This window comes from Apteryx rowi, unplaced genomic scaffold (genome assembly GCF_003343035.1).
Source record: "Apteryx rowi isolate R43461 unplaced genomic scaffold, aptRow1 scaffold_185, whole genome shotgun sequence".
Taxonomy (NCBI): domain Eukaryota; kingdom Metazoa; phylum Chordata; class Aves; order Apterygiformes; family Apterygidae; genus Apteryx; species Apteryx rowi.
Window position 1 is genome coordinate 1,579,928 of NW_020448141.1, and position 58,253 is coordinate 1,638,180.

The window sequence follows — 58,253 nt, forward strand, 5'->3', positions numbered from 1 at the left end:
CGAGCCGAGCCGCGCCGCGCCGCGCCGCCTGTGAGGGGCGAGTCGGCGGCCCCGAGCCGCGCCGCTGGTTACGGCTGCGCCTCCCGATAGCGGCAGCAACAGGGCCTCGCTCTGGGCCGGACTCTGCCCGCGACAACTTCCGGGGCACGGCGCGGACTGCTTCCGGGGGGCACGCGGGGAGGGCGGGAGAGCTGGGGCTGGGTGCCTGGGCGCTAGCGCGCGCCCTGCCCGCGCCGCGGGGGAGCCGTTGGGGGCGCGGTTTCCCCACACACACACCCGAGAGGCCGTTGCGCGCCCTTGTGCCCTGTCAGCGGCCCCGCGCCCCTAACGGCCCTGCAGCGGAGGGGGGGCTGCTCCCCGCAGCTGCCGTGTGCCCCGGGCCGCTGCCGGGAAGCGAGTCCTACTGGTTTCTCAGGTTAAAAATAAATAAATAAGTAAATAAATAAAGCTGTAATTGAGTGCACGGCTTTGGAAAGGATGGGCTTAGTGGGGTTGGTTCTCTTTTAATTTCTTGCGAGGCAGCCTCGGTAAGTTGTGTTATGCACAGTATCACTGCGTTCGTTACCTTAGACACTGCCATGGTAACTCATTTGCAGCCATTAAATTTGTTCTGTTTTCAAAATGTCAGTTGCATACAACTGAAAGCAAAGGTAGAGAGCGTATCTATGGAAAAAGAGCAAAAAGAAATGCGAGAAACAAAAACAATGAGAGAAAGCATCACATCTGCATGTTGTGGTGCAGTTTTGTGAAGACACGTAAACACTTCTGTTAGCCAGTGCAAAAAAACACCGTTTTTACTGTCATTATCCATCTATCATCTCGGCTTTTGCCAGTTTACAGACCAGTACGTACATCAGGTCTTGGGCCAGAAGACCTTGCAATCCACTATTAATCTTGAATGTCTGTGCAATTAATGTCTAAACACACACACAGAAAGTCAAACACTTTGCTCACAGTTCAGTGCAGCCAGAAACCTGCACAAAAACACTCTCATCTCTGTCTCACGTCACTCTACAGATGTTTCTCTGCTGTTGTTTCTGGCTTCTTTGGTCACGCTGTAACTTCTAACGTGTCTCCACCAAACAATGCCTAGCATGTAGTTAGTTCACAACACTGATTTGTCCATATATCTTTGTTAATATTTATACAGCCCATGTTTTGACTGTGTTTCAGCTATCTAAAGTCTTTGCAGGCAGCATGGTGAGCCTTGCTATGACAGCTGGAAATATTCCCGTCCCCACCTGCCTGCCCTTCTCTTGACTGTTACCACTCTGTAGCAGATGTGGCAGAAGCAAAAGGATGGCAACACTACACGACCCCAATATTCATTTAACCCTTAGGCTGTCTGGGAACTGGAGCAGCTGAAGCCCCTGCCGAGGTTTTCTTCAGCTGTGTGTGCTAGGAGGTGATAACATCTGGCAGAAGGGAAGGGGGAGAGGGAAGACAACTGTGGTTTAATGTTTATACCATTGCAGCTGTTGGCTTCTGAGTCTGTGAGTCAGTGCTCTGGGAGCTGGAGAGACCAAGAAGAGGGAGTGAGATTTTCCTATAGCTGGATCACATAATACGTTAGGTCACATAGCAAACTCTGCCATCTAGCATACTGTATATACTTACATCCTATAAAGGTAGCATGCCTAGGGGGCTACAAAAAACTGAGCTGCTCTTAAGACAAACATCCGCAGGACTGCTTGTGTCCTTCACGTCCTCTGTTATGCAGGCTTGACTTAAAGTCTGCTTGACCTTGTTTGTTGATCTTGACCTGTGCGTCCACATCCAACTAAGTATCTGTTCATTGCAATTTTTCTGTAGCCTTTTCTCAACAGCATCTGGATAAGCAAAGAACAAAGTCTCCACAGGTCTCTTCTGTTGGGTCTTTTTTTAATCCACTCCCTCTAGCTCTCATCATGCTTTCATCAGCTCATGTGAATGGCTGCATTTAAACTATGTATCAGGATTTGTATTAGATCTGGATAGCATAGCTTCTCTTCCAGGGTTAAGTTCTCTGTCTTCATCAAAAGTGAAGCACTAAAATTGTTCCCCTGTCAAACTGATCATCTTCACAGTTTACCCAAGGTTTGCTTACCCAGCTCACCCAGATTTACTGACAGACCGATTCTGTATTTATGTACAGGAATTTCACTGTGGGCTGTGGCTGTTCTCTACCTTTCTCCAGTTTTTATTTCAGTTTCTTAAGACCTTGCAGTGTCTCATTCCTGTTGGGAAGTTCTAAGTCCCATCTCTTCTCACTTCATAGATCTTTTGATCCATGACATTTTGTTTACTGGTCACACCTACAGTCATTTTTGTCATCCTAAACTGAGATAGTTGGAGCCCCATCCAGATGCTTCACAGATTGCTATTGTTTCAAAGATTTAATAGCTGCTTGTAGACTTCTGCAAAGTATGAACTTACATTGCTTTAAATCCTTTGATGGCATCTTCAACCCTGTTTTAGATCTTCCTAAACTTTTTTTGACCAAATTTGAGATTATAGAACCCTTCTCTTCTTTCACTATCAACTCATAATCCCTCTTTTTAAAAATTAGATGCTGCTGATGATACCACCTTTACAGCTTTTCCTGAAAGGACTGGCCCAAAACTAGAATTTGGAAAATTATTATATTTTTGGTAACTAAACACTTAAATGTGTTTACATGGGCATTTCTTAAATGGTCTTATAATACACAGTGGCCACTGGGTGTGCTGAAGACATGGCTTTTCCAAGGCAAGAAGAGTAATCATACATTTCATCATTCTCTGGTTCATGACTGACTTACCCAACTACATGTTGCATTTGTGTTAGTTTTTAATAATATTGAGAATTAACTCTTTCATTAATAATGAAATTTTCATGCCAAATGAAAACTTTCAACTTAATATGTCTTTTTGATTCAAAAATCAGAAAGTCACAGAAATATTTTGAAAAGTTTCTTGGTCTTTGAAGTGGAAATAATATTAAGCTGATTCAGATACACTATAGCTTGGTATTTCCCAAATTCTCATTTCACTCTCCTAATGTAGTTCAGTCCTGCCTCTCAGGCCCTTCTTGTTCCACTTCCTGGACTCTTAGAAGGGACCACCGCTGTTTGGCGGGTTTTATCATGAAAATTGGACTCAGCAGACCAAGTGCTTTTGACTGTGGCCCATGTCAGTTTAGGCAGTATTCAGTTCTGCAGGCAAGAGAGCAGTCCAATCACGTGCAAGATTTTAACAGCAGATTTATCTGATTAAGAAAGTGCTCCCTTAATCATCTCGTATTCTTTCTTAACGCCTGGGCCTGACAAAGCAGAGACTCTTGCGGAATGGAAAGCTGGTCTCTGCATTGTGTTTCCACAGTTTCCTTTGGTATATTGTTTACAGATTCATGGCAGCAAACTTCTTAAGGGGATGAGGAGAAGGAGCTGTATTTCTTCTTCCTGAGAACTTTGGAACACATCCCATTTCATTTATAGTTTGTCTTCTCATTCGGGAAGTCTTTTCTGATCAGCATGCAATATGTATACCACAGCATGAATACTTATGTTTAAAGCCTGGATATATTTTTGGAGAAGGACACTGATTCAGATCTTTCTTTAAAGTTTCAACCATAAATTTTACTCTTGAAGTAAACATAGGACAGTAAACAGTTTCTCTTAAAAATAAAACCATAGCAACAGCCCTATGACAAATCATCGAACTTTGCAGTCACTTTGCTTTGTAATAAAGAAGGCTTTTGATATTGCTATAGGCACCACCTAACCCAGCTATAGGTGAGGGCTCTATTATAAACACTGTCTTTCAGCGTTTATGACTCAGCAGCCAAAGCATGTTCCTGGCTGAAATGTGGTACAGAAGCTCGCTCTCTTTCTCTACTGTAAGTATACCTAGAGTGTAATTTTACTCTGTCCCCCCCCCTTTCCAAAACCCATTTGACAGTGTAACAAAAACTTCTTTTTAAAAAAGGCACACATTCAGTTCATAGGAAACATTTCAGGAGCTGGAAAACAGATTTATAAAGAGAGTTAGACTTAGTGAGCTAGCTAAGCAGACAAACGCCAGTCACATTCTGCCTCCCTTCATGTGAGGTTTGCTTGGTGGAACGACCTTTTGTATGTCAAATCAAGAAGTTTTTGTTTTCGCAGTCAAACAAAGCCGTCGCATACAGTAAGGGAAATGTAGCAGCCACTTGAACAGTGGCCTGATCCTGAACTTTTTAATCAAGAAAAAACCCACCCCCTAATATAGCTAATAGTCATTTTCTTTCAGAAAGTAGTACAAGAATGGGCCCATTTAAACCATTAGTTCATTGAATATTGCCATCATTAATTAGGCTGCCAACATTTCTGTTAAAAATAAATTTTTAAAAAAGTTTAATGGTAAATGAAGGTGTCTTGCAGTTTAATTGCAGTTTAATTCATATAGTGAAATGTTTCATGAAGTGACTGCTGGAACATGACAAAGCTTCTGCTCTTATATCTGTGACATCCAGAGAAAAGTGGAGCAGAACTGGTCATTCAGGAATTCCTCAGGTGGCTGTTTGTGTTATAATTTGTTTTTCCTCAGATGCATAAATTGTCTTGTACGCATATACTACTGATGTGGTTAAAAGATCCATGAATTCTAAGTAATGTACTGTGAAAGAGAGGATACTTCTCACTTTGGCAGTTGGTCTATAGACATTTAAACATACTACAATGAGCTGTAAAAACATAATTTTAAGCTTAGAGTTTTCTCTGACCTCATTTTCTTTCTGATCTCATTTTAGGGCTGAGCTTGCTGGCTGAGATATTATGTATTTACTACTTGAGATAGATATTTGGTCCCTTATCCATGTGCATACTGAAAACCTGAAAACATTGTTACAAATGAAGCTGCCTTTTGGGCCTCCCGCATATATAAACAAATTCATTTTGCCTCACAGATGAACTTCGTGCTTAACCAAATTCAACTATTTTCATTCCCGTAACAAAGGCTGCCATATGCAGTTCCTGTAACTTCTTGCTGGCTGTTTTCCAGGAGCAGCAACAACGTGCTGACTGCAGATTGTACACACTTCTGTTACCAACTAGCCTGTGATAACTAAGGGGGGTGTAAATCTATTTAAATGCAAAAAAGCTACAATATGTTGCAATAAGATTCAAGATCTGACTTCAGCTGACAAAAGCAAGGAAATTCCAAGTGAAGATTGCTGCTATGTCCTTAATTCACCCCCTTGTATTTCAGAGTTTCAGAGTCTCAGAACTGTGCATGCTTAAAAACATAGTATGTGCAAAGCAGTGTTCAAAGGCATTGTCATGGTGTGAAACTTTTTAAAATTAGGCCGCTTGTGCAACAGTAATTTGATTCTCTTGTAAGCACAGAATATGATAGAATTAAGTGCAGCATCATACACCATTTTTCTATTTTCTGGCCCCATCATTATTCAGGACACAGAATAGATGGTTCTCACAGGAGAAGATAGGTGGTTATTTTAGGCCTCTGCATGCAATGAGTACCCTTTGCCTTATTTATTTATTCATTCAGTGAATAAATATTTAGGTATTCTTACGACATTTATCAGTGTATTAGTTGATGCTTCATTAGCATTAGTGGGATCATTTGTATGTCTCCTTTTCAAGAGAAGGATAATATCTTCATTTTACAGACAAGGGAGTAGGTTAGGTCTACAGAGGGTCTTGGTATTGCAGTGCTCAGTGTTGCAGCAGTCTACATTAAAGAATCCTGCTGCTTGGTGCAGTCAGCAGCACTTACTGCTCTGTCCAGGTTTCCTATACAGTACCTGGGGGACATAAGTGGAGGGTGGGACCATTCACTGTGAAATGCCAATGACACTTATGTGACTGAAGCCACAGTGTTTGGGGCTTAGTGTCGAAGAATCTTGTAAGATGCTGGGCTTGTGTCTGTTCTGTCCCACTAGCAGGTACTAGCTACTACTGCAAAATTTGCAGATGGATGGTGTGCCTTAACCACTACAGTGCGAATTCAAGAGTGCTAGGTTAGGACCACACTGCAACTTCCTAAGCAGGACTCTCACAAACACTCCATTTTGCCAACTCTGCTACACAGGAGGTGTTTCAATGCCAAGGCAGAGCAGGCAGGCAAGTATGACTGCAACATTTGCTAGCGCATCTTTCCACATCCTCAAAAATAAAACTGGGTTGCAGGGAGCTGCTTCCTCTGCTGGGAGTTAATATCAGTAGACTCGTGGTGTTAGAAGGCCTTCATACAAGACATGAACACTGAAGGGCCAGGAGAAACCCTCCTGTCCTTTTCCTGTAGTTCAGGGATTAGAAACACCAAAACTCCTGCTTGTGGGAGACCTGGTTTGGTTCCAATCCTCCATCTGTGAAAATATGAATTCATATTTTCATTCTTTTGGGGGATGCTACAACCACCACAAGGTTATTACAGTTTCCTTAATTCTAGCCCCTGAAATCATTCAGTTTTGATACTCAAGGCTGTCCAGACTGGACACTTAGGAGTAGAATTAGATTGCTGGGAATCATACACTAGAGCAGACATAGAGATGTTTTGGGAACCCCACTGAAATAAGAGTTTAGGAAATGTAAGCAGCTCTATAGCTGGAAAGTAACTGGGTGAGTATTTTGAAGACAGTTATTTTGAATCTAAGAATTATAAGTGTCCATTTTCAGCACCTGAGTCCTGTTATTGATGTAGTCACCAAGACTTGTCTCAGGCCATGCAGCAAATGTGTGATGGAAAGTGGGTTGAGGATTCAGCAGACAGACAGATATGATAGACTGTAGAAAAATCAACATGTCTTTTTGTTGATTGAAAAGCTTTGTCATAATTATGAAGTTCTTTAACAACATCAACAAACTGATAAACCAGGGTGATACAGTCAATGTGGTGATTTCAGAAGAGCTTTTGACACCATCCCTCACCAATGCTGCTAAAGAAGCTGAGCTGTCATAGGTTCAGAAGAAAGGCTGTCTTCTGAAGCAGTAACTAGTTGAAAGAGAAGAGTTAATGAAATAGCAATAAATAGTCGTTTTTTTATACTTCAGGGAAGTTACGATTGGACTCCCACCAGGATTCATGCTGGGACCTGCACTAGTCAGCGTACTCAGAAATGGTCTTGGAAAGAGAGTGAGTAAGGAAGTGGCACAGTTTGCTGCTGGTTCAAAATCATTTACAGTAGTGGAAGTGAAGCTGACAGTAAAGAGTTACAGAAGGATCTCATCCTGTGGAGTATAGGTTAAACTAGAAGATGAAGTTCAGTCCCAGTGAGTGTAAAGTAATGCATACAGGCAAAAAATGATCCTAACTATATGCATAATGGTAAGTTCTACATGAGCTATTATTGCTGAGGAAAGAGATCTTACAGTCTCTATGGGTAGTTCTTTTGAAACTTCATTTCCATTGCCAAGTCAAAAATATCAGAAATTATTAGAAAAGGAAGATAGAACAGAGCAGAAAACATTGTGACACCTTTGTATAAATCAGTAGCATGTGCACATCTTGAGAACAGCATGAAGCTTTGGTTATCTCATGTCAGAAAGAAAGTAAAGGTAAAAAAGAATAATCAAACATAGAAATGGTTTATGTTTAAAATGTCACTGCCAATACTAGGACTTTTCTGTTTGAAAAAGACAAAACTGACAATGCCTGGGAGGCTGATGGAAGATGACTGAAGAATATAAAATAATAGGTGGTGGAGAGAAGGCGGGGAACTATCATTCACTTTTTTTTTGTAAGTAAGTGGGCACACAGGGGAAATATTGGACAGGGAAAACAACTAAAAGGAATTTTTTTTTTTTCAGAAGCTGCACAGGTATGGAGCTCACTGCTTCCAGAAGTTGTGGAAGCTAAAACTATCATTTCTTTCAAAAAGAGATTAAACAAGTTTATGGGAAACAATGCCATTGGCAGCTAATAAATGCAATGAGAGGCATGTAGCCTTTGGTTCAGGATGTCCCTAACTAATGCTTTACTAAAAACTCTTGAGTACATACCAAGAAGGATTGTTGTACTGTACTTGACCTGTTCTTTATACTGTCCTCCTAACTGTTCAGTCCTGGTCATTAAGATCAGAAAAGAATTTGACAGACCCATAGTCTGATGCAGTACGGCCATTACAGAGAGTACAGCAAAGAGACATCACGATGGTCAGGAGACTGGAAAAAGTGGTGTATGATGAAAGACTGAGAGAACTGAGTTTGTTCAACCTTAAGAAGAAGGCTAAAGGAAGATCTTATTGCTGTTGCATGTAGGGGAGGCCAAGGCAGATTCTTCTTAGAGGTGCACAGTGGTAGGCTGAGAGGCAATGGACACAAGTTGAAACATGGGGAATTCTGATTAGAGGTTTGTTTATTTTTTAACCACCAAGGTGGTCAAATATTGGAGCAAGTTGCCCATTGAGGTTGTGGAATCTGCTTCCTGGGAGAGATTCAGAGCTTCGCTGGGCACAGTCCTGAGCAACCTGCTCTAACTGGCTCGGCTTTGAGTAGGAGGTTGCACTAGGGGCCTCCAGTGGCCCCTTCTAACCTTTTGTCGTAAGACCGAGTCTTACCTTGTGTTTATGCCCTAAGCCCATATTATTCTATGCAGCATGTTCACTGACAGAAGTGGAAAATTTTTGGTCTGGGTTAACTAATATATGTTAAAACTCAGTGTAAGAATGCAGTGGGGACAAGGCACCTTGGATTTACTATAAAGAAAGCAAGAGTCAGCTATGGTACTTTTGGGGCTAATGATTTGACAGTCCTCCTTAAAATACTTCGTAAAAATGAGATTGTGTCGTGGAGGAAGAGTTGTTTGCGAGGGAACAGCCATGACAGGAGTCAGTAAATCCATTTTTGCAGTTTTTGCTTTCAACTGTGCACTGTCTTCTTTAAATAAATGGTACATAGTTAGTTTGCCAGATATGCAGTGATGGGGGAGAGCTTGGCTAAGGGAGTTGCACCTTGCACCACGTGTCCTCCTATATTACAGGATGTGATAGTGTAAGTGCACTTTCTCCCCACCTTGATCAAGCTGGTCTCCAACAAGGAAGCAGGGAGAGAGATGTTCCTCTTCACCTTGATTTCTCTAACTAGGGTCAATGCTTTCTGGTATTTGGGTTAAGATTTCTGAAAGATAAGATAGCTATGCGCGTGCTCTTTGTGACTGACTGCTTATGTTCCACAACTGGCATGCATGGCATGAACAAAGTTTACACTCCAAAATGCCCCGAACTACCCATCACTGTTTTCTCACATAACAAGAACTTTATTTGCAAGATGCAGACCCTGTGACTGGTTAGTAGCCAAATGACAGTGTGTTCACAAACAGTACTTATAGAATAAGCTGAGTCCTATAGTTTTTAATAAGAACAAATGCTCTTCAACTTAATTGCAGTCAGGCCTGAAGAAAAATTAAAGTGTTTGCATGTCTGCTAGTCTATATGTGGGTAGAAAGCCAGTGAGGTTAAGATAATAGGCTTGAAATGTATTCTCAGAAAACATTTAAAACCACAGTAGGGTGTGATTGTATGCAAATAAGTATTTTTGCAATAGCAGATTAAACACCTTATGGAATTTGTATGGAAAACTGCATGCTTGTACATGATGCAAAGTGTGATTAAGCACCAGTGCGTGGAGTTTTTGCCTTTGGTAAGAAATTAAGGCAGATTTAAATCAATCAATGGTTTTCTCAGTCTTTTCACAGTATATGTTGAAAGTTATGAATGGTGACTACTAGAGAGAGAATGTTAGAAATAACATTACTTTTTCCTAGAGCCTGCATCCTTACAAGAATATGTTCTTCTAGGGTTTCCAGTCAGGAAAAATGTTGTGCTAGCAGAAAGTTTCTGGCCATAGGATCTGAGACAATGAAAAAAGATAAATGACAAATCAATGTAATCTTTTACTAGAATAGTTATTGGTATGTATATTGCCATCAGCTATGTACAGAATGTATTTTGTAAAACCTCCCAAGCATCTTGTTGATGCTTTTCATGAATGGATGCATTTGTCATTCCAGATTCTAGGACTCCCTTTAAATAAACTTTTTTTCATGCTCAGAGATTCTTAAAATGGCTCTGAGGGGACCAAATGCCTATAGGGGTGGCAAGTATCTTCACAAAAATGCATAGTTAGCAGTGGTGGAAAAAGGAGCATCGGCACGGGCAGATAACCACTGCCCTGCTTGGCCATTTGCATACCTAAGGCACATTGCAGTCGGCAGAATGACTGAATTGTCTTCGGGAAATGGTCTTTAATGTCACATCCTAATCTGCATTACATACCAGAGTTTTGTGTCTACTTTTCTCTAAAATACAAGCTACTGTGGCCTCTGCAATCAGAGAGAGATGGCCTGGATTTTTCAAAAATTGCCTTTTAGTGAGCTGAGCAAGAACATTTAAAGTTGCGGCCTGCATTTCCCCCCCTAGTTGTTATAGATCTGAGTCAGCAAAATCAGATATAATTCTGTGTTTGTTTTCATCCAGCGTTTTTCCTATCTAGGGAAGAAAAGATAAAACATATTAGATCAAGTTAGGCTTGATGCAACTATTGAAGTGAATTGGCCCCACACTCCCCTTCTGAAGTTTCCCTGGGGTGGATATATTACTTTGTGAAAGAAAGAAAAGCTTCTCTGAAGAAGTCAAATTGTCAGGTTGAAAAAAAGTGCAAACACATTCGCTTTCTCTCTTCCAAAACAGCTCTGCCTGCTCAGCAACAAATCTGCAGAGGGAACCCATGCTGACACTTGCAGGGTTATGCTTCTTTCCTGCCTCTTAATCATAATTTGTTAGTGAAAGCCATGGTCAGGGAAAGCGCAAGATCAACAGTTCTGAGCAGCAGCACAGCCGGCTTCCCCTGCCTTCCTCCTTGCGCCCTTGTCTGCAGGCCCCGAAGCACATCTCCAAGCGAGCGGATAACCGAGGACTGAGATTCACGCAGACAGATGAAAATCAGGGGCCTGCGAAGGAGATTGCCCACCCTGGTCTTGAGGAGTCCCACCCCTGCTTGGGGGTGAGCTACTGATCACAGCCTGGTGTTTCAAGAGAAGAAAAAGATTAATGACAGTTTTCCTTATTTCTCCACACTGTAAGCGCTGGTGGTTAAGGGACTCCTTCTTACCATGGGGGCAGAAAACGCTAAGTGAGGGTAACAGAGCGAGCTGTCCAAGGTGCAGAACCGCTCCCGCCCTCGAAAAATAACTTTTAAAGTTAGAGCTGAGACAGCCAACATAAAAGCCTGTGAGATAACTTTGGGCATGTTCCCTCAGAAGAGACACAGAACAAGAACAGATGAAGTATGGCAAAGCAGAGTTAGTGGTAGTGGAATATAAAGGTGCTTTTACAGTGCTTCATTTTTCAGTCAGTATATTATTCTTACCTTTAGCACTGCTTAAATTCACACATAAAACATGGTATAAGCAAACTACATAATTGCTTGAAGCAAGGGAAATAAAAGCAGACTTGCTAATTTAATGATATTTTAAGCAATAATTATTTTAAGCAGAAATGTTTATATTTCCCTCTGTTACTTATAACAGCATAGCTTTTAAGTTCAGTCAGGGACACAATCAAAATACATACCAACATTACTTTCTCACACAGAAACAAGTACAGGGAAGAGTCCGAAGGCTGGAGACCAAGGAGGTCCTGCTCATGGAATTTTTTCCAAAACAGTCTGACTCAGGGAGCTTAGATAACTGTCCTAAAGGCTGGTATTTGTCCCATCCCAGCTGTCATTCCTTACTGCCCCTTAACAGGAGGAAAGATGGAAAGATGGCATAAGCAGAAGAATTTTTGCTTTAATGAGTCAATAAGAAAAAGTCTTGCATTTATATTAAAGAAGAAAAACTGAACTGATAACTGGACCTAGACAATCTTTGGTGCTTTTTTTTCTTCTCTGCCTGTCATCCCCTTGGCCCTCCCTGAACTGGTTCACATAGCCGCCCTTCTTGTTAGAGGTCAAGGCAGGTTGCATATCCCAATCTTAATAAAGACACAGGTTCTAGTGCAAACCTCTCTAAAACAGCCTGAAGTATTTGTTTTTTAATTCTGCATTCACAATTGGCTGATAGAGGCTTATTTTGTCGAAGTAACAAAGCAAGGTATTTAGAGATCGTGCTTTCTCCTCAGGTTTTCTTCCCAGGGCTACTTATTTCTGCACCAAACTTCTGCGGGCCCATTCTGACCCCATGATTCAAAGCTTTTTTGATGCTAATAGGAGATTTTCAGAGAATTTTGGCTCAAGCTTTGTTTCTCTTTCTCCCTTTTTCAAAGCCCATAAAACAATTTTCATCTAAGTGACTTCCAAAGCACTTTCTACAGGAATATTAAATTTTTTAAAAGAAGCCAATTTTGTTAAATGTGGCAAAATCCATGAAAGAACAGTCATGTCACTAATCCACCATAGTCAGACTGAATTGTGTTGCCACAGCAGGATGAGAACTGTCCTGAATGCTTATTCAGTTCCAAGTGGTTGGAGGCTATAATTTAGAGCTGAAAGACATTCTTGAAGTCCAAGTAGAGATCTGCAATTTATTATTCCACCCATCCCATATAGTCCATTTCGACTGAAGGTCTTCAGGTCTGGAACCCTGTCTGCACACCTGCATGTGCAGCATATAGTATTCTCAGGATACTATATAAATAATAATATATCAGCAGTGGAGAGAATAGCTCAGTGGAGCAATCTACAACTAAGTGAACCTCTCAGATATTATGGAACAAGGCCAGCATTACTTCAAAAACATTTTTTTTTAAGACAAAGTCAGTCAAATGCCTAAATTAAAATCCCACTCAACTGCTTTGATCTTATCAGATGCAATATCTGTATGTTCATTTAATAAGGCTCTCATGTATTTTATCTTTATGCCTAGTTTAAATATGAGAAGCAAACACATTTTATACAGTTTTTATTCTCCAATTACTACAAAAGCTTCTTAGAATCTTTGATCATGAGAATGTTATTTCAAATCCAGGTCTGCTTCACAATTACAAAATGTGTTCACTGAAGTTTATTTGGATGCAATTTTAGTCCAAGTGGAGTAAAATACAAATCAGTCCTTGGCAAATAGGTTGGACTATGGAACAGTAAAGAGATCAGAATGAATCAAAATAACTAAGGTGTTTTTTTGTTGATCGTTGGTTTAGGCAGACATTCCAACCAAAACTGTAATGATAACAAACAAGTGTCTTTAATGCTTTGCCTCAACGTTTTAGCATTAAATGCAGTTTACAAAACGTTACTATTATTAAAACCACTGTAGATCACTTCAGTGCTAAATATCTAATTAAATTTTGTAACAGGGACACTACAATAGTTGAGGTTCAGCCTCAGAATTTTGTGGGGTTTTTTTCCCCCTAACAGGACCACTCAGAGCTGACACTCAGGTGTAACTACTGCTAACCAAGTTCAACATGCTTGTGTGTGGACAATGGTCAGATGATTACAAGAATGTAAAGTTGTCATACAAACTACCTCTGGATTCAGGGAAGCTTCTGAAGCTGGCAGTCTACGGCATCAGCCCAGGAGTGACAGGGTGTCAAATAAAGCTCTGGAATTCAACAGCAGCAGCTAAACCAAGTTCTACTTTGCTTTTGTCTTACAGATCGTGTCTCTCTACTGTAATTTGTCAGGAGTAGTGAAGAAGTGGTAGCATAGAACTGAGGGGGGAAATTGAATTTATACAGGGCAAACTTCTGGGCAAACGTACAAAATGCACTACAAGAATAGAATTATACTGCAAAGTCAGTGAAAAAGCATACAGTAGCAATGCTAGGTGACAAATCAAAAAAAATAGTTTGTTTATATTTATACTAAGATTTCTACCAGACTTCTGAAAGCCTTAGCTTAATGCTTGTAAAGGAATTATGTAAAGTCTAACTATCACGAAATACAAAGCATTACTAAAGTGGCCCTTTTCTCAAGTAGCCATTCCACAATGAAAGTGTGGCTTCTTCATTTATTGATTTATCACCTTTGACTTACTGACAGAGGTCTGATTGAAGCCCACTGACTTCACAAGGACTGAAGATCAGGTTTATTTAGTGAAGTGCTAAGCATTCCCAGCTCCAAATGCAAAGGCAAGAAATGTGAGAGCATTTCGTACCACGCAGGATCAGATTAGACTATAAACAAGCTTCAAATTTAATTAAATTTCACTTTTCAGACAGTGAAACATTGAAAGGTTTTACTGCTTTTCTATTTTAAAATACAGATATTGTGCCAACCTGTTCCACGAAAGCAACACTGAAAGTGGTACAAATTAAATTCATCATCCTTACAGTGACAACTCTGTTTCTGTCTTTTATCCTTAAAGAGAAAAAAAACACTAGAAAGAATTCACAGCCTTAGAAATGTATCTTCTTATTAACAGCAAATGCACAAGTACTTATTGCCAGTTTATTAATGAAAAGTAAGCAAAACTCAAAACAGTTTATTTTAAATACAGCTAGATCACATTAGCCATTTGAAATTGCAAACAGGTTCATGACCATTAAATACCATAGACTGAAACATTTCAGATCTTGCCCTACGGCTACAATACATAGATTTTGTGTTTTTTTTTCTTTATGTTTTCATTGACAAATCCTTAAAAAAAAAAAACAGATTTATACTTTATGAACATGAATTGCGTATTAGATGGCCTTAGATGGTACACAAATGATGGCTCACATTGGTTTAAGAATTAATAAATCCTGACTGTATGACAACTACTCGCTAAACTCTCTTAATTCTGAAAGTGATTATTAAATACTCCAAAAGGTAATGTGGATATTAGGTAAATCAGTCATTAGGTATAAAGAGAATGAACAGATCAGTGTTGCCCAGCTTATATTAGGCTGCATCTGAGTGGAGTAAGCAGATCTGTTGCACCAAGCCCAGGACTAGCAGACGGACCAGCAACAAGATGCTTAAAGAGTAAACTACTATCCCAGGAGCAGACACACACTGACTTGCAGGCCTAGCATTTACCATATACCAGATGGGTTTTGCACTCTACTGACATTCCCCATGTTCTCTCAGAGGTCCAGAGCAATGCCAATATTCATCTAACACTGCAGTTCAGCAGCTGCTGCTGCTAAGAAGGACAACAAAAGGAAGATGCAAAGCTTTGCAAAGCAGCAGACGGTCGTCTATTTTCACCCCATCTTGTACCTATGATCATTTCCAAACACTACATATGAAGGTGGCAGAGTCCAGTCTTCTAATTTAAGGGCCTAGCATACCTCCTGTGTCACCATGCAATAATGCCTAACCTGTGGCAGGTAGAAAATCATTTCCAGTTTGACTAATATACACATTTCTTCTACAGCCAATAAAAAGTTGTAGAATTTCTGAAGGTAAAGGGAAATTGATTCCATCTGATCTAGACATGTTCGTTCATCCAGGATCTAACCCTCTTCTGAGGAAACACACCCAATAGAGATAGTGGCTTTACTCAGCTTGAAGAAATCTGAAATCATAAAGTTCACAAGCCAACAGATGCTAGAGTAACCCAGGAATGAGAGATGTGTCACCCCTGCTGACTTTTTTTTTTTTAATTCTTCTTCATCTAGTAGTCTTCTAAGGTAGAATTCATATAGCAAAGTCCAAAAAACTGCTCAGCTTGTCTTGTCCAATGCCATAATCAGTAAATTAGACTATGAGTTTCCTTTGCCTGTTCACTGCCCAGTTCTAAAACTATTGCAGATCTGACTGTCTATGGCTCATCCTAAAGAGCAGTGAGGGAGAGTGCTCTCACAACTTCATGGTTAATAACTTCCAGGAAGTGGGAGATGCAGATTCAAACCTTGTCAGGAATAGTTACAGATTATGTTTTAACTACTGGATTTCCATGCAGAAACCAGGAAATACCAAAAAGTTAACCACAATCCCTTCAAAACTAACTTTTCAATGTTATCCCTGTTACCTATGCAGACTTGAGGTAGCTCTGAACAGAGCTCTAGGTGAGACAGTCATCACTCTAATCAGGACAAGCATTTCTGAGCACATGGACCGGACTAAAGCTGCAGGCCTAGAGAATTTTCAGTTTTAAGTAGAGAGCTGTGTATGCCTGGAAAGCAAGTGAAATGAGTTACTGTCTGAAACCTAGGCAGCCATTAGGCATCTAAATCACAGGCTCTGTGAGGGACTTAGAAGACTAAATCTCATCATGAAAATGAAGTTTATGTTTCACTGATGGTGCATATGTATCACACTGTTTTGTTTTCTTTGAAGTGGACTTGTTTTTAAGTGAATTTTGAATTCCAGCTGAATTTATGTACATTTACACAAAGAACTATAACTTTTCAAACAGTGAATATATGCATGAATGATTCATTTACAAAGCCTTGGACTGTGCACCCCCTCCTTTACTTGTGCAAAGACAGACCTTTCACAATGAGCATTCAAAAATACAACATGGAGGTTATCTAGAAGTTCAAAGTCTTTCAATAATAAAACACCACATTACAGATCTTGTTTGTTTTTAAAACAAAAATGACTTGGTGCAATTCTTGCCTTAATAAACACACACAAGAAAAGGGAGCTGCAGAATACTTCAGCACTATCCGTTCTCAAAATTTTAAATCCCAAAGCTGTCACTTTTGTTACCTGCCTAAAGACATAAACCTTGGTTCTTTTTCTCCAGCTCTTAATATTTATATTTACCCAGAGAAGTAATCAGTCACTATGCTACTGCTTAAAGATGCAAGCTTAGAAACTATAATTTAATTGTGAAATGCTTTTGAATCCTTTAGGGTTTGGAGTTGTTAAACTGATGTGCAGTTTTGTCTGATCAGGTCTCCATTTTACTGATCATCAGCTGAAAAACACTTTTCTTAGCATATTTCATTTAACCTCTAACCTTGAACATGTTATTAACATGTATGTGCAAGTTTCTCAGTGAACCATCCTGATATCTTTATTCATAGGGTCAAGAAATGAGGCATAAGGCTACTTGAAATAAAGTTGAATTATAGAGTATGAAAAAAAAGTGAGATCTGCCAAATACTGCATAATTAGAAATTGAGGGCAAAAAAACTAATGACCACTTCAGGTGAAAATATTCTCAAAGCAGCAGCCAGCACATCAGATGAAATTTGTGTCTGTCCCAAAGTACAGTATTCTTCACAACTGTGGGAATAAGAAGTGCCAACAGCTTATTTAACATGAGCACCTTAAAAAAATATATAGTTTTTAGGGGAGGAAGGATAGCAAATACTACATATTCTGATGCTATTGAGTTCCTTTCATAGCCTAGCCTCTGGGCATTCAAGAGGTTTTTCCTCTGAAAGTTGAAATGTAAATTTTAAGTTTGGACATGTATTAGCTACTTGCATGGGAAAAGAGATGTTTCACTAGAAGCCTACATGATTTCATGTTCTAGCTGAAACCATTTAAAAACTGAAATAGTACAAATGTATCATAAACAACTTAAAAATTAAATTTCAACTAATTTTATCCAGTAGTCTAAAGAGAAACAAGATGCATACATAACAGTAATTTCTCATTGTTGCTATTCTTTGTTTTTATCATCCTAGTTGACCTCTTGCTGCATTTAAATTAAGCTGTTGCTTCCTACTGTATTTTGGAATATTGAAAGTTTCACCAACGTACTTAGAAGCTAAAGACATTCAGAATATTCATTAAGCACTAGCTAGTGATAGAAGTTTAACAACTCAAAATTAAAATTAAGTAAAAAAATAGGTGTACTTATGAGAAAAATCATGCAATTTTGCACCTGCAATTGAGTGCAAGCAAAGTATGGAATTTAGTCAAGTACCCAAGTCACATTTTCTTCATTCATACTGCAACACAGTTTCACCCTGAAAAAGTAAAGAAACATCAGAGAATGAATTTTAAAAACTAGTTCACTTGCCAAATAAACAAAAGTTGCAAACTTTTTTTTTTTTTTTYTTCCTGTCACAGCACATTGTAGGTCCTTAGAGCCTTGAAGTCAGGGAGGTAACTAGTTAAGTTTCTCACAAAGCTGTCAGATGGTTTTGTAACGTGCAGAAGATTATTTGGTTATCTCTACAGAAACAAAATTCTCTAACCAGATGAACAAGTCTCAAGGCAAGTGATGCAGCTCCGTTATCAGCTCTCAAAACAAGGTAGAATCAGCAGTGATGTGTTCATGAACTTCAGGATATGGTTTTGCTTAAAAGAGGCATGTACTGCACATAAATATTGAGTGATCCAGAGGGAAGAAGCAAAATGATAGGCTAAATGCAAAAACAGTATTTTAGTTTGTAAAACACTGAGGTTAATGGGTTTTATTTTGAATAATAATAATAATAATAATAAAACAGTTGTGCTGCTTTTGTAGCCATTGGCCTCTCAACTCAGTCAGTACTATTTACCCTTCTTAAATTGGTTGAAGAACACTGAAATGGAAAAAAACCACTTTCCGGTAGCAAACCTAAGTTCACAAAACTGTCAAAAAAACATTAATTAAAATGCTGTTGAGACTGGAGAACATTTTGCACATATCTGCCACCTGGTGCTTAGAAAACAACCTGATATCTGGAAGAAAAAAAAATTGAAATACTATTAAAATTGTGTTCCCATTAACAATGGGAATTAACAGTGATGAATTTAATATGGATTGCCTTAATCAATACATAAGCAGCAAAAGTGTCTTTGGGTTGGTGTTATTACCAGCATCTATCTAGGAAGAAAAAAAAAAAAAGAAAAAAAAAGAACAGGGATACTTAATGGTCCTTCTAGCCCTCTCTCTAATAACCACAAAAATTCTCAAGTAAATCTTTGTCGTAAATGTATATACGAGTTTCCTGCCAGGTAATGGCATTTTGAAGAGAAATCTCCCAGGCACAGCCTTATACAGCTTCACATTCTAACTGTAAACTGTAGTGTGCCAGGTGCAAAGGTGAAGGGAAGAGGTGTAAGCTATACAAGAGAAGGAACTAGGCACAAAAAAAAGTGATAAATAATACTGAGTAGTAACTGGATAAGCAATGGGTGTCCAGAGAACTGTGATAACCATTAAAATGTGTTAGCTAAAACTATTAAAAAACCCCTCTGAGTACTAGTAATTACAAGCCTTGTATGTTTGATGCATGAAGGAAAAAAATTGTCACTGGTAAAATCAATAACATTCAGGATATAAAAGGAGATCAACCATGTTTCATCTTCGCTCACTGAGAGGGTAGTTTAAAATGGAGCACAAAACTTCAGTGTAGGCAATTAGACAAAATTGTTATACAAGTCAGTAACATCAAGCTGTACCTATAGCACAATGAGGGATTTCTTCCTCCTCTGCAGAAGGAATTTAAATACAGCTGTTACACAATTATAATTCAAGATGAAACCATGGTCTAAAGCCAGTCTCAGCAGTATAAATAGCTACCATTTAAGTTAGCACGCCTGGTAAGCACAAACCATAACTACTTGTCTGGAATAACATTTTCTTAAGGCAGCCAAAAATATAGCTCAATGCAGTGTTTCGTGGTTTCCCCCTTCCCTTCCCCTCCAAGGAAGCAGAAATCAAATGCAACTGTGTCCCCGAGTACCCTGCTCCGTTTCACCTCTAGTAACTTTGACAGTGGTACTCACTAGAGAGTCCGCACTATATTGTGCTTTTACTGTGTACACATGCCATCTCAGGTACTTGCATGAACTCCTTTAATGGCAGAATATATAGCCACAGGTCCAAACATATTCCATCTATTACTTGTGAACCATGCAGTTCCATGTGGAGAACATAGCTACAGGTATACTTATTTGTTAAATAGGAGGAGGTGCTGTTTTCATATTTATTATCAAGCAAACCCCTTTTCATTCTGATGAACTTTTTCCAGATAATTTTTGCATTTTTTCCCATAATTTAACTATTTCCTAATAAAGCTCAGTGTAAGCTTTTCCTCAATATCTGAAGAAAGTATTTCTAATGAAAATACAGAACATAAATATGGAATTTTGTAAAATGCAAAATATTCTTGCTGTTTTCTATCAGTAGTAACTGCTCAGCACAGTTAAGACTTTAGTTTCTTGCCTTAGTATTGACAGAGGAAACCAGCAAGTATTGTATGACCTTCTCCTTCAGGGAGAGCACAAATGAAAAAAGCTACAAAAAAGTTGAAAGTAAAATTCACGAAAAAAACTCACTCACCACTAAGCAAAACCAAAATTACATCACTGGTCTCGTATGTTGATGGCTACTACAGAAGTAGTGATCCTGGCTACACTGTTAAAGTTGAACACTAAACTGATTATTAGATGTTACTAAAAACATAAGCAAGAGAAACACTTTAGGCTCCTACACAAAAACCCTGAATTCAAAAAGGTTATCCCCCTCCCCGTTCCTTGTACCATCTATTCAAGACTGGTTGCAGGACTCCAGAGATTCAACTCTGTTTTTGTTAGTTAAAGCTCTAAGAGAAAATACTTTATATTCCATTTGAGTTACTCTGGATCAATATGGATTATTTTAATTGACAAATGAAGAGATAATAATGTTGCATACAACCAGAACAGTGCTTTCCAGTCCCATTTTTGTTTCAACATGCACAGATGGGTCTTAAAAAACACCTTGGGAAATGAAATAAGTCTGCCAGAAGCAAGGAGAATATAGTTGGAAGGAATCATTCATGCTGGTCCTATTATACTCTTTTCCCTACAAATCTACTACTTACCATTGTTAGAGACAAGAAAGCAGCCAAAGCGGCCTTTGGTCTGCTCTGCTGTGGTAATAATCAGGCTACATTCTTAAGAAATGTCCCTCAGTGCCCTTAATGCCTATAATTTATAAAAACCTTTAAATTCTAAGAATACCTCATGAAACCAAACCAATAAAAAAATCTCTGCAGATCTTTAACCATCAAAAGCAGCCACCTACCCTTTTGTCAGTTCAATGACCAGTTTCCAATCCATCTCTTTTTATGATCTCTGATGAGCATCTGACTACTTAAAATTGTCAAGACAGTCACTTGATCTTTGGAAGCTATCAAATTAAAATAAACATCTTGAATAACATAAAGTGTCCCAAAAGAAAATGTTAGTTTTTCAGTGAAAAGTGTTAACTTTGATCCTTAAAATGTGTAAATACACTGTGGCCTACATAAGTCTTATTTTCAGTTTACATAGCTCTGAAAATGGCACCTTCTACTACTGAAGTTGCCTAGCACATTCTTTCAGCTACTGCTCACAAAGAAATTGGTTATTGAATCAATAAACCAAACCTTAAAATAAAATTGACTTTGTTAACAAGTTTTGGTTCTGTGAAAGAGTACCCTTGGACAGTAATAACTCAGCTGCTAACTTCTCTATTTGTCAAAGTAAGTTCTATTTTCAGATTTTTAAGTTAGAAAACAAAGAGCAGATGGGAAGGAAAAAAATCCTCCCAACCCAAGCAAAACAAACTTGTCTTTCATTTATGTTTTAACTGAATATAATGACTCACAAGTGGTCTGGAATCTCTCTGTATTTACACTTACCTACAATGCTTGGAAAATGGTACAAGAAAAATCTCTAGAAGTTGATAAAAATAGTTGTTTAGTGTGTCAGTCAGCAACAGCGGTTAGATCACAAGAAAAATTTGGCTAGTCTATAGTGCTAGGAGGGATCTGTAAGGATAACACTTACACAAGAAGTCCCATCTTCCTCAATCTATATATACACACGTATAATACCAGAAACTGAGTAAGTTCTGGTATGTCAAAAGTTTTAACAGTTGCTTTTTCGTACTGAGGAAACTGTCTCCATATTGAGTTCAGACTGTTTAAACTGTTTCAGTTCTGAACCTTTAACAAACCATGATAAATATCATCACTAGTCTCAAGTATAAAGAAACCAGTACTTTGTTCTCAAAGCACCAATAACATCAATTTCTATGGCAGTGGTGGGGATTTGATTCTCTGCAGCAGTGTTTACTGCAAGACGGTGTCTTGAAGTGGTGGAATAGATGGCCAAGCCTTTTTAAAACTTGAGGTAGTACCATCGCCATCAGGCTCTTTTACCTCTGCTAAAGTTGAGATTTACCAGGCAAAAGATCATGTACTGATTTTTCAGGGGAACACCTGCTAGTTACTTAAGAATGAACACGGTACAATACAATGTTAAATGAAATGCATGTATAAAATATAGCAGGAATTATTTCCTGCTTCCAAGCTTGAGTCCTATAGTTGATACATTCATATGCATTAAGGCAGATGTCGGGCTAGAAACTCTTATCTGCCTCCAACCTAGATACAGAAGTTACTTAAAATACCATTTTCCTGATTTTAGAGTTTTTTTCAATTATAATAATAGCAGACAAAAGTACAGAAGTCACTGTCACCAACAGACTTAAACAACTTGCATACCATGTATTTCAACTTCTGCCTTATCTCAGGAGATGCTATTTATGATGATTCTTGAAGCCCAAAACTGGACAGAGGCATTTAAAAAACTGCTTATTTTATTTTCAGCTTTAGCGATTCATTTCTAAACAATCAGTAGAAAAAACAAGTAAAAAAGTAAACATTAGCTGCATTTTGTAAAACCACATTAAACTAATACAAGACTTAACACAAAGTTACCATATACCACTCAAATGCAATAAAAAGAAAAGTAACTACTCTGGTCTTCAAGCCTTCTTTTCCTTAAATTAAACCAGTAAGTATCCACAGATTTTAACTATAAAAGGGGAATCAAGTTTTCTTTTTTCCTCCATTTATAAAATTGATTGCCACATACTTCAATCATTTGCAAATGAAATTCATGGATACATATAGTCTCAGTTATGGAATTTGAGAGAACACATACAGTTCCATGATGGAAGTCCTTGCATGTTCAGTATAGCCTCTTTATCAAGTCAACACTTGTCACATATCTTTAGACTGATCATCTTCTTCAAGTTTTCTAATTTCATTCTTTAAACAATTGATGGTTTCACGACTTGCTTTTAATCTTTCTTTAAGCTCAGCAATTTCAAAACTGGTTTTCTTTTTGGCAGCTTCCAGCTTCTCCCTGGTTTTTACTTCAAGATCTGCAACTGTGGTGGAGATAAAGAAAAATAAATACTGTAATGAAACCTTCCAATTATTAAAAATAAATATTTTTTAAGAAAATCACGACAGTAATTTAGACAGTATATGTCCTGAAAAAAAACTATTACTATTAGTCCTAGAGATTCAAAGATTCTCAGATACCATTCAAGTTCCAAGAGCTGGAATTAAAAAATAAAAATAAATAATGAAGTCACCGAACAAGCTTTTTTTTATTTAGCCCATCAGCCTTGCTGATGGAACTGTATAACTCACTAAAACACTTTCCACAGTAAAAACATATTTAAAGATCAAGTAAAAAGAAATTGACACGGTTACAGCAAAAGAAATGGACAAATACAAAGTACTGACAAATCAGCTCCCATACTTTGTTCCTTTTTCCATGTGCTGTAATGCTCTTCCTATTCTGTTTGGAGTTTGAGTCTATGGATCCAAAAGATCTAGTGGTGCTGACTTTGCTTTTACAAACATCCTACTAAGATTGCTTTATTGAGAAGTCCTAGTTCATTTTTATTTGCTCATGCAGAAGTTTTTGGAAAAGACTTGGTGATACTGGCCAAGGCAACAAATCTGCATGCACCATGGATATCCCTCCTTATCCCGTGCATTACATAACTATGGATTGTGAGATAGTACTAGATTAACAGTGCCAAAGAGATCCTGATTTTTTGTTTTAATCTGCTTCAGTAGCACATTTTAAGGAAACACAGACAAAAAAAAAATATATATATATATCCACTAAAAAAAGTTAAGTCAGCAAGTAATTTCTATCTGTGCCCAGGAGAAACATGCAGAAATTTTACAAAAACATTTAAATTTGGACAAGACTTTCTTAAGTTTACATTTTTAAAAGTATTAAACATTTCCTATTTGCTACTCATAACCATAATGACATGCAATATAACAAAAAAATCCACCTTAAAACTGGCAGAACTGAGAGAGAAAGTTTACATAGTTCACATGTTCACACACCCTAATAGACACAAGGCAGACTAGAATCCTGAATTTATGGGGCCTCATTTTCATCTAGGTATTCAGTGCCTAAAAATATCCAAAGTTTGTTGTCAGGGGAACATGTAGACAAGCCAAAGGACAAATGGTTAAAACTATGGTATTAGAGTTTGTAACTAACAAGGTGAGATTTGGGCTCAATAAACATTATATTTGCTTTTGGACAGTAGAAAATAACAGACCAAATTCAGAAGATCAGGGATGAAATCATTACTACATGCATTATTTTATAAGTAAACGTATTTTCATCTGATTTCCTTAATTCCGTTGAAGATTCTGCTTTATGTTTAAAGACAGATTAGATAAGAAGGACACGAAGAACATTAAGCTATACCAAAAAAGTCTGTTATGAAATGACCTACAGTTAAAGAGTTAGATTGGAAGAGCTTACAGATACTACCCTTTATCCCCAAAGTGTTGCTGCTTTCACTGTAATACTGAATGTTACATATTTCAGTGCTAAAGTGTAATCCTTACCTGCAGGTAACAAACCTCCCACAGAGATAAACACACTTTTTATATCAAACATATTGGCCTGAATTTATTCCCTGTTTTAACTCATTTCAAAGATGTTAAACTAGGCATAGATCCTGCCATCACTCCTTATACTCTTAATCCATAATTACTTTACTTTCAGCAGGCCTACAGATCTAAAGTCTTTAAAAGTCTTCAAATAAGTATTACCACCTTTGCAAAAGTTGAAGCTTATTTCATGCAAAAAAAATCACTTTCTAGCAGCAGCCAAATCTGTTGTACTACTAGCACCACTTTTTTATTTCTAAATTTACTATATTATTAATTTGAACTTACACTCTGTTTCATGCTTATAAGCACCTAGTGTTAGTTGACGAGACGTTGTTAACAGCTGCTGCATCATTGCAGTAGGATCTTGAAATATCTAATAAAGGAGAAAAAGACACACGGAATCACTAACACACTTCAAAAGAAAGTGAGGATTACATTAGAAGTTTTCATACCATTTCATCGTAGAATTCAGAAACTACAGTTTTCTTCCCCAGGATGGCATTAGTATCAGACTGAAAAAGCTTCAGCAAATGATACAAGGTTACCTATACAAAGACAGATTTTTATTAGCTTGACAACTGGAGAGAAATACAAAGTATGTTCCAAATGGAAATAAATGCTACTTGTTCTTCCTACACAATTGTATAGGATTTAAAAATTTTTTAGGAATGAAAAAATAACTGTTCTATAATTTCAGTAGAATTACTTAAATTCAATATTCTTTGTTAAGCATGTCAGCTGTCCAAAGTCTGCTTGAAATCTGAAAAATGTCTGGGTGAGTGGAATCTAAAACAGAAAAAAAACAAAACAAACAAACAAAAAAACCAAAAAAACCAAAAAAACCCCACACCCACACACCACTGGTTTAGGATTGATGTATAAAAACGTCTAAAAATACCTCCTTTTAAACATTTCCAAATAGAAGAGATGATTTAGTCTACAGACTTTGCCAGTAAATCAGTTAAAAAGTGCTTTCTAGGACCATATCATCCCTTCTCGTGGAAAACCAACCAAACAAACACCATCATAGTCTCTAAATGTTTTTTTCACTGAAATTTCTCTCTACAGAGAGCAGTTACTCTCCATTACTGTATTGTAAGTGACAGGAGATGGAAAAGAACACAAGCCCACTATCCGACTTCGGTGAACCTCTGACAACTCAGACTACAACCTGGGAAGAGGGCCGGTATGTGCAGCCAATAGTTGTGTCCCTTCCACGAGCAGACCTATGAATCACCATGGAAGAGATTCAGTCCTTACTTCCCCTTGATCCTTTCTGCCCAGGAAGGAGAGGACAGACAACCTCGCCATTTAATCTGGTTATTCCTGATTACACCCCCCATCAAAAAATTCTCTTAGCACTGTTTATGGCTTATTAAACTCCTTCAGATAACAGTGACTCAGAAGTAAATGAGTATGCACTATAAAGCTAAGTTGGAATGGAAAGGCTTCTAATTCTCAGCCTGGCCTGGTTCTAAACAGCCTTCTAAAAAGAAAAGCAAAGACAAAAACACCTGACCAACTGCAGGTCAGCTTGATCAAACTGCGAATGGAATTAAATTAAGACAAGTCAGGATGCAACAGACTATGATAATGCAGAAAGTCCCTTCTGGTCTAAGATCAGTATCTATTTATTCAAGAAAAAATTAATTCTAATGCTTTATATAACTGTAAGTGTCTTAATCTGGTTTTCTTAGGAAAGAGGCAAATAAAAACTTTGCTGCTTTTTGACTGATTTCGACCAAATCTAAGAGACACAAAAATCTTTAAGATACTTGAAATATTCTAATATCCTATAAGTAGGAAGCCACATTGCAGAGAAATCCTCAATAAGTGTTCAACCCAGATAAGGTGCAACATGTGTTCATGTATTAGGAAACATCAGAGAAACCAAGCACTGGAAGAGCCCCTAAGAATACCCTACCCAGCAGGAAAGCAGAGAAATCAGAGAACATGGCCACCTATTAAATGCACTTCATACAAGAACAGGGCTTATTACTTCCACAGTCAATGGGATTTATTTTGACTAACAACACCCTACACCACAGCTTTAGACATACTGTCATAGTTAGTTAAGCATTATCAGAAATCTGAAAGAAACACTTACAGGTCTTTCATTTGGATCAATGAAAAAAATCTTAATGATTATTTCAAATTCACCCCAGCCTGTTTCAGTGATTTCATATGGTGGTTTGGTAACAACTGCAACAGGAAAACAGAAGTATTAATACAGATAACACAGCCTCAGTAGAACTAATCAAAATCCTAGTTCTAGAAATAAATGTCAAAATGCAAAACCTACCTCTTAAAGGATTCCCATAGCTTTCGTGTAACTTGAATTGAATTTTCTTCACATAGGCAGACATATCCTAAAACAGCAAATAAGTTATTTGTGATTATTTACACAACATACTGAACTACTGTTTATTTATCAGTCCTACACGCCTGTCATTTCTACTGGCATGGCCACCTTTAAAAACAGGGGAAAAAGTAAGCGTGTAAATCCAAGAGTTCATAATGCCACACGTCCTTCAATATTTTATCCCTGTGAATGTTCTACAGTTTCCCTTCCCACAAGAGAAATCACTCCAAAAACATAAAATGAAAAAGGTTTTTCCCCCTGAAAACTACCAGTCGATGCATTTCTTCACCTTCTGCCCAAATGTCCTTCTATCCTTTCATCAAGTTCTGGCTTCTTTTTTGAATCCTAATTCGTTTTTACAATATAGTGCTCTACTCCATAGTACTAGAGATTAAGGAAGTGCATTATTCCATAAGCATTTTCCTTCTCTATCACTGTAAATCCAAGATGACAACGATATTTCTTTATATAATCATAATAAGGCCAGTAACCAAGTATACTTTAAACACACACACACAAAAAGAGCAATTTTAGAAATAATTGCTTTTGCTTAACTTCGGGAAGTCTATTAAAGCTGCTTAAAAACAAGCACAAGTTTAAGCACCTACAAGACGGAGCAGATAAATCATGAAAAACAATATTTTTATTAATTTACTTATAATAGTTACCTAAAAACGAGAGCAATATTCAGGATCAATATACCCAAGCCACTCTGTGAAAGTGGTGTCGTCTACCTACCTCATTTCTGTAAGGCTTTACATAAACTGTCCATTGATGAGTGTGACCATCTTCTTCTCTTTTCTTTCCAAAATACCGCGCAACATTTCCATACACTATTGGCTTCACAATAGTAACGCCCTTCGGGGGGGGGGGGTAAAAAAAAAAAAAGTTGTTTAGCATTCCAGGAAAAAACAAAACAAAACAAACTCACTCGCTTTGAAAAGCGTGTATTTAATAGCTATTTTCAGCCTGAAGTACAGCGCTCTCTAGCCAAGTCTGCGGCTCAGCGGAGAAGCTAGAGCTTTCCCGGTCGCACCGGCCCGCGCTCCCGCCCGCGGCCGTTACCGGGCGGCTGCGGGCAGCTCGCACCTCCCCGCAGCCGTTACGGGGCTCCTCCCTTCCCCCCCGCGCCGGTGCCGTCGGGAGGGCACAGAGGCGCGGCGCCGCCCCCGCCCGCCGCACCTTCACTCTCCCCCCAGAGTCAGGCCCGAACTCAGCCATTCTCTTGAACATATTGCACCGGAGGAGGCGCCGCCCGAGCCGCGCCGCCCGCGCTCAGCCCCCCGCCCCGCAGCAGCGAGGCCAGGCCCAGGCGCAGCCCAGCAGCGGGGGCAGCCGCGGCGCCGGCCTCACGGCAGTTGCCCGCCCGTTACCGCCCATGCTCCCCCGCTTCCGGCAAGCGAGCTAACGTCACTGCCGCACGCGCGGGGAGGGGGAGGTGGCGGGGAAGGAGCCTCGGTCACGTGGGGAGGGCCGCCGCCCGCGCCGCGGCCCAATGGGAGGCGCCGCAGGAGGGAGCGCGCGGGAGGCACGTGGGGGGGGGGGCGGCTCGCGCGCTCGGCGCTGCCGGTTTGCGCCGGCCTCGCGTTCGGTGGCGGCCGTTGGGGCGGGGCGGGCCAGGGACAGGCGGACCTTTTTCCCCCGCCGAGATCCTCTCCTGAAACAAACGCTTTCCCCTGTCAAGGCTACTTCCGGCACTGGATAGGAGAGGCGGCTGCGGCGTTTGGCCAGAGCCTCTGTTTTCCGGCTCAGCGCGGCCTCCTGCGAAGCTGCTCTCCCTAGTACTGGGCCCAGCGAGGCGCTGGGGAGCCGGGAGCGCCAGCCCCACAGCGTGGCCGTCTCTGCCCCCTCGCAGGGCTTCTGCCTGAAAGCTCCTTACTAAGTTCAGAGGGTACGAATGGGTATGTGGGCACTGTGAGAAGTGCAGTAGCCTTACCTGCTCATTTGCTAGTATCTGACTCCCTCCACTTGAGAAATAATGTAGTTATAATAACATCTACGTATTACCTTGTTTAACCTGGCCTGTACAGAGGAAGGAAGTTGGAAAAAGTATAGTTGCCTGACATATTTGTACAAATTATCTGATGCTCAAAAGAGAAAGTATTTATGTGTCCATAATCAAGAACTACTTCTAAGGGTTGTGGATATGAAACTATACTAGCAAGTAAAAAATAAAGTATATTAACCAACAGAAAGCCATTTGCAGATATTTTTAATGATTAATATATTTAAACTGTCAAGCAAATAACATCATAGTAGTATGCAGCTACAAAACCTAGCAAGATTTCAGTTAAAAGAGATTTGTGCTCATGTCTAAACATAGCAAAAATAACAACTAAGCTGTACTGAACACAAGCCAGGCTGTTGGATGGAAATATCAGCCATTTCATCAGCAAGGTATAAAATACTGACTCTTCATGAATTAGCTGTGTTGCAGTAATTCTCCTGAATTTTATTTTGATCATAATCAACTGTATAAAGAAGCATGCTGGAGAAACAGTTTGCTTTGTGTGAAAGCTCTTCATTCAAATGGAGGATAATTTCTGCTAAACATCAGTGCCTTATAGTCTGCAGCCTCTGATCCACTGGGAGACATCCCTTCCTTTGCAATGATTGCGCCATGCGACCCTGAACAGAGGAAGATCATGGCAATTAATGATGGCAAGCTCAGAAGTCAGTACAAAAGGGCTTTTCTTAGTAACTCTGATTTACATACAGAGCTAACTTCTGCAGAAGGTTTATATGCCAAGCAATTTGCCACTTCCCAAAAGTTTTTTACAAATTGGATAAAAACACACTGTATCCACTGCCTGCCTGCCTCTATCAATCACTTGCTTCTTTGTATCATGATTCAAGAAGAGGCAGAATAAAAAATCCCTGCAGTTTTTAATCAAAAGATCTGTCTTACCAATAAAAAAAAATGGTAATTTCCTTTATCTCCAGATGGAGGGGGCAATTCCTACTGTAAAAAGAGGATTTCAGTTCACCTCACTTCCCCTCTGAATTGTTCAGAGTATGCAAGAATACTGGTGTATAATGTAAAGAAATCCTAGGAGATAAGGGATTTGTCACACAGGAATTTAGACTCCAGAAACCCCAGATGTTCAACAATTGAAACAGTCCAGTTAGAAAAGTCCATCCTTCTGAGATATGGTAAATGAGTATTATATTCCACCAGAGGTAGGTGAGGTTTAGTCTTCTGTGCTAGATACAACCATTAAAGTTGGCCCTATACCACTTGCCAGCAAGTGGCACGGAAATTAAAACAAAAGTGCCAGCTTCAGAGATGACTTAACAAAACTGAAGGCAGCAAAACCTGAAGAGAGGCACAGTTAAGTATGCCTGATTTAGAAACTTATGGTAGACCTAAGGCTACAGGTTGGACTGCTCTTTGCACTACTTTGTTCTGTGAGACTAGTAAATTTAAATAACTTGGCTTTGTTAAAGCAGATTAAGACTCTTACTCTTTGCTCTGCAGTCAATAAAATCAAAAGTAGTTACATTTATGATGTATTTATTTATGTCATATTTATTTAACAATGAATAGTTTCTCTTCCAGTCCAGTATTAAAAGCTTTTGGAATAGAAAGCTGAGACAATATTCATACTCTGCTAATATTGTTATGAAGAGTTTGATGCACATCATAGTTTTAAGAACATTGAGGATGCCACAGTTGTACTGTCTCATTGATCCTCAGCTTAGCTACTCAGCTTACCTGTTTTAAATTGAAATATATATGCAAGCAACTGCTACAATTTGCTTGTTCTTTCTAAACTTGGTTATCTTAAAATGAGTGATATTCCCTCTCTTAATTGTCTGTGCTCTACAAATGCAGTTTAGCTTTTTTAACCCATTGAAACCTACCACGCATTCATGCCATTTTTATCGCTGACAACCTTCTTTGCGCAGTTTACAGATGCTGTTATGTCTGAGCTCAGCAATGCTTAAAAAGAGAAGCAGGAAAAAAGGTCAACATTTTTTTCCTTTTCATATTTTTACTTTAATAGTCTTCAAATACATCCTTAGATGTAACTCCCTGCCTAATCAGCTCTCATGAAGCAAAAACTCCCTACCCCTTTCATTGCATGAACTAGATCTCAAGTGGACAGTACTTCTCAGGGTATGAAGTATTATAGTACTTCTTTTTAATACAAAGAGAGTTGGCAAGACTGGCATTTGAGCCAGTGTTTTGCAAGGGGTCAAGCTCTCACTTCCTTCAATGTAAAATTAAATCTTCTCAGGTCATAACTACTAATTAATAACTGGATTCTATGGAAATTTTTTTGCTAAAGAAACATAAAGGTGGACAAAAAGGGCAATGTACTTCTTGCTGTAAAGAAACCTTTCCCTACCACACTGGAAATCATCTTTTTGAGGAGGAAAGGATGGGCTTGAATTTTGTTTTGCTTTGTTTTTAAAGTTAGGGCTATAACCAACCTTCACTTATCTATTTGCAACTGGAATGTGAAAGGGCAGCCCATCACAGTATCACCCATAGAAACATTATACTGAGCTCACCTGAGCATGGGATATTGCACCCATTTTTGGCCCTTGGGGTCCTACCATCATTGCACCACCAACGGCTGTTGATCTGTAAAATCCCGTAGTCGCTACTTCCATCACGGTTACGGTTTATGGCTCCTGTGTTGAAGCCGCTCTCAAATTTTGCTGTACAAACCCCTGTCAAAGTTCCATTTAAAAAACACAAACAAACAAACAAACAGAAGGATTATTACTTTTTTTTAATCTGGCTATGCACCCCATCTCATCTCTTTGTTAAAAGATGATTGCATAAAGAATGCATGTGACAGATGGGGTTTCTTTTATTCTAATCCAACTAAATATATATATTTTATATATATAAAAAACACACATGTAGCATGTCTTAGCTTCAAAATGTCCTAAGAAACCCCAGCATGGGATCTCTGCTCTTGAAATAAATTCAAATAGGCTTCTGTAAACTGCTTTTTTCATATAGAAGCATAAATCAAGCCCAACAAATATTACCACAGAAACAACTGGAAAAAGTACTACCACATCCAAAGCATAGCATGGTTCTGATTGTTTTTAATCAATGCCGTCCTTTACCCAGGCAGCAATGAAGTTCAAGTAAGATTTCACAAAATCAACTTGGGAATCCAGTGCAGTGTTGGGGCATTTTCACCACCGTTAATGTCCTGATTTTTACTTCTAAGGGTGCAAATGCAGACAACGGGAATGGGAATAAACATCTGCCAAAGGTTATGCTGCTTTGTCTTACAAGAGCCATCTCTGGAGAGCAGAGGTACTCTCCGGTGTATCAGGGGTTTTTTTGGCTCCTGTCCATATGAATGTGGGTGGCCTTGGTACACATATCTGGTGGGATGCTGACCTGGCAGACAAACTTTGGCTGGTAGGGTATTCTCTGCAGGGGCAGCTCCTGTGACACTTTGAAGCTTGCAACAGCCACAGCAGGTAAAGCAGGTCTCAAAGGTAGCCCCCTGAGGGTGCCTTTGGCAAACAGTGCAGACATAGCCAAACAGAGCTGCTCATGTTGCTCTGCCGCGAGGCACACTCCTCTGAGATTCTCTGCACAATTATCTTTAGCAAGGTTTATTTCAACTACTTGTACATGTCACTGACCAAAGCAGAAGCAGTGGTTTTGGTGAGGGACCATGATCAGGGCTTTAGCATTCCCTTCATGTGACTTAACTGCCCTATTTTGTCCCATTTACATGTCACTGTATCTGTGTTAGGGCAGCAAAAAGGAGGAAGGACGGGGACAGTGATTCTTTGAAATGTGGACATCATGCAGTCAAAATGTGGATCACTCTCCAGATTCTGGATCAGAAAACTTGTACGCTTCCCTTAAAAGGAAATCGGTTTAACGATAGTCTATTATCACTTCCCATCAGAGAAAAGAAGTCTTCACCCTTCCCCTCACCTGAGGACACTACTTGTCTCTAGGAGCCTCTTTTTCTTCCTGACTGGCCTTTCCAGAACAGCCTGACCAGTGTCTCTTCTCTTCCATTACTATTTCTAATAATCCACACCAAACAACCCTGGAAGTATTCCTGTTGATGCTCCCTCTGCTAACAGTGCCTGCTACCTGGCCTCCTGTCTTGTTCTGCGCTCCCAGTCCTGTTTGCTCTACAGCTTTATCTTCCTGCTCTGGTCCAGCAGTCATCTCAGAATGGAGGACACAAAAGAGACAACTGTCAGAGAAAGGTACTGAAATAAATAAAAGCAGTGCAGTCAGGGGTTGGGGCGGTGTGATGAAAAAGGCTCATTGCAGGAAAAGCTTCTTGATGATGTTAGTTTTATTAAACTGTGGAAAAATGACAGGGAAAGAAATGGTAAAGAGAAAAGTTGCAGACAATACCTTCAGTCTGTGCCAGCCGAGATGGACTAACCCAGTGGGCTCTTAACTTCTAAATTCCAGCATTCACACAGGCCTGCTCCCTTCAACAAAGTTTGTTAAATGGTAATTCCTACCCCATACACCCCCTGGAAATCATAAGACAGCAGACTTACAGTGTGCCAGGCTGTATCCCCTGAAGTTATCCAGTCCAAGACGCTTCATAGCTGCTGCCAGCTCACACCTTCCATAGATTTTGCCCTGAGCAACCAGGGGTAGGAGGCAAAAGCCAAGGATTAGCAAAGATTTCATGTTGTCAATGTACTATGCACAGTCTCTAAACACTGAGATTGCAGGCTCTCCTGCATTTGTCTCTTTTTTTAACCTTTCCCCACCCCCTTTTGTTTCCTCTTCCTCTGCTCTGTAGTAATCCAAAACACATCATCTTAGTTATTTGGGAATTTCCCAATACTTACAGCATCCCCCCAAACATGTCAAATTTCTTATACTCTGTGGAAACCACCTTAGCATAGGAGGACAGAGTAACATTATGTCAGAAGAATCTTGTTTAAATTCTGTCCTAATATCTACTGAAAAGGGAGTTGGCTATCTAAACTCAGCTACTCAGATTTGTTATCAGATATTATCAATATCGAAGTCCTGTTCTTATTGCATAGTTACTGTTCTTTATAAATTTATCACCATTAACTCCCTAACAAAAATAGCCTTAGTAGATGAAGAAGTTTTAATTGGCACGATTACTAAACTATTCTCTGACTCTGCAAAGGTGGTTCTTCTAGTCAAGGACTGAAATATGTCAATATATCATTCGTATATCAATATGAGTAAACTTGTCATGCTGCTTGCTATGTGTTCCTACTAAGTGTCTGAAGCAAAGCTGGTTTAACAGGGATGTGGATGCAGTGGGGCTGTGGAGCCATTCACTAGTGAGACGGACTGCAGAGTGCATCGAGCAGGCGTATTTGGGGAGGAAAGATGCAGATGCAGCCTCCTTAACACCCCTGATGAATCAGTCCTTGTCTAAGATCTCCCCAAATGATGAAGCATGAAATACCCTCTGCACTAGCCACCAGTGCCTATAGTATTGTTCTTGCTTTGATGATAGAACTAATATGAGCATGTAGGTGGATTTTATAGCTAACCTGGAAAACCCTGAGGTTCAGCTTGTACAGTTCATTCAGTGGGCATAGGGAAACTGAACCACCAAAAGCAGATAAATGACATTCAAAGTGGGCTGTTTTTTACTAGACTTTGAAATGCAGTTCTTCAGATCTTATCTGACCTCTGTTGAAGGCAGTAAGTAACTAGGCAAAGGGACACCTAAATACCATAGCTTTGTAGTAAAGGTCTCTCTCAGCCTCTTCATGATAAATACAGCTAAAACATTTAGTCTTCAGATCTAGATTTGCCTCATTTTTTTCATCCTCTCATTTTAAGTTGACTTTAGTAACCAGAATTATTCAGTTACCAACAGGGAAGAAACAAAAATCTTAAGAAACTCCTGTCTTGCAATCCACAATTAGCGGAAATTAGTATTTCTAAATACCTATATAGAAATGTGTGGCTTTCTGTTGGTCAGACAGAAATATTCATAGTTACTTCCTCATTCTCCTACCAGCAGCCTAACAGTCACCTGTAGTTGTACTAACCCTGACTTATCTGTTTCTTCCACTGCTGAGTACCAGATTGGGGTACTTAAAACCATTCTTTGAACTTTACACAGCACAGCTGTTAGAATACTCTTCTGGAACAGGAGACAGTCTTATACCTATAATGTGATATTTTTTATATTAGGTGGAACCATGTCAACAGGAGAAAGCAAGAGACCAACTCTGGAATTAAATAGTCTTTAGAACATGGGCTCTTTTAGGTCCCCCCCCTCATGCTTGACTTTCAAGGGCGCTCTGACTGAACTAGTGTTCAGCTAGAACATTTCCAGTACGAAGGGCCCTACACAAAATAGCTCCTCCCTTTGTGGTATGAAGGCACTCTCCTGAAACAGCTGGGTTTAAATTTGTACTCCAGATCAAGAAAAAAGAGAGATCCTAATGTGGATCTGAATTACTTAATTACTTATTCCTTCTCTTCATGATTTGTTCAAAGCCTGGTCTAGTTCATACAGAGTCCAAGTGTTCTGGACAGGCTCAAAGGATTAAATCTTTGAAGCAAGACACAAGGAGAAATGCTTACATTGAAAGTCCCACTAGGATCTAGACACAAGCAGCAAGGCACCATTGAAACTTAGTTGAACCCACAATACACAGTGGCAGAAAGGATGTTTCAGGAGCTTCAGCAGTTTGGCATCCAGTACTTTAGACATCCCCTGTATGGTGCCACAGCTGAGTGGGTCTGTAGGGGATCTGCATTTGGGACCTGGAAAAGTAAAGTGTCAGCAGGATTCCCAAGTCCCTTTGCTAAGGATTTAGCTTTGAACCTTCTGCGCCTGTCACTGCAACCAAGGGCTGGAGCTTGCTCCCCTCAAAGCCCCCCTGCACCACTGGGGGCAGAAGGTACTTCTTCTCCCCAGCTCGCTTCTAAGCCCACGTCCAGAATACCAGTTGGTTCACTTTTGTTATTTTAGAGAGCTCATTACGCAAACTTTAATGAGCCAAGCCTGTGGCTACAAAGAGAAGCTACAAAGAGAAGCAGTACTCTCCAGGCAATGCCATTGTCAGTCAAGAGAGCCAGCAGCTACACTGTGCAAACATTTTAGATGGGATCATTTCACCAAACTTTGGACCTCTAGTAAGTAGGTGTTCACATCCAAACTAGACATCTATTTTAGGATGAGATAAATCACACCCTAAAAGACCTGACAGACAATTAAATTTGGTCACATGATCCCCCCCCTTTTAAACAGCGTAAAACTATACGAAAAATGTTATCCACACAGCAGTATAGTGAGGGAAACAACAGTCAAGAAATAATTTTAAATATGAAATTTAGGTGTTTAGTCTGACCATCTAATCTCTGAAAAGTACTGTGTGGAATTCTTCCTTGTACGTGAAGATCTATAAACCTGTGTAAGCAGAGATTGCTTCACTCATTACTGACTATGGCCACATACAGGAAGGTATGCCTTTAAACTGCAGCCCACAGCATAACAGAAGGAAATATCTTGCCTCTTGTGAAAGTGAATAACCATAGCCCAAGTGGTTATTTGATTCCTGTTTGAACTAACACAGTAATTCCTATAAAGTCTGCTGAAACTGCAAGGTATTGCAAACATTTTTATGTTTGCATTATGTAGCCATAATGCATTTCTTGTTAAATTGCTTAAGGGTGACCCCTCCATCACCCTGCCCATACCTGCTTAAATGCAAAGTAAATAAATCCCAAACTTCCCCCACACACCCCATCAGCACCTTTTCGATGGCCTGTCACCGGGTACCCTTTTACCTCTGCCTCAGAGGTGACCCCTTCAAGCTCTTTCACTGCCTCTCAGCCCTTCCTCACAGCAGCAACAGTGCAAAGGAGAAGACTCACTGTAGCAATTGCAGCAGGTGCGGTCCTGGGCCCTTTCGGCTGATCCCTTCTTTGTTGATATTTAGCAGGCAACTGCATTCCTCTTGTTTCTTCCCACGGCTGGATTTCCCCTAGCCCATACCTGCGGTCAGGAGAGGGAGGGGGTCTCCACCAGCAGGAAGCAGATACCTCCTCTGGCCCTTAGGAGGTGGGTTAGTGAGCAGCAGTGGTGGGAAGCAGGGCTCCATGCTCCCTCCTCAGGACCATTTATGCCAATTCTGAGCTGGGGTTGGGAAGACACTGCTGAGGGAAAGCTTTCGGGACACCAGGAACTGGCAAGGGAAGGGGCTGGGAAGGGCCAGTAGTGCCATGTCTTAAGTGATACACCCCCAAAGAGAAATTTCCTGGGGGCAGTTGTCACTGCAATGGCAAAACACACAAAGTATGGTAGCTCTCAGAGTGACCACGAGCCATTTCACCCCTGCTGTCAGGAAAGGCTGCATACTGACCAGAGGTTGCATCATTTCTAAGAAGGGGATTGACAATACAGGAGTACACTTGTAGAGCTGTTTTAAAAATCCCATGTGCGGATAGAGAAAGATCTTTAGAGCTTCTGTACTCTCTTACTGTAGAAATAAAACCAGGTATTTATTAATTTCAATTTTTATAACCAATTTATAAGCAAGTTATCTTTCCTACTCAAAAAAATGAAAAACGTCTTTTCTCTCTGTTTTTCTCTATTTAATGAAAAGTAAAATTTTCCTTCATGAAGGGTTACCTCTGTCTAAGAAAGATTCTGTTCTGCTCATCATAACTGCTGTAAAAAGTTGTTATGGGAGAAGCTGAAGATATGGCTAGCTGTAGACATATTTGATAGCATAAAAATTCTTAAATAGTTTGAGAATCCAGGGTAAGCACATTGGCTGTAAATTTCTTCTGGAATAATGATCGCTTAAAGTAATTAGCAATAATAACATTTTAAATGTCATGTTAAAACATCAACATTTAACATCCCATTTGTGCCCCTCAGAACTATTATTTCAGGCTGTGTAGAAATTCTGGAAAATAACCCTGCAATGATTCACATTTTTAATTCTTTTACAATATGATTTTTCCTGTGAAAGCTAGAAGAGGTTTTGGGGGGAGCTATAGAAAGAGTTTTTGTCTGTCCTTCAGTGAACACTCAGAAAGCTGAAGCACTGTTATTCAGCAAAGCACTGATTAAAATTTACAATATTTATGGACAAATCCACAGAAATTTATCTCCAGCTATAGTCACAGCTGGGAAATAACTGATTTTCTAGGTCTTCTATATTGTTGTTCCATTTTACGTTTTGACCTGGAAAAAAGCCCCAACCTACCCCAAAAGAAGTAAAACTTGAAAAAGTCACCTTTCTTCAAGTTTAGGTTGATTCTGTGGATATGAAACATTTTGTTCAGAATATGCTTTTGTCAAGCTTGAATGAGCGCATTCACTACCCCCAAATACTTAGAGACACTCCTGTGTCTGAAGCTAAATAGTATTTTCCAGCCTATATTAATATTAACAATGAATGGAAGAAGGCACTTTCTCCTTCATTTCTTTAGAGTGTGGGGAGGGAAGCAGAAGAGGAGAAATTGCATTTCACTTATTGCCAGCCAGTTACAGTATAACCCTCTTACCATGAGAACACTAAGTAATGGTATCTTAGCTAGGAACAGCTTTCTATTTCAAAAGCTGCACTTAAAGAAGCCTAATATTATATGCATAGTATCTGACCGTCTTTCAGACTCTGAGTCTATGGTTCTCTGGAATTATATACCTTCTTTTGTAGGTGTGTCAGCTTCCCCTGTGCCAAGAAGAACTCTCCTCTTCTTTGGTATTGAAAATGCTTCTGAGAGCATTAAAAAGACAAAGAACAGAAAGGCAATTCTACCTTTACACACACACACACAAAAAAAAAACCTCATAAAAAACTTGATCATTAAAGTACTTTAGTCAGTAGATACTTGCCTTGGATCTAGCAGATAAATCCTTGACTATGTTGGAGGGTTGGACTTAGATGATCTCCAGAGGTCCCTTCCAACCTCAACTTCTCTGATTCTGTGAAAAGCTTATCTATTGTAAACAATGGAGAAAACTGAGTATCCCATTTGATTACAGGATCTACGAGACCACAATGCGAGGCTGCAGCGGGCAAGATAATTCCAGTAAATAGGTTAAATGCTAATGCTGCCATACAAACTCTGATAAGACCTCATCTGAAATATGGTGAATATTTCTTTTATAGGAAGATATATTCTCTCCTGTTACAGGAAAAATGAACTGAAATACAAAATGCAAATGGGGCAAGTGGGCAGAACAGTCTGTCCTAAAGAATGGAAGAGCCTTACTAAGCTTACCAAAATAAAGACAGAGGAACTATAACTAGTTGCTATGAATGCCTTAAGAGGTTAAATACAATGGGGAGGGGACAATTTAAAGTAGAGAACGATATTGGCACAAGATCAAATGAATATAATCTGGCCAAGAGGAAATTCAGGGGGCAACTTAGGAAGTTTGTAACCATTGGAAGAGTGAAATAGTGGGATAGCCTTCCAGTAGGAACAGCAGAAGCAAAAACACCAGACAGACCCTACTGGGTTTTAAGATGAGTCTCAGAAGGGGTTATAAAATGTGGTTAGCTGCCACAGTACTGAGCTGAACTTCCTATCCCAGGCTATATTCCTTAGTCTTATGTTGCTACTCAGTTAGCTCAGTTTATCCTGGGGCCTTGCAATGAAGTATGCAAGGCTAAAGTCGTCCCCCCACACACACACACACGCACCCTTTTTACCTTTAATCTGCTGTGTTGGACATGACTTGTTATAGATAGGAGAACAGGAGAGAAACAGACTTCCAGTTTTTTAAGCCTCACACAAGGATTTGATCACCAAAAGAACACCATATTAATAGATTCATTGTTTGAATGTTCACAGGCGTGAATGTTACTACCAGCACGGAACCACATTTAAGGAAAAAAAAAAAAGTGGCAGAACTAGAGAAAATGGCACTGAACACATGTGGGAATAAAGGAAATCGTGTCAAAAGTGGCAGTCTTCAAAGCAGCTGCTTTCAGGGTCACAAGGAAGTAGTGGTACAGGGTCAGCTACAGGGCAGAAAACCTGATCTCTATAGGAACAACAGCAGAATGAAAAAATCTGCACAAGATGGCATGGAAAGGCCTGGAAGTAGATGGGGTTCTTTAAGCGAGACTGTTACCCAGGTTCCTACCTGTAGTGGAAGGAAGGGCTGAGCAGCACCACGCAGTGTGGTAGATGGTGTTAGTGCCCGGTGAGGCTGGGAGAACCCCAAAGAAAAGGGCTCCTGGAGCCTGCTTCTGCCAACCTATTTTGGGGGCTAATGAACACAGCCTGCCACCACTAGGCAACTGCTAAGCACAACCTCCACCCAAGCAGGCAGTTTAGGTGAAGTATGTGGTGGTCTTAAAAGAAATGACCCATGAAAGATCAGAAAGTTGGCTACTTCTGCCATAGTTTTAAAACTCCTGCTGAGTTTTCATACTCAAAAAAGTGTCCTGGTTGTGCAGCTCAAAGCATCTAGCTACCCTGGTACTCTGCATTCATTGTGAAGCACTGTGCCTGCTGGCTCCTGAGCCAGAACCACCGGGGCACAGAACAACATGCTCCAACCACACTAATGGGTATGTGGCTACCTATGGTCACAGCCATGGCTGGTTCCTGGTGTCAGCAATGCATCCAAAGTGATAAGGCTTACAAGCTGCGTGTACAAATCTGGGACTGGTTTTCTTCAGCTAACAAACTTTACTTTTTGTTTGCCGCAAACCAGGATAATCTGGAAATCTGCAGGTCGTATCCTGAGACAGGAATAATACAAGACATAATTACTGATATGAATGGGGAAATATGAGAAACTGGAAATTATTTGTTGCACATTGACTGTACTACATGACACCAAGAGCTGGGACACTCTTCATCTGACTGTCTTCCTTACATTTTAAAACTCCCTCAGATATAAATGCACACAGGCATGGCCTGTTTGATAAATAAAGAACAACTTCCAACTCAAGACTTTGCGCAAAACTGTATGACTAGGCTTTCTAACATAGATTAGGTAAACTGAAGACTTAATTCCAGAATTGTGGTTGTATATTTGCTAAATTTTTGAAGTTAAAAAGAGGTAGCCACATTTTCATCTTCATAAGGGGACTACATATAATCTCAGAGGTGTTAATCTTGCATGAGATTCATTTAAGTATTTCCTCAAACTTCTTACAGTATCCTAGAAAGAACTGAATAAGTGGGGGAAGAGGCCTCCTGCTCCAAGAAACAGGCACAGCAGGAGGTAGCACGAACCTAGCTCCAGGAATGAACACTATACTATCACCTCTCCTGCCAGCCCCTGCTGGTTTTAACAGACTATTAATTTAATTAGGTGGTAAAGCTTTTTGTTTTTGGTAACTTGCCAGTTTTCTATTCTAAATAAAGAGCTGAATTTATATAAACCCTACCCTGTTCCTCAAAAATGCACCCAAGCCCCTCATAGTTAATAATCCACACTGGTTATTGCTGTAATTATAAGCAAAAGAATGCTGAAGGAAGTGACAATGCAGAGGTAAGGGTTTTATTTCTAAATTCCTTTTGAGTAAAAGGCATAAAATTACTTTTTTTTTTTCAAAATAACTGAATGGAATATAGGGGATAATTGTTAAAATTGGGAGGTCACAGCAGGGATCCCACATGATAGAAAATTTTTATGTTTCTGAAGTATCATACTGTTACTGCTGCGGAAATAAAAAGTGAGAACATTTTACAGGACTCCAGCTGAGATGGAAGCCAGCCAGTAGATAGTTTTGACCATTAGGGAGAATTTATACTAAAACAGAGAAGCTCAAAACACAGGTTTTCTTGTAGAGAGAAATGGTAGAGTTAATCATTCCCATCATTTTTTATAGCTGCTAATAAAACATTGACCTTCTCTGGCCCTTTTCATTCAAAGTGCTTTATACAGTATATTAAAAAACATCCACAACACAATTCAGACGTTATTTCCAGCAGTTTCTTCTATAACACTCAGTTGGCTGTTCTAATTTGTTCAACATTTTTGTTACTATGGGTCTTTAAGAAAATGGGAGCTGCAAACCATGTTGTAAAGATTCCAGGCTAAATGATTTAGGAAAGTGAGAATGCAGTTTTAATTATGTATAGGCTCCAATTAACTTTTTGAGGTTGGAGCCCAAGTCCCTTACAGCCTAATCCATGAATAAGGATTCTGTTTGGGATGAATGGTCTCTGTTCGAGTCCCCTCTCAGCAGTGCACCATTGTAACATACCCAGGTAGGGCCACATATTTTGAAGTGAAGCACAGTCTGCAGATTGTGAAGGGTGAAGGCAGCTGTCTGTCCATCAAAAATGAGTAGATGGCTAAACGGGGGAAGGGGACGCCAGGGAGTTTTAAGCATCAGTTCTGAAATACAGCAAAGTCTGTAGAACCACGGCTGCACCTCCCGGCTCTTTCCAAGGCAAACACCGCCTGTTCCACATGGAAACCCACCCATCCTCTGCTACTTTTCAGAAAAGCGTTTGTCAGAGCAACTACAGCCAACATTTTCTCCTCCTACATGGATATTATCTTTCAGTGTTTTCTGTATCAATGGAATGCTTCTGAGTATTAAAATATTTTTCACTTCACATTTAAGTGTACTATATAGGAAAGCATATGCAGGAATTTAACAATAGTGCACTCAAGGGCATTCAAAATAATACAGAAAAAATAAGGTAAGAAACAAACTTTTTAATGAGGTGTCAGAACAAGGAAAAAAGTATTTAGTGGAAGAAGGGGAAGAAGTGACTGCCATCTTCTTAAATCTAGGGCAGCTGGGGATTACCAAATCTAATTTTGCTGCATAGCTCATATAACTCTTAAGGAGAGGGATATAAGGGATAAGTGACTAATGGACGGACATCACAATTTAGGCAAACAAGGATCTCAGACATACAATTGTACTCATTTATCCAAAGCCTCATTAGTCAAACAGGTGCTAGAAGAAATATTTTTAGATGGGCTGATTAAATCTAAATCTTTTCCTCTAAACTATTCAGCTTTCAGTCTCTTGCAATTCTGTTTTTAACAGATCAATTCTCCACATATTCTTTCCCAGAAAACACATATTTGAAATACAGGCTTTAAAACAAAAATGCCCAACCCCTAAGAACTACTTTTACAGGCTTCCTTTTTACCTAAATCTCAAAAGCTATATGCACTAAAGAGGGGACATGCGACAACCCACAGGCAAACAGAAGCTGAAGAATCTTTCAGTTCTTAAGATTATGAAGCAATAAAGAGAGGTTTTTTTCAGACCACTAGATGGCAGGAGGAGACTTTCAGAGCACTTCCGAGCCTTCCCAACACTTTGAACGTGTTCTTCTTTGTGTGACAGAACAACTCGGGGCCTAAAGTCACTACAAATACATAGGACAGAAAGATGAAACCTAGTCGATGAGTACTAGGGCCAAGTAGATTCAAGTGTTTCAGAAAACATGTTCAGCAACATATATATATATATATATTTTTTTTTTAAAAACCACTTGTTGTTTGCACCAGGTCATTTCTGCAATCTGCAAAATGGACAAACTCTGGGAAGACATTCACTCTTCCAATGGTTTTCTGTTTCCATTTCCTACTTACACAGCTGGCAGAAGGTTTATAAGACTTAGAGTTAATGCAGTCTGATAGGAAGCAGAGTACTAATATGGTTTTCCATAAATTGTTCAGAAGGGATGAATAAGCAGAACCAGATAATTAAAAATGGATAGCTGTCTTCTATCCACAAAGGAAAGACCTATATTTCAACAAACAAACAAAAAACCCACACTCTGTAACTGCTTATACACCCTCCCAGGAGATTTTTTTTTTTTTTGGGGGGGGGGGGGTGGTAAGCAGAAAAAAGGCAGAAAACTTTTTACCAGTTCCTTCAGCTCCACATACCTTAATTTGTTTTAGCCTTAAAAGCACGGACTGGCATCTCCACTGTTTTCCGTGATGTGAAACATATTATGTTATGTGGCCAGGAGAAGGGGAGAGTCTCCTCTCTGGCTCAATTCCAGCTCAAACTTTGACCAGCTAAAATTTCATCTGGTCCTTTTAGCCCCAGTCCTTCTTTCTCCCTTGTCTGGCTGACAGCAGCACACCATTGAAAATAAACTTCCTTCCACAGGCTGCCATGTATCACACCACTTTTGCCTCTTTCACAAAAGCCCTCCTTCCACCTCCCACCTACAAAAGGAAATATATTCTGACCTTGCTCTCACTTTGGCCTCTTTCTCTGTTGTTTTTCTAGTGTTGCTCTCTTGCACATTTCCCAACAAGTTATTTTTCTTGGATGTGAATCAAATTTCTTGTATCTCCACCTCCAACCATTTACTCAAATTTTTCAAAAGCCATTGCTTTTTAGTAATGGATCCTCTAAGAAAAAAAAAATGATAAAAATATAATGCAACTTTCTTTTTTTTGCAGTTCCATTTAAAGGTCCATCCATCTCTTACATGGCAAACTCCCTTAAGCAGCAGCACTCTGAACAACTGCAACTTGTAGAACATTAATGAGCATCAACTCTTTAATTCTTCATTATGTGTTGTAAGCCAAGATACATCCAACAGATCAAGTAAACTTACTATCCTTTAACTACTTCAACCCTGCTGTCAGATGTGTTAAAAGCGTGCAGACTACATCTCTACAAAAAATAAACTATGCTACCAGGTGGCTATCCTTGTAAAAATGCACAGAAGTTAACTTGGCAAACATCTTGTTGAATCTTATTTCTGAAAGCATGATGCTAACAAGCTTTCATAAGGACTCAGCTAATTGCCAATGCAAAACATAGGTTCTGGGTCCACAACGATTAAAGCAGTGCTTCCTTTCCTAGCATGTCATAATTTGTCATAGCCTAGTATTTCAGGATAAAGCGGGGGCAAAGACTCCACAAGTGTGCCCGCATTGCTGATGTTCCTGTAATAGTGTTTGTATAAAAGATGTCTTGGTGTAATTGTAAGCTACACATCTGCTACAAGCTGCATCTTCCTTTTACACAGTCTGCACTGAACAAACTTATCTTTCACAGCTATATACTGACTTTGCTTTGTTGATTTTAGAACTTGATTTGCATTCTGCTCTTCCTCTCTTTTGCAACTCATCTCCCCTGGACCAGCTGCAATATTACCTGAAATGAAAAGGAGAAAGTTTCAAGGATGAACCAGGGGTTAATGAGAAGGTACAGAACACTAATATTCTGAGTCTGAGGATCTCCTCCCTCCCCAAATACAACAGGGGACAAAAAGGACACTTACAACTACTTATGCAAGTTTTGCTTTCCAGTAGATGCTTACATCTCTTTCACTTGCACACAGTTCAAAAATAAAGCCTTTCCCAGATCACTAACGCTCCTCTATTGACAGGAAATGAGGCAAGATGGTGGCTCTGCAAGAGGAGAAAGTTCACTAGTGCATTCACTGAAGCTGGGTCAGAAGTGGTTCAGCAGCAGAAGGGAAGACTTTCTCTTTGCATAAAGATACCTTGGGGACTTTGCTGTTCTGCTATCTGTGCTGCAAAACCCGCAACAGAGCTGCTTCATCCTGCAGTCTTTAATTGCAGCTGGTTTTAAGAACCCACAGCTCACAGAAGTGGCTACTTCAGGCCCCCCCTTGCTAAACCTCAGGAATATCCCACCCCTCCTGCCCTCTCTTTCCCCCAAGCCTGCCAGTCGATATTAAGTCAGGGCCATGCAGTGGTGTTACCCAGACATTACGGCTGCACTCAGAGTTTTTGTCGCCTTTCTTTTTTTAAAGTTTTCCTCCTGGAGCATAGGATAGACAGGAGGAGTTAGCTCTCTCTTCTGAAGCTGACCTGCCTGCAGCAAGAGGTGGCAGACATGAGGCATCTGCACCACTTTCTGGATTGCTAGAGAGTAGAGGGAGGAAGAAGCCAGGAAAATAATCTTCTGCTGAAGCCTGGATTCTCTCCCTTCAGCTCAGCTGAGGCTCTGACCTTTCAATCTGCAGCAACTGCAGACAAGAGACTCTGAAAATGGCTGGAGGCAAGGTTCTTGGAAGTATGGACGAGCAGGAAAGTTTTCCTAAAATATACCAAGTTAGCATTTGTTGTTCCAGAGTAAAATGTTTTTTCTCCTTAAGTTTCTGTAAGATGGAAAACATCCCCTGCCCCCAAACAATACCCAGTTCTGCAACCTGTGTTGTCCACAGCACAGCCGACAGCTGGAATTCAGACCAAGTTTTGGAATAAGAGATTGCAAGTTTCCACTCCCTGCCGCAGGACCTTGTTCAGAAACGCGAGCTTCAGTCTGGCAGACTAGCTGAACAGCAGGCACGTGGGAGGAAGGAAGTCTCTGTGGTTTTAAACAAAAATTCTCTTCCGATTTTAGAATTCTTTCTTGTAAGAGGTTTTAATGAAACTATTCTTTTGCCCAAGTTGAAACATTCTTCCTTGGGAAATTTCATCAAATTATTTCCCTGCCTCTACTCAACGGGTGATATTTTCCCAGTATGCGGAAGGAAAAAACTTACTCAGAGTGCTTACCTTCCTCCTTCTCCTGATACTGATTCAGGACAGATCTTGAGGATCTGGCATCCTGGTTAATCAATCTCTGTATGAATGCTTCCACAAAGAATTTGTCCATGTGCTACTGAATCCTCACTGTGTTTATCATAGGCTATACAGCCTGTGCTTTTGGGGACAGGATACTCTACGATTCTCTCCCATTCAGTAACGGGAACTGCTGAACATCCTAATCTAGAGGAAAATTGCAATAAGGTACTTTAAAATTAAAAACAAAAAAAACCCAGAAAGATTAGCAGTGATTTTCACCTGTGCTCTCAACCCAGAGCAAAGCCTGGAGCCCCAGCAGAGAACTCCACCTACCTCAGCTCAAACCATGTCAGAACCTCCATGTTGATACTGAAACCAGGGCCAAAATCCAGGTTAATCTAGTTAAGAACCCAGGTTACCTGAAGTTCGGGCATACCTGGTGCAGTAAATAATCTGTGGCCAACTTAGTTTTCGTATCTTGTTGCTTGCTACTTTAAACAATTGAAGTTTGAGCCCTTTAGAGTCCTAAATATTATTTTAACTATTACAGATTTAGAGCAGTAGGCAAAGAAATTCAGATTCATTTTCTAATGAGTGTTTGTTTCCTCTTCATGGACCTACAGAATCGCCCAGCTTCATTCACTCAAAAATCATATTTAAATAAAATCATGACGATTCTGATTTTCAAGCTAATCAGGTTGCACATCAGACTTCTTTCTGAAGCTAAGGGGACTAGAAAAATGATATTTTTTCCAAATGAAAATCAGAGTTCTCACATAATCCTACCATTGCAGAATGCTGGAGGCTTGCCACAGACCTAAGTTGGAGATGCTAACACTGCAAAATGATACCAATAGTTTAATATAGTACAACACATATCATTTTTATTGTTACACAGTAAATCAACTTCATCAACAAATATTATGAAGAGTAAGCTCACCATTCGAATGGCACAGTATAATGCTAATAGCTTTCTGTATTTAACATTATATGTGTATTTTATATATACACAGTGATTTAGCAGTAGAGGAGTAAAACAATGGCCCTGTTAAACCACACTGCCACGATTAGTTTTAAAGCATTACGGGTTATTCCACTGGTACCAGACTAACTCTCTGCATGAGATGAACTGACAACAGTTCACCGTGGCGTACAGCTGATCTTTTGACAAAAAGAAGCTTGCTTTAACCACTGCTGTGTTTAACAAAGACATGCACTTCGTAATGACTAACACTGGCCAGATTTGGTCAACTATAAGGAAGCCAGATTAAAAAAAAAAAAAAAAAGTTTTGTTATCACTCTTTTAACCCATGCTACACAAGCCCACAGCTCCAAAGTACTTCAGGTAGCATTTACGCTAATGTTTGATTCTCAAAATATGATTTTAAAGGAGTGCAACTATTTTACACAGCTTGCTTTTGCTGTTTTTTCTTCACAGTGATACATTACATACGGGTCACTGTATTTCAAAGAAAAAAATATTACAGACAAAAATACCCCAGTTGGCTTTAAAAAATATATATGTAGCCTACAATGTGTGCACTTCTCATTAACTCAAAGCTCTGCAAAAAGTGTTTTACCACTTTAGAAACCAGATCAGAAGGACAACAGCTGATATAAACAAAAATCATTTCTAGATTTAGAAATAATTATAGCACAGAATCTAGCCATAACTGCATTCACAGTCTAAGTTTTAATGTCTGAATATTTGAAAAGAATCTGACATAGTGAGCACTGCAATGATAGCAGACAAGCTGAAATGAAGACAGACAAAGTTATTTATTTATAAAAATGGGTTTTATTTCTTCAGTACAAGGTAAACTACTATTGCAGTTTAAGACCAACAAAAAAGTTGGACAGCAAATTGCTTAACAGTCTCCTAAAGGCTGAAAAGAAGAAAATAATGAAAACTAAAAGTTAATGCAGTCTTTCAAGTATAACATCAAGAAAAAAATGGAACTATCCCTAACCTTATAGACTAAGTACCTCCACTGAAAATGCATTAAAATGCACATTTGCTAGGATACCATCTTACCTTGTTGAGAAATACGGGTTTCCAGAGACTCAAGTATTCAACAGACTCTTTGGCCTGCTGGTATCAGAAAACTGCTTACTATATATAAAATCCTTTGGAGTCAGGCATCCTGACAAACATCCGTTTCTTTATATTTTGCATCACAATTCTGCATTCCAACTTCGACCAGCCCAATGCCAATTTCAAAGCCATTTTTTGAACAGTTTACTCATATATCTTTGCACAAAATGGGAACCAGGAAATGCAATGGTACAGGAAGATAACACAGCCTTTATGTTTAAAAAGTTAGCAGTGTTAGTAATCTTCATAAAAATGTTAAGATTTACCAAATAGGAATGTATTTCACTTCTAAAACACTTGATATTTTTTTGTTTAGGGTTTTTTGTTTGTTTGTTTTAAGAAAAGGACACCTGCACTAGTAAGGAAAGTGAATTTGCACTCACTTGTATTTATAAAAGCACATTCCTCAGTTTCTTATTTTTGAAGATCACAAGAATGTCTGTTTCATAATGCAATAATAATATGCACAGTTTAAAATATTTTCTATTACAAAATACAGTATACAAGAGGGTCAGGCCACCAAGGTATATTAATTGAATATATTCAAAAATGTTAGTGCTGAATCATGTAAAATCACATTTATTACATTGTATGATTGGATGGGAATTTTTACAACTGAAATGCTCCGTTTCATTGGGATCAAATGTATACAGTTTACTATTTTCAAGATACTTCAATAGAACTAGTGTATTTCAAAAGAAGCTTTAAAACATTTAAGCAGAGACACAGGTCACACCAGAACCTAATATCCACTGGAATAACTGAGGCATTAGAAAGGATTAAAGTACTAACAAGTGCATAATACCCAAATAGAAGGAGATGCTTTATCACATTTTGTCCAACATGGAAAAAATCCCACGAGAACATCAAATTAAAGAACTTTTATGCTCCAAATTACTCTTTAACAATTCATCCCCTAAAGCTAAAATTAATCTGAAAGTACATAGTATGTCAGATCATCTTAATTAAAAAAAAAAGGGGGGCAAAAAACCCAAAACCATACACCCCAAACCTAAGCCTATCTGCAATATTAACTGCAAGGCAATATAGTGTAAAGTTGCAAGATACAAAACTTCTGCAGAAACTTCATAACTAATTAGCATGCTGCGACCATTTTGTTTAAGATCTACGCAATCAATTACCAAAGTAATTTAAATCCTTTAAAAAATCCACATTGCTTCTTCTCAAAGTCAAAACACTTGTTTTGGAAAGAATTCAATCTGCTTTAAGAATATGCACACTGATCTGCCCTTTCCCTCTTGAGATACGGTGGGGTTAATATTTCAGTGCAGAAGAATTTAGTGTCTTGGATTTCTGAAGTGTATCAGTCTTAAACATGCACGTCTTATATTTGAAACTACATGCCAAACAGCATCTTAAGCATTAAGCTAGGAAATTTAAGGTTGTATCTCAGTCTACACAGGAACCAGTGGTAACTTTAAGAGGCTGCATAAAAAAAATCTATAAATAAAATTAGGAAAAAAGTCTGTTCAATCTGTACAGAAAGCAAATGGATAAGAAAATGAAATCAGGAATTAAGTATTTCTATAAAGAATGTCATGTATTTTTTCTAGGAATACATATGACAAGTATATACAACTTTAAATTTGCAATTATCCACGTACAACTAGGGAAAACATTTACAAGGATTTGGGTATGCAACTAAACAATCAGATAAAAAAAACAATAGAATAACTAAGCCTCACCAGTCTAAAAGAAACAAAAATAGAGAACATCCACTCCTAAAAACCCCCCAACAACCTAACACCTTAATTTAATAAGGTATCTTGTTAACACAGAAAATGGAAGAGCTATCCAAACTCTTAAGTCACGTTCTAAATAAATTTGAAGAAGTTCTGACAAACATATTTTTCATAATGCAATCAGAACTTAAATTATTGGCACAGAAAGCAGAAAGGAATGAAAGGATTGGGGGGGGGGGAACGCACATCTTCCAAAATTTTTTGTTCTTCTTTTGAAGAAGTGTTTTTGACCTGTCAAAATATTTATTCCAGAAGAAACTTTACTTCTTTTTTGAAAACAATACATTTATTCTTTTTTTAAAGCAACCCTACTTTTTCTTACCCTACTGTAAAACAACTTTTGTTGCTCAAGTACCAATCCCTCCCCCCAAATCACTACTTCTTGGTTTTGTCTTTCAAGAAAAGATGAAGGACATAGCCTTATACTACTATTTTCAACATCACTCGTAAAGGCAAAAAAAACCAAAACAAAACAACCCACAATATTTAAAAGAAAAATCAAATTTTTCCTCATTGACTGTGTTGTCCTTTAATCAGCAGGAGATGAAATACAACTGGATATAAAAGACCACAGCAGGAGCCATCAAGGCATCGGCACCAGTCAGTAAATTAACAAACTGCTACTTCCTGACAGCGCGCAGGAAATTGTCAGTAACATCTAATAAACCAAAACCTGGTAAAAATTCTATTACAGATCCAGTTACACATCATGTGTATTAGACATATTCCTTTTTGGTGTCTATCAGGGTCTTTGGATTGTTTCTGTACATATTTTTTTGTTTCTTTAAAAAAATCTAACAAATGAAACTCACAATAAAGAGAGAATTATTTAAATCACCAAGACAATACATCCATCAGTTCAAACTAAATCTCCAGAAAACAGGCAGAAATAAGGGGCTTCATACTGGGACCTCACCTCTCAAGCCACACCGATCTCTCAGTTTAACTTATGCTGCATTCTCCCTGCTATTTCCATTGCCAGCAATGGAAATCTGTATATGAAGGAGAAATTACACCCTATGTAAAACAGCAACAGTCTCCTTAATCTACTTCAATGTTTAGTAAAATATCAGTTCCTGCATAAAATGCTTTTAAATTTATTTTTTTATTTTAAGATTTGTCTATGCAGTGGAGTAATACTTACCTGCTGCCCCTTCAGTATTAGCTATTCCCCATGTAACAGCTATAGGCAGGTTTTTCTTCCCTTAAACTTATTACAGGCAGCAGTGAACAATGTTTTTAAGTAAAAAAAATTACAACAGTACTGTTTGTAACCAACACCTATTCACAAAAAGCAGGAAATTAGTCATGACTTCTTTGATACAACTTTCAGTTTACAAAATTTTAAAAGGCAGTTTTCATTTTTTAAACAGGATTAAACAAACATTTCAAATATTTTCTCAGTAGTAAATAGTTCAATAAACACCAGCGATCCCATGCATGAGAACTTGAGGTACACAATTTAAGAAAAAAAAAAAGTGTTGGGGGGGGGGTCTGAAGCTGGTAGCCAAGTCCAACAGTATCAGCCTGTCTGCAGGAAATTGGGCTGAACGATAGATGACAAAAATATTAGAGCATTTCAGACTTAGGCAAAACTTTTGCAGTTGCACAGGCTACTGGTCCCAACTCAGTAAAGCATAAAATCATTTGCTTATGCAAGTAAAATATTTAAAGCATATGTTTACTTTCCTTAAACTCTACGGCATTTAAGCATATGCTCCAAATGCTTTGGAAAACCAAATGGATTGAAGTGCTTTTCTGAACAGGGTAACATATTTTAGGACAACTGTAAAGTCTTCAAAGTCAGTAAGAAAAGAAATCAAGAGCTGCCCTAGAGTTGCCTCTTAAAGCCATCTGAGGTCTTGAAACTTAACTCAAAACATTTAGCACAGCTATATGAATAAGTGAAAACTCTGAAAATAAATGTGTTACACAGTGATTTACAATACACTTTAGGAGGGAGCCTTTGTGCAAGGCTGCCAGAAGCAGTTTTCGCAAACTATGCAAATATTCTATTCAAGTGTATTTCACACTTAATGGCATTTAAAATAAATTATTGTAATTTGAATTTAACTTCCATTCTAAGCTCCAACAACTTGTTTTTAGGTAAATTTACAAAACCTCATCTGACAGATTTAATTAGTGCCACTTTTTGCTAAGACATTAAAGTATTGCCCATCACTGAACAAGGACACACAAGTGTACCTTCTCTCTTAAATGTATGTGTGAATAAACCCCAAAGTGTTAAGAAAATACCAAACCCATTACTCTGAAAAAAATGGAAACAACTGGTTTCTTCTGTCACATTTCTAATATACAACTATGTACAGACTGTCTAGGGCCTGGGGGAGGGGGAAGAGAGGGAAGGGGGGAAAAAAAAAAAAAGGCAAACAAACCCCCCCACACAAAGCACTATTACTATAAAACTGTAAACAACTGCAGTTTTTTTTTTTTTTTAAGCTAACCTTCCCACCCCTCAATATAAACAGTTTAAGTCAATATAAACTGTAGTGTCAATCAAGATCAAAGTTGTACAAGAGATACAACTTTCAGTTTGTTAAAATCACGAACCTGGGACCACCTCTCCTCTAAACAGTTTGCACCGAAGAACTGCAGTTCTTACAGTTTTATGTAATTTAGCAAATTCACAAGCCGCCTAGGTAAAAACTGCTAGAAAGCAAAATAGCATTAAAGACTTTACGCACACCTGTTTTCATATCAAAATTGAATGTCTGAGAGCAACATTAGTATGTTTAACTCACTGAATGCAAGATTAGATTGAGGCATTATGCAAGAACTATTGCGATGTTTTTAAAGACAGCATGAATGTTTTCATTGTAACATTATCTTTAAATATTGCTGAACATAAGACTTTCCCTGAGGTGTAAACATCAAATAACTTGAACAGCTTTACACATCAGCCCCATTAAACAGTTTATTACAACACTACATCTACTGTAATCAAAGTGGTGCTGTGTACAGACATTATCATATGAACATTTTAACAAGAACAAACTACTATAAAAACAAGCATTTACTTGACTTTTTCCAATTGCTTGCACATTATAATTGCCAAATGTATATAACCAGTAATAAAGTTGCAAAAGCTATAAGGTTTAAATCACACAGGTTTCCCTCAAATAAAACAGTTAAGCAACATAAAAAAGTAAAAGAGCTACTGGTTACCATGTATGCAGATTTGCTTTATTCAGATCTATTCCTGTTCATTTTATCCATGAATCCTTACAGGCTCAGTTCAATCACATGAAGCAAACTGCTGGACAAGCATCTTTCCTTGAAGACTGTTTCTTGTCTTGCACGCCGTTCCTCTTCCTTCAGCTGTAATGTGTCAAAATTTGTGATGTAGATTTTGCTAGTCCCCATAATACACAGAAAAATGTTGGCTTATCTATACATACACAAGTCGTGCATCTACTTCACCATAATGTAATCTAACACAAAATACCTGGAAGCAGTAGCTACTTGTTTGTGTGAGAAATTGTTTTATAATACAATAGTTAAAAATAAAATTAATGTTGTTGTACAACAAAGTTGAAAGAATATAAAATTAACAATTAAAGCATTGAACTATAAAGGAAGAAATAGCTACTGTTTCTGTGATTGATGGAAACATTTATAAAGGACATTTCCTAAAGTATGCATTCTGCAAGAGTAAATGAAAAAGCGCGTAAGATAATTTTGCCACAACTAGATCTCTCCTTTACATGTTTGCCTGCCCACTTACAGTTTTAAACTGATTTATTTGACATTTAAATAATGCACTGATTATAAAATGAAGTGGATGGCTTACAGCTCAGTAACATTTGAAAGTGCACAGAATCTGATACCAATACTCAAAGATTTTCAGACTAGTGGCAAGCAGTATGGGCTTCACATCTAAAAGTACACTCAAATTTTAGTCACAAGAACCCAGTTTTCAAATAGTACAATATAGATTTGCAGGTTTTCTCACCTACTTTCCCTAGAAAAATCCCCAAACCGTACTTCCTACTCTCATCTATTTTGGCAAATTATGAACCACACCATTCAAAGATAATTATTCTAAGAGTTCACAAAATACTTGGGATGGTATAATTCCATACACTGTATTTCAGTTGAATTCCATTACAAAACATAATTAGTTAGCTTCATTTCATTAATAATTCACAATTTCAACATTCAATAATTTCAAAATAATTTAAATCAAATTATATAAAAAGCCAACACATTAAACTGTTCATTTGAAAAACAGACATTTAGAGGAGCAATTTCATGAACATACGCCAGTACACAGCTGTCAAAGATCCTTTTACTATTACAGTGATTCAAAACAGTTTGGAAACAAAGTAATCAATTTTTGTATGAACAACTGACATTCTTCTTCCTTTCCTCAAAATGACCATTATTAACAACATTAAAATAGGTATAGCCAAGAAGTTTAGGCTCTATATACTACATTGTGTGCATAAATTAATCCAAATTTGAAGCAGTGACTGGAATTTCTTTTCTCATTCACAAACTTTCCTCTCAAGTGATGAATGTATTGACCAGTAACTGCTCTTGGTGAAATTCCTTCCCAAAAGACCAAAATCTCCCAAGGTGCTTTTAAAACTTAACTTTTCAGTAGCAAAGTGAGGAGGTGCTGTGCTCACAAAAGGACGTATTTAGAGTTGCAAGCTAAGTCAGCACAGACAGACAGGGGAGAGTCTCAGTTTTTCAGTGGCGCAAAGTAGTATCTGACAGCTGTGAGACCGTGTGTCAGAATTTGCTGCTCTCATAATACAATTGCTGCGGCAAGAATCATGGATCTTTATTATTTCTATGGCAACAGTTACCAGATCCAGAGCACCATATATGTGATTTATAATACTAGCGTAAGAAAGCTTCAGTTCCTGGGAATAATTTGCTAGATTTGTAAGGGTAATTATGGAACTACAGGAACTTTAAAGAATGCATGATAAACTGCACTGAGGATCAATGCTTTTCAATATAGGGATTTTCAGATGGTCAGCATCACACTGAACCTTCATTTTACCAAAATGTTACCCGTTAAAATCCCCCAAAGTGGTATAAGTTTTGGTTCCAAGTATTCTGCCACTGTAGTTTGGCAAAATGAGAAAACTAATGTAGTTCCAAAAGGAAGAAATAAAACCGTATGGATTATACCTTCATATTCACCACTTTTCAGTATTCTACAAGGAAGTAGAATATTGAATTAAGAAACAACTTAAAAAAAAGGGGGGGGGGAAATAACATTAAAGCTCTAGTTAATGCTTCTTGGCAAAGCTCTTTTCTGTCTGCCTAAAGTTAATTTGAGCTATCTGTCCCAAGCATAGGTTAGATTTGTACAGTTTAACAACACACAGCAAACAGTTTCTCAGCATTGCTAATAAAATCCAAATTTCAGACTTATCTGTTAAATAGTTCTTTCGCAGTTTAAAATTTAGTATTTTATGCCAGAACATTTCATAAATGAAATCCCAGAACTTTAACTTAAGTGAGCAAACATTTTTATATTTAAGCAAGATGCAACTTGAGCACTGGTTTTCACACTCGAAGACAGAATCTTACAACAGAAACCCCACAGAGAGAGAGAGAGAGAGATATTTAAAGCACCTTGCAGTAGCAACTCTTAACTTCTTTTGTTTAATTCTGATCATCCAAATATGCATATGAAAGCTTTAAACAGCTTTCAAAGTCTGAAAATTCTACAATAATTTAAAGCTGCATGTGCACATGTCCTTTAAGTTTAGGTAAAATAGCGTAATAATTTATCTGATATTTTCAGGAATTGTATTCAGTCTCCCAACACATTCGCACTTGAGCAAGATGAATGACACATATTTGTCATTATATCCTAATCGCTCCTAAGAATGACTTACGTAATTCTTTTTATTCTATAAATAAAAAAAAGTTTACACAAAGCAAAAAAAAAAAAAAACAAAAACAAAAAACCACCCCACATCTTCATGGCCAAAGTTCTTTTTAACCCAACCTAAGTTCCAGAATGTCACAGACCTCCAAATAACAAGATGGTTTAGCTACAACACAGTGAGAGGAAGCAGTTCCAAGCCTGACTCTGCATTTGTCTTTCTACATGTAAGTTAGGATACATTCTCAGTTTCTGTTCATTTACAAACCACTATTCTTTCACCACTAGCACTTTCCATTTGTTCCCTTTCTTCTATTACTACCGTACTTACCTGATATCTTTGCTCAATCTTATAACGTATAATTCAGAACAGAACAATTTCCTACACCACAAAAATTTATACAGGGAAAAAAAAAGTATATTCCCAAACTACAGTTTCATTCATAATATGCCTTCTCCTATCATCCCAGCTTGTCTATTCACCGAAAGTAACTGATGAACACATAGGTGTGTTCAGAAAAAAAACTAGATTTTAGTTCACAAATTAAAAAGCTGTGAGGTAGGTAAGTATCTTTAACATTAATATATGAGGAAGACACAAGAAGGTAGATCAGGCCGCCACAGGAAAACATAAAATGAAGAGCTCTCATTTCTCTTTTTTAAAAATAAGAAATGTTAGTTCTCAAACCACAATGAGCAAAAGGAAAAAAAATAACTGAATTTGTAAATTCTTTGGAGAACACTATCAATACAACATTTATACATGCTAGAAGCTTCTCGTTGTTTCAAATGTTATACAGCCTCGAAGACAAGTTTCTTGGGGAACTTTTATAGAGCTCAATTTTGTCCAAACTACCAGCTTCACAAAAAAAAGGGAAAAAGGCACAGGATGTGGGGAATATAAAAATACAGATGTGTCTTAAAACACCTCATAAGACAACAAAACTACAGCAATGTGTTCATGGAAAAAAAGTAGTAAGTTACATAGTTATACATTTGAAAATAAGCAATAGCATAAGATCTTTTGGTTCATTTGTTTTTGAAATCATTCTATCACCCCTCAAGAAAATGAGAGATGTCACTAAACATTTATAAGAAGCAAACAACAAACAACATGCTTCTATAAAGCACCAAAGTAGCCATAAAATAAGACTTAAGAAGCACATGAAACAGTGGCACTGCTTATCTTTTCACTCCTCTACAGAGGGTTTCAAATACTGAACCAGATGCACAGAGCATTTCTCATCTGGTGAGTGCTAGATGTAGTAAAAAAGTGCCAAACACTCTGATAAGAGTTTGGGGAAAAATAAATATAATATGCTGCATTCTGTAGAAGTGGTGATATTTTTTCAGCCCCACAGAAATGCTTCCTCAAAAACACACATTTTAAAAGAGAGACATTAGGTAAAAAATGTTCATAATAGCTTAATAATAACGAGATCTGAAATAGTTCCAGACAGCTATATACTCCTCGTTCTTGAACGATGCACCATGATTCACCTAAAATCCAGCTATTAACTAGAAGCTTATTATTAAAACAATTACAAAATAGACTTTTTCCTATTAATTTACAAGGTTTCTTAAAAGGCTAATTTATTTTCATACTTCGCTTACTGGTTATGTGGTTGCTAATACACTGTTACAGGCCAGTTCCTATTTATACAGACAAAAATATAATGAATGTTATTAATACTATCAAGTACCATTCCCCTCCTGACACCAAAAAAATGCCACTGTGTCAGTTCTTAAACCACTCCAAAGCTCAAAACTATTTCAGGGATAGATGAAAGCACATTTTGAAGAAGAGTATGAGCCTCAGAAGTACATTTGACTTTACATGATTTTGCTTACAGTGGTTTGAGAGCAGAAAAATCAGAGAAAAGCCATGAAATACGGAATACAAAGTCTACATACATATCAGCTGTTACAATGTTAGTGTAGTTTTTCTTTGCAATTCAGTCCAAATCCATTTTAAATAGAAAATAATCAATTGACCCAATAACAAAAACATAAAATGAAAAGCTTAACATTCAGTAGTTATAGAAATTCAGACAAATTAAGATTGGGACAATGTATCAGCTAAAATACATCACTGAAATATCAGTTAAACTAAAAAAGCTGCCTAAAAAAAGTCAGGGCTCATTCTGATAAAGTTATATTACTATTCTGTTTGTACACATTCATTTTACTATTAATGCTTCTAAATATGATTCTATCAGATTTTTTTTGACTCCTACAGGCTGGACATTTGTCTTTTTTTTTTTTTTTT

General features: G+C 38.5%; 2 protein-coding genes and 2 long non-coding RNA genes across 5 annotated transcripts; all 4 read right to left on the reverse strand.

Annotated features, from left to right (window-relative positions):
• Positions 1 to 14,303: 14,303 nt before the first annotated feature.
• On the reverse strand, positions 14,304 to 20,957 carry LOC112964110. Its single transcript, XR_003252863.1, has 2 exons — positions 20,784 to 20,957; positions 14,304 to 17,751 (listed from the first exon to the last, which is right to left on the reverse strand). It is a non-coding gene; the product is annotated as an uncharacterized LOC112964110 (long non-coding RNA).
• Positions 20,958 to 22,231: 1,274 nt separating this feature from the next.
• YEATS4 (YEATS domain containing 4) lies at positions 22,232 to 28,159 on the reverse strand. Of its 2 annotated transcripts, XM_026061782.1 has the most exons (7): positions 28,013 to 28,155; positions 27,569 to 27,688; positions 26,771 to 26,837; positions 26,576 to 26,670; positions 24,921 to 25,013; positions 24,754 to 24,841; positions 22,326 to 22,919 (listed from the first exon to the last, which is right to left on the reverse strand). In XM_026061782.1, the coding sequence occupies exons 1-7, from the start codon at positions 28,061 to 28,063 to the stop codon at positions 22,750 to 22,752; spliced, it is 684 nt and encodes a 227-aa protein (XP_025917567.1). In that variant the 5' UTR covers positions 28,064 to 28,155; the 3' UTR covers positions 22,326 to 22,749. The 2 variants fall into 2 exon arrangements, with proteins under 2 accessions (XP_025917568.1, XP_025917567.1); XM_026061783.1 differs by lacking the exon at positions 24,921 to 25,013 and having other exon boundaries at positions 22,232 to 22,919; positions 28,013 to 28,159.
• An 866-nt stretch (positions 28,160 to 29,025) lies between these two features.
• Positions 29,026 to 33,562, reverse strand: LYZ (lysozyme). Its single transcript, XM_026061784.1, has 4 exons — positions 33,344 to 33,562; positions 31,349 to 31,510; positions 30,695 to 30,773; positions 29,026 to 29,458 (listed from the first exon to the last, which is right to left on the reverse strand). Exons 1-4 carry the CDS (start codon positions 33,477 to 33,479, stop codon positions 29,392 to 29,394), a joined length of 444 nt encoding a protein of 147 aa, XP_025917569.1. The 5' UTR covers positions 33,480 to 33,562; the 3' UTR covers positions 29,026 to 29,391.
• A 5,233-nt stretch (positions 33,563 to 38,795) lies between these two features.
• Positions 38,796 to 45,345, reverse strand: LOC112964109. The gene is made up of 3 exons (XR_003252862.1): positions 44,786 to 45,345; positions 43,954 to 44,118; positions 38,796 to 40,510 (listed from the first exon to the last, which is right to left on the reverse strand). It is a non-coding gene; the product is annotated as an uncharacterized LOC112964109 (long non-coding RNA).
• Between the last annotated feature and the right edge of the window lie 12,908 nt (positions 45,346 to 58,253).

Bases quoted from the DNA above. Each gene is read 5' to 3' on its own strand.
- YEATS4 (XM_026061782.1), bottom strand. From the start codon at position 28,063: ATGTTCAAGAGAATGGCTGAGTTCGGGCCTGACTCTGGGGGGAGAGTG. The intron at 26,671-26,770 runs GTAGGTTTTGCA...TTCCTGTTGCAG, and splicing joins CTATGGGAATCCTTTAAGAG to TTGTTACCAAACCACCATAT. The intron at 22,920-24,753 runs GTAAGTTCAAAT...TCTCCACCACAG, and splicing joins TTATAAGCATGAAACAGAGT to TTGCAGATCTTGAAGTAAAA.
- LYZ (XM_026061784.1), bottom strand. From the start codon at position 33,479: ATGAAATCTTTGCTAATCCTTGGCTTTTGCCTCCTACCCCTGGTTGCT. The intron at 31,511-33,343 runs GTAAGTCTGCTG...GAACTTTGACAG, and splicing joins GGGATACAGCCTGGCACACT to GGGTTTGTACAGCAAAATTT. The intron at 29,459-30,694 runs GTAGGTTTCAAT...TCCTCTGTTCAG, and splicing joins AAAAATGGCATGAATGCGTG to GGTCGCATGGCGCAATCATT.